The sequence below is a fragment of the Echiichthys vipera genome, assembly GCF_963691815.1.
Source record: "Echiichthys vipera genome assembly, chromosome: 5".
Lineage (NCBI taxonomy): Eukaryota > Metazoa > Chordata > Actinopteri > Perciformes > Trachinidae > Echiichthys > Echiichthys vipera.
The window spans coordinates 7081782-7153870 of record NC_139830.1 but is presented as its reverse complement, the minus strand read 5'-3'; the positions used below and the strand labels follow the sequence as shown (position 1 = coordinate 7153870).

The following is a 72089-nucleotide window of genomic DNA, read 5'->3' as shown; positions in this document are numbered from 1 at the left end:
TTATCTAAAGTTACATTAACAAGTACTAGCCAATATGTTGCTTTGGTAGTAATAACTTGACGTGATAATTGCCCAGCTCAAAAACAAACAGAGAAAACAAAGACATTGCTTTCACAGACATTGATAAACAAGATTCATTAGTGCCAATAGTGTCAAAGTGCCAATAAAAAATTATCTAAACAAACAATTTTGCCTTCCTGGAAGTCTACTAGCTTGATGCTTTTACAATCCTATGGTGTTATCCTTGACAAATAGTCTAGGTAACTACCAGGAATGTATTGTTTGTTGAACAATCTGTTGAACAATTTAAATCTTGTGCAAAATATCACATGAGGACGCTTAGCCACTGACATTATGAATGGAAATAACCATATTTCATTCATTCATTTAAATATTGTGTTAATAGCATAAACACACACATACTCCATGTACTTGATTAAATTATGTCCATTACCCACACATTAGACTCTAACACCTTGTTCATCTCTGAGCTAAAGTCAGGGTAGCTGTCATAATGGACTGACAGCTCCAGCACACAGCCACATGTATGGGCCACAGGTCTTCTCTGAAAACCTTGAATCTGGGTAAAGTCAATAATGATGTCCTTGCCCAAGAATAGATCTGATCCTGTGGAAAACCTGAGGAATAAACACAGGTGATGCGTATCTGCATTCCTCAAGTATGTGGTTAGGTACTTCTGAATGTCTTTCTGGTGGACATTCATTGTCTCTGGGAAGGTAAGAGACTTCACAACTTTTCTCACAGTTGGTTGTAGGGTTTCATAGACTGCTGTGAGGTCCTGAAGGCTTTGCTCCGCTATGCTGAGTACTTTTGCCCATTGTTCGATTACATAGGCAGGCTCCTGGACAAGAATTTTGTGGGCAAGCTCTTGGATGATTTCACTGGCATTGCTGGCTGTTGGCATCCTTCTGCAGCTGTGGTTATCTAGGATCTCAATTAATTCTTCATGGTCGACGCTGTTAAAATCGGATCGCCATGATTCAAACACAGTACACTCAGATTCAGGCATGTATTTGAGGAAATTCTCCACCAGATTGCTCTTTACATATCCCAGGGCAGCTTGCTCTAATATGACAGGCGCAATTTTCACAGGCAGATATTTCTCCCTTGCCCATCCAAAAGCAATTATTCGGCCAATGCTTTCCCACTGCTGCTGTCCAAAATCATGCCTTAGAAAGGGCACTTTAAAAGCATTTCCTGTTGCGCATTGGTCGTAGAATTCATTCCAGAATTCGGAGAGACAGTCCCTCACAACCCCTCCATCATCATACCCCATCTCAGGTGTTCCATCTGGCAGAACAAGCTTGATTTTGATGTCAACTTCTTCAAGTCCATCATCACAGAAATGTGCTATGAGCTCTCGCAGTACCTGCCCTCTGTGAACAACCAATATTCTCTTCACTCTCTCACTGGACGGCATGGATGGTGGTGAAACAGGCAGTGTATCATCCAAATTATGTTGCTCATTCTCAGAAAATGGTCCTATAAAAACAATATCGCTGCTCTCATGAACATCCTCATTCACACTTTCTGCAGAAAATAGTGAGAAGACAAAATTGTCATCACTTGTGCTTATAAGAGACAACCCTTCAGTGTTGGTGGTTTCAAATGTAGCAGATGATGCTGTAGCAACACTGACAGAAGAAGTGGAAGACTGATTCTGAGATCTGTGTTGTCTCTCCAAAGTTGGAGCCAAACCTGCGCTGTGACTGTGTGGACTGCCAATTATTTTCTTCTTTGTGGTCAAATAAAACCTAAGAAGAGGGAGTTTTGTGTCAGTGTACAATTTTCCAACTGTGATTACATCATCAACGGTCACCTCTTCATAATTTCTGAGATCCAACTCAAAATCTGTTATGGGCCCAATACTATTTCTCCCATCTGGAAAGAAGAGACCAGCTGCTTCCTGTATCAAATCCGTTTTCTGAGCATCCTTTGAAATATTGACCCTTCTTGTTCCCCCTCCTCGTTTGGCTCTCACTTGCTTGAAAGCCCCTTTTTCATCATCATAATGCATCCATCCTATTTCTATTTTTCTCACTGACTTTAGAGCATTTTTTTTCTGAGTCGGTGGGGAATGCTCCCCTTGGTTTTTGCTGCTGCCTCCTCCATCACAAGGTTTTCTTTTGGACAGTTTTGTTTTAAGGCGCTCAAAAAGTTTTGATTTGCGAGTGTTGTGGCTGTTTTCCTTCCGCCTACAGAATCCTAACACTGCTAGGCGATCCCCATATGATGGCAAATAAGTCTTTAACTGTTCATCTGTCATCAGCTGTATGGTGCTGGCATCAATCTAGAAAGAAAAATAGACTTGTTTTAAAAAAAGCAATCCTGGTTTGATAAGTCTGTTGAAAAAACAATGCAAGAACGTTTATGTTTTGAAGAATAAATCAAAAAAAAGTGCAGTCCTTTGACTGAAATATTCTGCTTTTGCAGTTACGTACCTTCTCGCGCTCCAGAGTCTCTATCGTTTCCTCAGGAACATTTCTCTCCCTCAAGAAGCCACATAGGTCATCCATCCTGTGAGCATGCATTACAAGGGAAGTTACTGTGGGCTATCATCATACATACCAACATCACAGGCTACAGATGAGCTACAAGTTTTGCAAGAGAAGTAGCCATTATATTTTTGCATTTGTACTGTCTAACTAATACTCAGTCCTAATATGAAATGCTTTAGGTTTTCCAGTATGAACTACTGAAAAATATTGTACAATAAGTATAGTTTGGTCAGGATCACTATTAACTCTCAATTTAAAAAAAATAGTTAATATTAGTTGTGGTCACACTAATATTTGTATGTGTACTGAAGTAGGATATCACATTGTAAAGATACGTCAAAATTCATAATTTCGTAATTGAGGAAAGCTGTAATTTTTATCCAGATCTGTTGAGCAGTGGAGTAGGCTATAGCTTATGGATGTGCTAAACAGGACCTTTGCAAGCTTGAACGAGGCTCTCACAGAGGGGCTGGTGTAACTTTAGCTTATCAATGCACATTTTATTTACCTGCGTTTTGAGCTGTCATCCTTATTCCATGAATGTAACGCTAATGGGGGTTAGCTGTGCAGTTTGTTGTTGGCAGCTGTCCACAGTCTGACTCGTATAATAATGATAATGGACCTATGTAAACATATTATGCCGGAACACAGCCGTAAAAAGTTGTAAACAAACAGTAGTAAGTGAATGCAGCGTGTCGTTCGTTTCCAGCTAAATCTTTAAGAGTCAGGCGGGCACCCGTACTTTCAAATTGCGGTTGCGACTGGAGGAATCATGGTTAAATAAGAATAATAAATCAAAAGAGCAGCGCAAGAGTACAGTGCGTCGGCAGTATGGCTGTTCACTAAGTTTCTTTAATTTATTGCCGCAAGACGACACCAGGCAGACACATTGCTAAATGCTAAAATAGCATCGGCCCAATATAGATAAACGGCTTCAACAAATAAATTCCTTTATATATATTTATATGTTTATCATAATTTAAGTAGGTTATCTACCTGTTGAAAATTCAAATTAATAACACAATACCTTTAGCTTACATTTACGTTTGTCTTGGTGGTGGACCGCAATCTACATGTAGCTTGCTCTCCTGAAGTGCTTCTAAACTCCGACTGCTTCATTAGGTTAGCAATGACAGCTAGTACGTAGGACTTTGTGATGCTAGGCTTAAGTCATTATTATGAGATACTAAGTCATTATAATGAGATACTAAGTCATTATTATGAGATACTAAGTCATTATAATGAGATACTAAGTCATTATAATGAGATACTAAGTCATTATTATGAGATACTAAGTCATTATAATGAGATACTAAGTCATTATAATGAGATACTAAGTCATTATAATGAGATACTAAGTCATTATAATGAGATACTAAGTCATTATAATGAGATAGTATCTCATTATAATGAGATACTAAGTCATTATAATGAGATACTAAGTCATTATAATGAGATACTATCTCATTATAATGAGATACTAAGTCATTATTATGAGATACTAAGTCATTATTATGAGATAGTATCTCATTATAATGAGATACTAAGTCATTATTATGAGATACTAAGTCATTATTATGAGATAGTATCTCATTATAATGAGATACTAAGTCATTATTATGAGATACTAAGTCATTATAATGAGATACTAAGTCATTATTATGAGATAGTATCTCATTATAATGAGATACTATCTCATTATAATGAGATACTAAGTCATTATAATGAGATACTAAGTCATTATAATGAGATACTAACTCATTATTATGATATACTAAGTCATTATAATGAGATATTAAGTCATTATTATGAGATAGTATCTCATTATAATGACTTACAGGATCTTTTTTTTCCCATCAGACTGGCGGAAATGGTCTTCCATAAATACTATCAAAATACTACAACATTTAAAAAGAGAAGACAAACGTTTAAGATCTATGAAATATAAGTCAAAATAAGTTTAGCATTTCCTGTGATATTTTTGTTTCAATATCAGCCTGCTACCAAACCATGTTCATGAGTCACAAGCTAAACTGTGATGGCAAGTAGAGGTAAAATAATTGGCTTAAAAACACTGCAACCATGGCTCCAAATGGGAACTGTTAGGAAGAGAAGTGCGGATCAGGAGGAGAATATGAAGAGCAGTCCTTCTGAAACGGAAGTCATGACTAAAGACAGTCGACAACAAATGATCTTCCGATTAGGAATAAACCTGCCTGCCCGCAGCTGAATAGTGTCGGCCTACGCTGCTATATTTTAACATCAGTCTTAGTGGTGGTACTCAAGAGAGACTGATATTTTCTGAGGTGGTAGGTCATGTACAAAGTCTGAGAACCACAGATTTAGAATAAATCATTAAAAAAAAACAAAAAAAACCTGATGTATGTGACTCTGCCCGGTCTACATGGTTCAAGGTAGAGTTAAAATACGCAACTAAATTTCAAAACGAAAATTCACACTGATGGCAGTGGACATCTACATACCATCTAATCTAATCATTCACACACCCATGTGCAGCACAGGGAGCGATTCGGGGTTCAGTGTCTTGCCTAAGGACCCCCGGTCCACACACATGTGGACCAGGGGAGGTGGGAATCAAACTGCCAATCTCTCAAATGGAGGATGACCCACTGAGCCACAGTCGCCCCTATGTCAGTACATTTCAGATACCAAGTAACCAACCATGGCACAAATTTCCATGATGCTCAAATTCAAAGTATTAATCGCTTTGTTTTCCCATGTATATAATTATTTTAGTTGTACACTAGAACTCCTTCCTCTCAGCCCTCATTATGATCTGAGACCCAGAAAGAAATTACCCAGAGCAAAGAAATCAAAAAGTTTTCCCACCAGCTATAATGAAATTAAACTTGACCAGGTGTCCACTTCTGATCTTGGACGTGACCAACGCATCTGACACAGCTGCGCTCACACTGTCACACAGGTGTCACACATAAAGTATTTACTTACACAGGGAAAAGTATGACACACTAAGAAATTATATCTATATCTGGTTTTCAAACCCCAAATTTCTCTATATATTTTCTTACTGTGCCACATAATGCCATTAAGATGGGGATGTATTTTCACCAACATTTTGAGGTGGAAACTTGCAGTACAGTGCAGAAAGAAAGTGATTCTTCATCTTTTTGGTTTGAGGTGCCCCCGCAGCCCTGTCAATTACCACTGTATGCTTCAAACGTGTTCATTACTGAACAGTTTTCCATGTATTCGATACTTTTAACTACCTGTTTAAATGTCTGTGCTCACTTGCTTTCTAGTTCAGGTGTTACAATTGATATATTCTTTTAATCAAATCATTACTATTTTTTTAAATTAGTTTAGCTACTCCACAATCTTTCCAAGTAAACCCTTGGCAACAGCAGTACCCCCAGAGGTAAAAAAATAATAATCCCTGCAGTAAGCGATAAATCCAGAACTCCATTAACACAAGTTCATTGATAATTGCTAGTGCTTTTTTTTTTAGTTTGCATTCTCTTGCAAATCTTCTATTGCCTCCTTCTCTTTGTAGTGTTATTACTTGAACTATCTACAACTTTGGGCAGTTAAGGCAGTGGTGTGAAGCCTTCTTGGCTTGAGATCCCTTAAAATGAAGCAGGTCACAAGTGTGAAACTAAAATACCTTTTTTTAAGTAACTGATGGATGGATCCTGGGACCCATCATGGGTCATGATCCCCAGGTTGGGAACCACTGGGGTGTGTCAAGATGGTAACCCTAGATGTGCAAATACCTTCTCGAGACTCGCTGCCTGATGACCTATCCTTATGTTAACCAGATAATTAATGCCTAGCCTTAACCAGGTCACGGCCCAATAACCTACCTACCTTAACTGTTCTAAGTCAATGCCTAACCGCAAAAAGCTAGCAAGAGTTTTGCAAATCTAAGGTTACCATCTAGACACGATCAAACCACTGAGTTAACGAATACATTGGTCAAAATTAGCGACCACCCACTTGTTGCCTGAGGAAATACGTTTTAAATCTATCAAACTAAAGGACTGAACCCATGTATAAAACTTACGGTCATTCTGAATATGAGGCAACTTACCTAGGTATTATGCACACGTTGACATCACTAATCAGTACACTTCCTATGGCTGGGGTGGAGCTGGTTTGATGTTCAGCCATCATTGGTGGGTAAGATTTGCACCAACATTTCCTGTACGCCCCCAAGTAACAAAACCAGACAGCTGGAATACATTTAGATAAATAAGAGAAATGTAGAGTAATTCACCTCAGGAAGGACTGGGTTCTCCTTTCTGCTAAACCCAAAGAGAGAATCAAAGTTGATAAAACGTGCATTGCGAAAATTGTGGCTTAATAGAACGTTTAGAAAAATAAATGCAAAGTAGATCTACAGTGGAAAAGTAAATCTGTAAATGTGACTGATGCTATATCCCTTCAGTCTGGGGACTAGCAAACCTGAATGACCACCCCCCCAACATTTGTCCAGAAAACGAGTTCAGGCAGTGGGCTGCATATTTTCTTTTTTTCAATCAATCTTTAAAACCTTTTTTCCCCCTGCTTGACACGAGTAAGCTGTTGCCATGGTAGTTCAGATGAAGCAGGAATGATAATTGTTTCACCATAGCAGTGTGTGAATTATTAAAACATAGAGGGCACAAATGAGCTGAATGGGAAATAGAAAAGAAGAGAGACAGAATGAGGACTTATCGTTTCCTGTGTGTTTCATTTGTGGGTTTTTATTAGGTCTTCCTGTGACTCTCGAGTCCCACGACTGTAGCGTAGATGAAACTGATGCTGCCGCAATTTGTGAGCGACCCTCTGAGACTGCAGCCTTTCCTTGGTGTTTTTAAAGGAATATTCAAGAACATTCATGAATAGGGCAAAAGAGCAAAGAGAGAGCAGAGGAGATTGTGGTAGTGGCCATATGGTATCAGCGATACCAACAAATTGTCTGCTTGCTAATAGAGATGAATCATCTTAATAAACAAATCATGCTAATTAACTCACTGGGAGCATCTTTTTTTTTAAAAGAAAAATCATGTTCATCCCCTCACAAAGTCAAACGAATCCGCTCTTAAACTATTTATTTAGGCAAATATGTTGCTACAAAATTAATTAACAAAGCAAAGCTGTGCATCCAAAACACTCAGCCTCATTATATCACATGAAATAACCACAGCCATGAAAGACCACATCCATACTCAGATGTCTGACAAAATGTAGTAGTAGTAGTAGTAAGGTGACAGTCACACATTTACCGCTGAAATAGTCACATGGTACAGTAATGTACAGACACTGAAAACAGTAAATACACTGTATATACACAATACACTGCTTAAATAGTACTTGGTGTTCACAGATTACATTCAAAATCAAACCTTTTTTTCTCTGTCAAAATATTAAGAATATAACAGAAATGTTCCACTACAGCTCAATAAAGACATCAACATAATTCATACAGCCGCTCTGACACAGGCAATAAATTAGGGAAAACATCCATGCCTTCACAATAATAAAGTGACTCATATTAATCAGCAAGATATAAATATACACATAGTGCTCGTCTGTGATTGCTGGGTCAGTTGGTACCCGACTGACAGAACGGCACTCGCTGCTCACCTCTACAGACAGAATAAACAAATAATATTTGCACAAGACTACGAGCTCAAACATTAAGGAACCAAGACATCTGGCTTGGCCTTGAACATTTCGGAGCTTGTAAGAGCAACAGGTAAATCACATCATTGACATAATTTAAAGTGTAAATATAATGCTGTAAATTGAGATTGAAGTATTATTCCAGAGGGGTCACCACAAAAAGTAAACATCACCAAAGTGAGTGGGTAAGTGGCTGACTGTGGCAAAGTAGACGATTCAGTACCTCCCTCGGGTAAGGCACCACTTCCAGACATCTGGCTTCAAATGTTGCAGTTACATCTCCCAACCAGTAGGGTTCTCTAGCACTGGGACTCAGCATAGCCTTCATCCATAGGAGGCTTTGTTTTTACATCATAATAGCCTTCTTCATCCTCCGAGTCCTGGACAGACCAGAAAACCAGACAGTCAGAAGAGGCTACATGCAGACAGACACAGACACATATACAGACCCAGACACAAAACGATTTCATTGAAAAGAAAAAAAATCAATATTTTATAAACCCTCAAGTCCTGTTGTCAGACATAGTGGGCATGTAAAATTAAACATGCAATGGATCCTGCAGATATTCTTATTAAGTTATTTATGGGTCTGAAGACTGACGTATAATGAAATGTTCTCTACTGTACCATCAGATATAGGTCACAGCACGAGGCCTTCTTTTCTTTGGGCCAGGGCGGTTGGATGCCATACTCCTCTCTGATGAATGGACAGCAAAGATAATCACACTCAAAATTGGCACAAAAAAGCCTGCATGTAACATTTTAACACTGTACTATACAGTATATGTATGCTCTAAACACAGGCTCCTCAGGCTACGACTCATCATTTTTACTGTGAGCATGAGCTGAAGTTGTCACTTGCTTCGAGGCTAACCTTCTTTTTTACAAATTTCCTGCAGCCAGTTAGCTCAGTTTAGCTTAGCACAAAGAATGTAAACAGCTAGCCTGGCTCTGTACGAGGGCAACAAACGCCACCTTCCAGTCACGCTAAAGCTCACTAATAAATAAGGGTGTAAAAAGACAATTTTTGGATTTACAGGTTGATATGTGCTGGACTATTTTTTGACTTGTCTTTATGCTAAGCTATGCTAACCAGCTGCTGGCTCCAGCTTCATATTTACTGTATACATACCTATGCAACGTGAGTTAGGGCTGTGCAACAATTAAAAAATGATAATTTCTTATCTTTCAATGGAATCTTATGATGAGAACGTATTTTGGGATATACAATCATGACGTCTTGCACATACTAAATCAAATTTCTTTTGACTTTAAGGGAATGGCATCTGAAATTTATGGTTTTAAAATGATCAAGATATGAAATTACCTATATTGTTAATTTTGGCCATATGGCTCAGCCCTACCGGGAGTGGTAACTACCTTCTCTAACCCTGTGAATATTCTCATTGGTCCAGGTCATCGTTATCCTCAAAGCAATCTTCTCCTATCTACTGTAACTATCAGGAAGAAAGCAAATAAGCATGTTTCCCAAAATGCAATACTATTCTTTCCAAAATGTGTTATGTTTGATGCTGTAAGAACATACTTGAGTGCAGTCTACAGTAAACAAGGTCATCTCATTTTGGTTTTGAAACTCCAAGTAAGGAGGGCAATGAAAAGTAAATTTAAAATAGATTCTGGCAGTGCTGCAGATGAGACAGAGTGCCTATATAAATAACAATATCACATAAATAAAAAAAAAAGAGAAGTTGAGTTCCTGCTCATGGTTTACATTATCCTGTCCGTGATATTTATGCAATCTGTCACACATGTAATACAGAGTATCACTAGCTTGTTTAACGTTTATAGTGCTGTATTACATCAATCAAAAGAGAAAACACAAACTCCAGTCCTTTAACTCAAACTTAAATTCTTGTTTAACCTTCATCAAATTAGCAATCTCAAAGTACATTTATAATCACATTCAATCCTCATTACCCCCAGGAGACCCACAGCTGTGATAAATATACTCACCCCTCTGTGACCTCTATGGGCGATCTGTAGGCCTTGGATTGGTCACGCTGTTTCTTGGGACAGAGCATCCATCCAATCAGAACGAGGGTGATGATAGCGGAAGGGAGAAGGATGAAAGCGAGGAGGACCGCCACATCAGAGAAGCGAATGGAGGGCGCTGGAGAGGAGATGGTGAGGTCATTAGAAACACATTAACAAGCTGTTAATGACCACACGCATGACGTCATGCCATACTCACTTACAGAAGCATCAATTAAGCAGACATATACTGTGCATGCACCATATCCGGCTGTTAAGTCTGACGTGACACCCTTTCAAAAAAAGATTTCCGGGATCCAAACGCTCCGTTGAAACAACGGGCGAACGTGAAAAATTACGATCACCTCTTTTGTCAGTTAGACACCTTTTTCATCGATAACAGAGAGTGTTCAAACAACAGGAACACGGCACTGCAGTGTTGTAGAAATACGAGGCTTGGACCAGCTTGGACCCGTAAATCATATTTTGAAAATGTGTCACTCTCTCAGTAAATAATTATGCCTTACAAATTTAGTAATGAAAATATAATAACTACTAAAACAAGACAACAAAATTTTGTTTTTTTTATTTCTGGTCGAGAGTTAGATGTGAAGATTGATCCTATTCTTGTGTCTGTATGGTTAATATGAAGCTAGAGCCAGCAGCCGGTTAGCTTAGCTTAGCATAAACACTGAAACCAGAGGGAAACATCTATCTTGCCCCTGTGGAAATGTGCCTAACAGCAACTTAAATCTCATTAATTAACACACATACATTTTGTAAATTAATCTGGACAAAACAAACAATTGTTGCTAATTGTCTCAGAATAATTGAATAATTCTTAGGATAACTACAGCTATGAATTAAGAACAAAACATTTAGATCAGTCTAAGACTGTAAAAGTAAGGAACTTAGATCTGAAGAGTTACCCTCCACTACATCCCTGCTGGCTAACATTGGGACAGGCTTACATAAACATTAAAAAGATGTTTGGATTAGGCTGGCAGTGGAATTTTAAACTTCCTCTTCTCAACCACGTCTCTGCATGTGCACAGTATACAATTTATTGTGAGAGGAGCCAAGTCCAGACACCTGAGGTAAAATAAGGACAAGCAGGGATAGGGATATAAAATCACACATGCCTGAGAGGATAAATATGATTATGCATCAAGATGGGGTCATACTGGAAGAGTCCAGATTGCACTACTGTTAAGTTACATGCAGTAAAGTGTGCACAAAACTGGAGGAAGACCACAAGTAACAGGCTAGATACACAGGATTCTGACATTGGGTGAAGAAGTGGGCCCTGTTTGGTTATTTTTGCACAGGTGTATGTGCACCATTTTACCTTTTGGCGTGACAGTGAGTACAGTGTGCGAAGTCGGAGACCCGTGGACATCAGGGGGGTTTCTGACGGAGCATGTGTAGGTCCCATTATCATTCAACGTGGCGTTGATGAGAGAGATGGAGGCTTCCCCACGGGCCGGGATTCCTTGCCATCGGATACGACCAATAAACTGACCCTCAAGCGGAGGGAACGCCCGTGAAGAGAAGTGGAAAAACTAGAGAAGGTAAAAAAATATGTTTTAATTGTATGAAATATACAGAATGGATCTGCTGTATGTAAGGGGTGTAAAAAGTTAGTTATGTATCGTGTATTTCCTATCCACTGTCTCCTCTCAGACATGAATAGCAGTCTCGCATAAATAAACTGTAAGTCAATGATTGGTTATTTTCTTTAGAGAGCATATAACAGGAATCCTCACTCCGAAATCTATCTTAATTTTTTGCCTAAGTGAAAGTGTTTGGAGCCACAGGTGGCGAGACAGATGGTGGTAGGATATTTCTTCTGGCAATATCGTTCATAGAGTGAAGAGGGCTGCCTGTTCAGTCTAAGAAATATGAGTAAAAATCTGATCAAGCACTAGGCCAAGAAAACTGTGTGTGTGTGTGTGTGTGTGTGTGTGTGTGTGTGTGTGTGTGTGTGTGTGTGTGTGTGTGTGTGTGTGTGTGTGTGTGTGTGTGTGTGTGTGTGTGTGTGTGTGTGTGTGTGTGTGTGTGTGTGTGTGTGTGTGTGTTCGCTGAAAAAGAAAATCAGAACTACAGGTGTCTCCAAAACTGCATGTTTTACATTCATCACGAGTCTGTTTTCAACAGCAAACTCCATCGCGCCGTTTCTCCCACACATTAAGTTGACCCAGACCTCTCCACAACACGACATCTGGAGTATGAGTTTTTTCTGCGTGTGGGTGTAGAAAGGGGAATGAAAATGTGAACATACTACAGAGTTTTCCGTGCGTCAACTAAGAGTGTAGAGTTTGTGTTTGAATACGTTTTATGACGCCGTGGTTAGCCACAGGTAATCAGACACTTGGACAGTATGAAGGTAAAAATGTATAAACACAAACAGGACATTGACAAGTGATTTGGTGGAGGTGAACGGAGAGAGAGAGGGCTTGATTCTGGATACATTTCCTTTCATCTCCTCTATTAATCTTTTTTACTGTTTGCACAGTGCAATATGTCTTATGTTGTATTTTTACCCTTTGTTCATTCTCTATACATCATATTCTAATGAATGCTGGAAGAAAACCATGAAACAAAGTAAGAGAAAGGTGTGAAAAAAGAATTAAAAGAGGATCTGACCTAGGGTTCAGGTACAGCTGAACAACTAACTAAACTATATTCAATCCATTTATATACTGGTATGAATAAATGCAAAATCAGGACAGCAGAACTTGAACTTTGCCCAGCACCAAGTGAGAATAAAAACATTCAATCCCAGCTGAAGTAGAAGTAAGAGTTGGTTAAAAAGGACAAAACTTGTTACAGGACCAGAAAAAAAACATCTTACGTTAAGATAAAGAATATTAATGTAATAAGAGTGACCGGTCATTACTCTTATGTCAGATAAGTAACATTAATACATCAAGAGGTTTTCAGATTAGAAGATAAGATCAGAGCTGTGATAACTTCATATGTGCTCTCAAAACACAACAGAAGGGAGTTATCGATCCCCTCTCAAAACACTATGGATGTTGCTGCGTCCAGCCAATTCATGGATCTACTTTCATATTAGACGTAATAGGGTCCTATTATTATCGCACAACAACAAACACAAGGTGCTACAACTTGGCCGCATAGACTGTGTGGGTGTCACCAAGCACAAGTGCTATTTTTGTTTATGTAGGTGCAGCAGCACAAAGTGCCAAAGGGCTGGGTGAAGTGGAAATCGGAGGGTGTGGTTATTAATAAATACAGTCAGCCAGTCACATCACTGGTCTCTGCACAGCTGTGCCACACAGTGCCGCATGACGACAACAGTCCAACAACAAAAATCTGCTTATTCTGGAAATCCTGTTCTTATCTGGATGGTACAGAGAAGCCAGAGGCAGATGATGTAGGTTTATTAGCAGTTAATTAATGCAATGATGATAGTGTGTTGTTAAGTCATATCTTAAAATGTGAAACAGCCGCATTTGCTTTATAATGCATTTGAGAAAAAACCCTGAACAGCTGATTATTCAAAAAGGACACAATTAATGAGCCGAGTAATCTAACGACTTGCATAAATCAGTAGAATATGGAGTTAGAATGCACTAGTCTCGCTGTAGAGGAGTGTGTGGTTATTCTGAAGCAGCCTGGCCATTTGCCCAGTGGACCCAGTACATAATGGCACCCTGGCGCGGCACTCCTGAAATCAGATGCTGCAGATTTATCCACATACGTGTCCTGCTGTCTTCAGATTGCTGCAAGGATTCGATGAACTGATGGAGAAGCATTTCATACTCAGCTGTGAACAACAGATTGACTCATATTATCTTATACATAAATGCAGACTGATTTACAGTCATTGGTTGGAGGGTGTTTAATTATTATTGTTTATCTACATATTTAACATTATCGCCTGATTTAAGTGCATTGAAAGTGGCAGCTGAGTGACATAATGCCTTTGTCACTCTATCACCTTCATATCAATAAGTGGAAGGTCCTGGGTGTTTACAACCATGGAGAGTACAGGGAAAGCTAATGCCATTCAGGATGCCCATATCCTGTCCTTTCCTATCTTTTCATTTTGCAGTCAGTCTCAACAGGATTTGTAGGTGCCATGTTTCAGAAATCCAGGACGAACTATTTCAGATAATACACATCAAATCAACACAATAGACACAGAGGATGTGTCACATCTGGAACACAATAAAAGCTGACCCTCAGAGATATTATCCAAATTTAAAGTGTTATTGTGGTGGCACTTTGCACAGCTTCAAAATACATTTCCCTGAAATGTTTCTTTTTTCAGTATTTTCTCTTCAAAAATCAAAAGAGTGAATACTTCTGTTAATGCCATTCCCAGTGTTTTAAACCACTGCCAAGTAAATAAATGGTTCTTTGCCCTATATCAAAGCTTTCCAAGTATCATGCAATTAAATACAGTTCAATCTTGGAGAGTATTTATGAAAATCCAAAATTAAACGGTCTAAGCTTCACGCGTTTCAATGAATTTCTCAAATTTACCAGGTAGAAGTTGGTGGAAAACTGTATCAGTTTACTATGGCATACAATACTTGATTAAATTAACAACTGAAAGTATCAAAAATATCAATAATTAAAGCTATACATGATGTACAAACTCAGCAACAGAACATACTGTGACAAGGAAACTATGTGTATGTATGTATGTATGTAATATACTGTGTATAAAAAATATCTGTATATGAAAATAACCAATCTCCCAACTTAATTGAATGTGTAAAATACTGTGTGTGTTTTCATAATCTCCACATAGCAAAACAGTTTGTGGAGGACAAAGGTTTAAAAATGTTTTAGAGCAGCTTATCACATAACGGCGCAGCCACAATCAAAATGCAAAACTGGATGCCTGGTGTGAAGAGAGTATGTAAACGGCCTGAAGGTTTACACACGAGGGTAATGTCAACATGGATAACCGTGTATGGCCTTTCAATAAACGGAGGTGAAACCAAACAAAAGCAAACATACAATCCCCTGACACTGATATGGTTTTATGGTTTTACGACCTTGAGTCTATCAGGTGTATTTTTCTGAGAGACTGATTGTAGGCCTGGTTTATCGTTTGAGGACTTGGCATAGCTCAGCCTACTTGAGAGCAGCTTGACCTCAATGACTGCACAAGAGTCTGCTCAGTCTGGAAATAAACATTAGACATAGATCACCAAAGAACCATTTAAACTCATGAGAAACACCGCTAAGGATCTTGGATTGTTTTCAACTATCAGACAGACCTATATGATGATTTATAGAGAAGCTTTCCCTGACTTGACACATTTAAAACCAGTGTCCAAGTTTTAGATCATCTTAATAGATTTATTTTTAGCATTGTTCAGCAGAATTCAATTGCCAACTCCTCCAATTACCATCAGCTCTCACTGCTATCTGACTGAACATTCGGCCTCTCGTATCCAATCTACAAAATGAATTCTCATCAGGACTGAGGTAATTATGCAAGTCACTGAAGCACTGCAGCAATTCAGATTGACACTAAAGCTTTGGCTGCAAAATTGTATTTTCAGAGGTAGCTTTTCACATGCTTATTCATGGTCTTTCCCAGTGTGATATACAACTGGGGACACACGGGCCAATAAAACAGCCAAAACTGCTAATGAAATTGGATGGAAAATAAATGAAGGCTTAGAAATAGAAATTAAAAATTTCCAGAGTTGGTTCCATCTATTGGTTGTATCAGGAAACTGCCACGCATTATTTATCTGTGACAAGAGAACACCAGTTGGGGTGGGTCGAAGTAAATACCACTACTGGTGTGACATCTCCTTAGGAAGCAGTCGCCACACCTATTTATTACTAATACCTGTGTGGTTTTGTGATGCAATAACACGTTATCTGCCGACTGACACACACGTGCATACACACTGTAACAACCTCTCAGTATGTAGCAAGTCCTTCTTCTCCTCTACCCCACTACACACTTTTAGACCAGACTACTGCATCTTAATGACTAAACCAACAGCACTCCATATCAGCGGAGCCACAAAACATTAGTCTCCACTCAACTCTGAGTGCTCCTATAGGAAATGATGGCATATAGGGTTGCAGCTACCACACTATGGATTCCCATGGTCCAAATGCAATTACATAGAACCACACTTGATGATTATCTTCAAGTACAAATGGAACTGCTTAAATTATGTGGTGGATTTTTAGTGGATCGGTCACTGAAACTAAACCCGGAGTGTGCAGGGTTAGAGGACTGAGTGCAGTTATGGGTTGAGATGGATACATCTGAATGCATTTCGAACAAGACCACGAGACCATCGCATAGGAAGCATATTATGGTAGCTGACCAAACAGGTTTTCCTGGAGAGGCACGTGGGAGACACAAAGGCTGGGCTGAAATGTAAATGGGTAAAACCTGGACATTACAGCACCTCACCAGTGATAGTGGTGAATCAAACTTATTGGTACATACAGTTTCTACAATGAAACTGAGACTGACCTGAGTTTGTGTCAGAGTATACAGGGAATACAAGAGAAGTCACGCTGGTCAAGAATGCAAATAAAGCAGCCAGATATTCAAACAAGTCATGGTTGAACAGAGTGAAAATGGAAGTCACATACCTATACAATCAACATGGTCTGTGTGACATCTTAAAAGGTCAATTAAAATAGATGCCATATTATACATTCTAAAACTGATATATAAACAGCCTACCCAACATCTAATGCTTATTCTCAATCAAAACAGTCACAGATACTCTTAAAGGATTTATTTTTCACAACCACAACTTCAAAACATTGTTTCCTAACAAAAATATAATTAAATATGCGTTCGCATTCTGTTAATGATCAGTCCCGTTGTGGAGAACAGGCGCTCCGCTGGAACAGAGCTGGCAGGTGGCAGCCATTCACCGTTCCAGTGGGTTTTTTTGAGGATGAATGCATAGCTCACTGAAATAAACCTCTAGCTAGTTGACGCCTTTTTTTAACTAAGCCTCTAGCTCGTGGGTGTCAAACTGATCCAGCAAAGGGCCGTGTGGCTGCAGGTTTTCATTCCAACCAATCAAAAACACACCTGGTCCAACAAATCAACTGTGTGAGGACAGTTCAGGTGATTGAGTAAGTCGAGTTCTTGCTTGGTTGGAATGAAAACCTGCAGCCACACGGCCCTTTACTGGATCAGTTTGACACCCCTGCTCTAGCTTGTCGACACCTATATATTTTTTAACTAGTCCTCCTCAAAGAGGTTGTCCAGTGCCCCTGTGCTTGAGACGTTGAGCCCCGAACGTCACTGCTTTCCCCCTCCATATCGTCTGGGCCTCGCACAGTAACCCCTTCATGTAGACCATGCAACTTCTCTCTGATGGTGAGGTGGTGGTGCGCTGGTTCCAAAAGTCGAAGGGGTTTGTGTCTCGTGTCAAGCGCAGAACCAAGCAGTGCCGCACACAGACACGTATGCACACACAAAAAAAATTGTTTACCAATCAATTTGATTTGAAACGAGGACTACTCAAGGAATGGATCACTCATGCCCATCCCCAACTTATTTATTTATAAAAACAAATAACTCACATTTTAGTATCGTAGCTGGAAGATTTTTTTGTCATCTTTGCTTTAATCATCATCATCATTCTCAATCAACTAATAAATGAATAGACTAATCGTTTCAGCTCTTTTGGATACAGTAGTGAGGTTTAGTGCAGCCACAGGAAAAAAAAATCAAAGTCATTGTATACTCACTGTCAGTGGCGGCCCTCCACTCTGGGGCCTATAAGACCAGTCAACAGTCATCTTACTGGTCGGACTACTGGTGGAAGTGAAAGTGCAGGACAATGTGACGGTATCCCCTTTAGATGCATGGAGCTCTGCTGGCGTATTCACTGTGATTGAGGAGACTAGGGAAGGGGCTGGAGGTAAAATAGGGACAAGGATGGAAAAAGGTTAAAACATGAAATGAGCAGATTTACATGTTTAGGTGTTAAAAAAAATAGAAAAGGGAGTGGAGGGGGGAATAGACAAAGAGAAAGATGGAAACGCTGAGTGACATTTTACACACTTACTGTAAGCACAATAGTGAATAAACAGCCTGATAACATCGGCAAATATGCCCACATAGTGCTGGCATGAAAGTGTAAACACAGCAAATTCCTTCAGATACACTGAACTAAGACACATTCTTATACAAGTTTCTCACCGGCCTCTTGTTGTTTCTGACAGATTTGCTACAAATCTGTCGGTCAGGGGCCTTCAACGTGCAGATAAGGCTTCGTCCCTGTGTCTCTATATTCATTGTTATTACTTCATTCAGAATGTCAAGGGAGGCCAGGCCAGTCAGAGCAATTGAATTTTAGGAGCTTGCTAAACTGTATCCATAAACAAGAGCTGAATGCTGACAGCTTAAGAGAGAACCTTAAAGTGCTAGTCAATTATGTGCTGTTTTAAATGATAAATGTTGGGTTAAGTTGATTCCCATACCAGCTCTAGGGAGGTGTAGAAGCCAAACGTGCCAGGATGGCTGGTCTAGGACAATGTCCACAACCAACAAACTGACAATGAAATTAATCCCCCCCCTCACAATCCATTTTTACCCACAATCAGGAGCATGGGCCACCCCAGTAAGAGACCCAAAGGAGCATCTTTAAGAGGCTGAAGTAGGCTATATTTTAAGCTAGTAAAGATATTGGCATCATAAGAAACTTGTAAGAAATCCATGGGCATCCACCATGTCATGCTAGCTTGTCAGGAAGGGGGCTTAATAATGCTCCAAATTTAGCCTTAAGTTTGGTGAGGGGAAAACTGACATGGCCATTTTCAAAGGGGTCCCTTGACCTCTAACCTCAAGATATCTGGATGGAAATGGGTTACCGGATATTTTTGCATACTGGGGTCCTTAAACAGTCCTGAAATTGCATAAATTGGGTATGACTAGAAATGTGGGGGTCTTGTGGATTCAGTGAGCCCAATTGTATTCATGTATGATTATGTTAGTCCCCATAGAAGCAATTTCATTGTAGTGAGAGCCTTTGTGGAAACTTGAGCTCACTGTATAAAATGAGCTGTTGTGACCTCTAGGATAATCACAGCCTGATGAAACTTAACAACCACAAAATAGAGACCCGAGGCATTAAACAGACTTCTTTCTTAACTCTAGTTTTACAACTGAGCCCACTACATACTCTGAAAGACAAATAGTTGGCAAGCCCTGCAGCCCGTCAGAATGTTAAAATGTTAAATCTTATTTTGATGTGTATGCATGCACAGGCAATTCAAAGTGAAAAAAGTCTGGATACGACACAGGATTAATGTAAACCAAAGTGCAAATACTGGATACATATAATTTATTTAGGCCATAATCGTTCGGTTGAACATATGGAAACATTGCACAGTGCACAGTCCTGCCAGCTGATCTGTTCAAAAGGCACAGCTACGCTTTGAGGTAAATGCTAACATCAGCATGTTGACATACTCACAGTGGATGTTAGCACATGTGGATGTTCGGCAGATAATGTTTGCCAGGTTCACCATCTTAGTTCAGTGTGTTAGCATGTTAGCATTAAGCACCAGAGACAAAGGAATGATGACTGATGGTAATCTCAAAGTGATGCAAGTACCAAAGTTTTTGACCGATGCTAGCACTAGATAAATAGTCAGGGAATCACCAAAGTCAGGGCAATTTCAATACCTGTATTAAATGTCACTGCAATCCATCCAATAGTTGTCAAGCTATTTCACTCAAAACTAAATATGTCAAGCTCATGATGACATTAGAGGACACTCCAGGGGGTCAACTCCACCATATTTCAGATTTATCTTCTGGGAACAATGAATATCTGTAGAAAATATTGTGACAATCCACCTAGCAGAATCAAGCTATTTCACTGAATCAGTGAGAGCTGACACTGACAGCACCTGCCATTGGAGCTGGGGGAGGAAGAGTTTAAGGATCACCAAAGTCATTAGAAATAATCCTCACAGGACATTTAAGATCTGTAGGACATTTGACAGCAACCCATCCAATATTTGTTGAGATATTCAGTCTGGACCAAAAGTGGACTGACTGGCATTGCTATCCCAAATGCTACACCGCATGTGGTCCCTAAAACCAAAAAAAGTTTCATGATAATGCACCACTGTCCCCATTGCCTTTAAAGTGAACCTATGACACTGGATTTGCATGTCAACACCCCATTAGTGACATTAATACACAGCTGGTTTGTGGGTGTAAATGAAACAGCCCTCCATTTCAAAGCAAATACAGGCCTCAGCCTTTTCTCTGAGGACGAACAGACTATCAGCTGATATACCCGATCTTGGACTGACACCACTGTTTCCATCCGAAGCCACAAAAGCCTTGATATGGACAAAGTTTATCTTACACTAAAGAGTGTACACGATATCATGCGATCACCGCGATTCATCTACAAAGACCCGCTGGTGAGCGACACGACAACATGAACAAAGCTATCTTTTCATAAAAGTGGAAATCGAGCAGAGGAGCCTTGAAAGCTGAACCCCTCTCAAACTTCAAGACATAATAGTGCAAGTCCAGTAAGTAATTAGTGGCTGGACAGGAAAGTTGGCAGCCCATCAGTGGTCATGTTGACACCTAGTTTCTACAAGACGCCTGGATATTTAATAGAGAAAAAAAAGCAAGAAGTCAGAAGGAAGACGGTGTGATACTAGCTGTCTTGATGTGACCCTGGCAGGAAGAACTGGCTCCATGTGTGTATCCTGGTTGACTCTGTGCTCTGGGCATGCATGCATGTAGCGGAAAAAAAAAAATCTAATATCAAGTAATTAGATAAAGACGAACCAGAATGATACCAATCTGCTGCGACATGTAATAGTTTCCTGCACTCTAACTAAGCTACACAGTTGCTGTTTATTGATTCAAAAACAAGTCAGATGATTTCAGAGTGAAATGCAAACAACTACCCACATTTCAGAGCCATGTTTGTGATGTAAGTAGCAAAAGGACAGTGCTCTGAACTCACTGCATACCTGATGGAAGAACCCCTCTGAGCATAGTGGGGTTTTTTTTTTCACACTGGCCTGTTGCTGTACCCCCAGGGGAAGCTACCTTAGAATTTAAGGTTAATATGTAGGCCTAAGTGGGCTATTTTGACTTATCCCTACAAAATTGAATAATACTTTTTTACAAACACATGGGCCTTTAAATGCATCTGAGAAAGATTACAAGATTACAACTTCATGAGAATGTTTACTGTCTTCTAATGGGAAGTCTATGTGTCCATAAAAAATGTACAATACTTGAGCACTAGGCTGCAGTGCGTGAACCACCTGGATTTAAACATAGGCAGTCGTATAATGGCGTTTATAGTGTTTACAAAACTTGTTTGCACGTAGGCCTGACCATGAAACGTGGACTGTTTAAAGTGACTTCATGTTACAGGAAATTCAAAGTGTCCTTGTAAGATTTCGACATTTCTACTGCCACCGTTTGCACTAAAGGAACATGGAGCTAAACGTCTCTCTCTCTCTGTTGTAACTTGTGTTGAAACACGGCGACACGAAAGCGGAGCTGCGTCCTGTTTACTCACCGAGAGAGCCGAGCAAATACAGCAGCAAAACGACGTTCAGAGCGGCGGTCCCTTCGCGCTGCCGACGCATTTTCGGTTGCGGACACGGGTTCACTCCCATGAGGAGTGAAAAAGAAATTCCAAGTTGCGTCAAAGTTTCGGAAAATGTCCGTCCATTATCTATTTAGCCGTGACTCAGTGTCTCCGTTGCGCCTGCACACTGCGGGCTGACTGTCCTACCTGACAAACAGGTGTATCAGGAAGTGGCTGTCCGATCATTCGGGAGTAAAACAACATCTGAAGTTTTTAAATACAGGGAGGGTTAAAGTTATGATGCTATCTAGGTATCTATCAATGCAGCAGAGGTAGAAGGCATTTAAGGTTGTTAGGTTCCCGACTTACCACTTGTATCTTGACTGTTTTTTTATTTTTATGTTAGTATTTATTTTTTATTTATTTATTATTTAGCTTTGTCTCGTAATTTATCTTTTATTTATCTATTATTGGTCACTCGCTTGGTTGTTTGTATTGTATGTAACTTGTCTTATCTTGAATACAATGTATGCCCTTTTTGATTGCGCATTAAAAATGTTTTAAAAAGGATGTTAGATTATTGTTTTGGGATTTTCAGGAGCTTTATATCTGATGATAATAAATTAAAAATAATAATAATAATAATAACAATAATAATAATAAGAAGAAGAAGAATAAGAAGAAGAAAAGTTATTTTCAGAATAACTAGACAAAGATGTTTCATATTGAGGAATTAAATTATTGCTGAAGAGGATGTCGATCTCTACTCGTACTTTACGGGGGAATAGTTGGGTCTATGTAAATCTTAAATAAGTCATAGAGTGTGGTCCATACCTACTCTGTAAAGTGTCCTGAGATAACTTTTGTTATGATTTGGCACTATAAATAAAATTGAATTGAAGTGATCATGAGCATTGGCTGTGGTGGAGGCAAAATAAAAACCTATTCAAATATACCTCATTCTCTCCGGGGCAGATGTGGCTCAGAGGTAGAGTGGGTCCTCCTTCAACCATAAGACGTGTGGTTCCTCCTGTCCACATGTGGAAGTGTCACTGAACCCCAAATTACTTCTGCTGCCAGTGTGTGTGTGTGTGCGTGCGTGCGTGCGTGCGTGCGTGCATGTGTGAATGAGAGGCTAAAATTGTAAAGTGCTTTGGATAAAAGCGCCTAATCACTCCATTTCCCATTTCTCTGCACATCTCCATCCCCTCATATGACCTCTGTGTGTGGAGGCCCGAGGCCCAGTTCTTCACTTATCTCCCCAGCCAGCTTCTGTTTAAAACCATGGATGCTCTTGTGGGACTCCCTTGCTATTTCTAGGCATATTACTCCACTATCCCTGTCCCCAATCTCCTGTCTCTACTGTTGTAATTATCTCTAATGGGAGAAGGTATTTGTTTTTCTAGCATTTGCTGGTTCAGTTTCACTCCAGTGTAAGGCTTTATCTCACCACTACATGGGTACACAGAAGCCTTTTGAAGTTTATTTATGTCTTTATTTGGTCTGGATTGTCTGTTACATCTTTACATCCATCTGGTCTGCCAGGAGCGTTTCGTCCATCCTCACAACAGAGATGCAGTAGTCATGTTGCATAACCCTATTTCATTTCATGACACATCAGAGGATATCGAATGAGAGCAGCATGCTCGGTTAGTCTAGGTTTTGCTCCCTGAGATACACTGTGTACGCGTGCCTTAATCTGATTCAGTGTTTGACAGAATTAATACTTGTATAGCTGGATGTTCGGAGTTTACACATAACAGCATGGCATCATAACATATAAGTCATATTCACATTACTATAGATATTCTTATAGTTACTGTTACTTTTGTGGTTGCTTGCAGCTCTGGAAGTGTGTCTCTGTCTTTGTGTCTGTCTTTGTCTCTCTCTCTCTGTCCATCTGTCCGTCTTTTCTCTCTTTCTCTCTCCTTTTCTTCCTCCCCAACCGGTGAAGACGGATGTCCGTCCTCCACAGAGCTGGGTCTGTCTGACGTTCCTGCCTGTTATAGGGAAGGTTTTCGTTGCCACCGTACTCTACGGGGGAATTGTTGGGTCTATGTTTATTATAAATAAGTCATAGAGTCTGGTCTTTAACTAGTTTGTAAAGTGTCCTGAGATAAGTTTTGTTATGATTTGGCACTATAAATAAAATTGAATTTAATTTAATTGAATAACAAAACAGTTCTTAAACAAATAATCCTGTGTATTCTGGAGAAATAAAACCTCTTTTTTATTGAGTTTTAGGAAAACGATTGTCCCTCATATTCCTAACATTACACCCTAATTGATTAAAATTAAAAAAAACAGTCATACCTAGAGGCTGTCTAATAAGGTAGGGTTGCCATTCAATAAATCACCCTATTTGTGTCATTAAATTCTGCATACCAAACTTCTAATTTACTGCAGACCATGTGAAAATAAACTGTGACAAAGGGCCAGTAACATGATATTCAGGCACAATAAAGATGAAATGTGTGTAAGTTTGTGTCCCTGAAATCAAGGTTTTATCACTGTTCATCTTTTTGACAGACATCTAGTGATTTTTTTATTGACAGGCGTGGAAATGTACGCAGCATTTAGGCTCCATGCTCCTCACAGGCTGGGCTTTGTGTTGATGTTAGGTTCCTTGGGAAAACTAAATGCATTGCAAATATTTGAATGTAGAGAGTTAGGCACAGGCCTGCTCCTCTTTGCATCCATTCACAGGTACAGCGTTTGTATTGCATCGCTTAACAATATTATGTAACAGTTCCCACACTGACTTTTTGAATAGATGTTGAGTTAAAGGACATAATCTGCCTGAGTTCGATAGAGGCTCCCCATCCTCTATTGGAAGATAAAGTCAGATGTCTCCTACCTGGGTACTTTCACACACACCATCACCATTGTGTTACGCATTATGTGTGTGAATACAGAGTCTCTCTGTCTGGTTACAGTAGAGGAGTCTCAGTTTCAGCTGAAATCTTCTCAGTCACAATGAAGCCTCTCCCCGCTCACTGGCTTTCTGGCGACTCTGGTCAACAAGAGACCTGTTCTTCTGTTGTCAACACTGCAAGGGACTAATAAAGGTGATTTGAATTGTTGGGGCCAGATGGTGTATGTAACCATTATCCTTCAGTCAAAAACGTGAGCTTCCTTCTGTGTTTTCAGTTTATATGCACTCTTTTGTGCTGAAGAGGTAGGGGAAGGTTGTAACTTCTACACTCCAATACACTCCAGTGTGTTTTAAAAAATTTCACATACAGAGACGATTTTCTCAGAGCTTTCACAGGAGGCCCTAACACACTAAGGCAAAGAAAGTTGTCCCTCCACCTTTAGAGTGAATGGATTAATAACTGTAGTGTATGAACGCATATATCCACTCGTGTTAGAGTGGAGAACTACAGCGGTCAATGTAATTCACAGTGAGTCATTCAGTCGTTTGTTACATACCAGTGAAGCGATTTGTTTTCCCTTTTAGCAACCTGCCGTGCCAAGCCTGTGTGTTTGTGTGTGAGCGCAAAAGTGAGTGTCTGTAAGTATGTATGAAGGAATGCAGTGCCTCTCCATATTACTGTGCCAGGTACAATCCATCCTAAGGTGTGGAATGCTGACTGAAAACAGAGAGAGATGAAGCAAGATAGAAACCAAGTGCTAGTGAGAAGGACAGACCAGTAAAGGCTGCATACAATGTGTCCCTCCCTTCCTTTGTCAAACAAACCCCACATTAGTCTTTTTTTTTTTACAGAAGTGATTCACGTGTGTTGTAGTAATGAGCTTACTGTCGTAGAGAGAATAGCTTATTAAATGAGTCATGAACAGGGAATGGTTAAGAGTACCTCACCCAGGAGTTTGTTCACATCTTCGGCTGCATAAAATGCAACAGACAGACGGAGGCTGATGCACACAAAAAATCAGTCTGAACTTGTACAGAATATCTGTCAGTTACCAAAGCCATAAGCAGCTTGAGGTGGAGGTGTCAGCCAATATCTGCGTGATATTCCAGCTGATTGCTCAAGTGCATCTAATGTTTAATTTATTTTATTTCCTGTTCCCACCTTAATATGTTTGCCTTTTGGCAACCACCAGAGAATGGGCATGAACTTGTAGCACGCAGATGTGGTTCTCTGTGTCTGGGCAGAGAGCAGTGATGGTGAACATAACACTCAATTGAAAACAGTCACATGCTTCACTCACATTGTAAAATGCTCTGTATGTTGCATTGCCTTCTGGTCTATTGACCATGATGTTACTGAAGAACAAGGGTGCAAATTTCCTTTCAAAATCGGGGGGATGCATATTAAGCATTTTGAATATTAGTAATTCTCTGCATTCGGGTGGATTTTTATGGTGGAAATGTTCTTATTTATATAAAGGAAAATTCAGGCGACAATTTAAAATATACAAAAATCTAATAATATGACTCGAAGCAGCCTATCCTATTATGATTATCTTCAAAATCGAATATTATTATATACATTTCTAACATTACAGTGACCCTAATACCAGATTGTAGAAGTCGGCCGGTGAGTCATTGTTCTCGCTCTAGTTTGAGGCTGTATTTGTCGCTTTTGTTGTGGTTTTTGAGCATGCAAAAATCTGATGATTAGATGTTTGGAATAGAAAATAGCTTGGTAATATTTAAGAATAAGTCTACAAAATGTTAATTCACCATATTTGACTGCCACATTGTTTCTGAGCATATCAACTCTAACAGTCACTCATAAAATAGGCCCTGAACATGTTTTTTCACATTCACAGTTGATTAGTGAAGAGAAACATTTGAAAGGCCAATGTCTAAGCTCTGCAAGAGTAATGAACAGACGCTTTGATGATACAAACAAGATTAGCTAGAGACCCCACTGTTGTTTTATCAGTTCAACACTATAGCGGCTTTTCTTTACAACTAAATTTCATTATTTAGCTTGGATAAACACACTCTGTATGCCGCCCACCCTGTCCCTCTTTTTAGTTCTAGATGACCATGCTCAACTACACACAAACACACACACACACACACACACACACACACACACGCATAGGTCTGTCAGTCAGTAATTAACTGCACCCACAGGAATAGACTGTTAGACTTTGATCAGTGGACACAACCAACCCCCCCTCCCCCCTCCAGCCACACACACACACACACACACACACACACACACACACACACACACACACACACACACACAGATATCAAGTAACATATTCATAGTCATGAACAATCGCATCCAACAAACAAGCAATCCCAGACTGCAGTCACATATTGAACCTGCAACAAATTAAACAATGATTCACTGCAGTAATGCTTACAGGTAAACAAGTGAAGAGCCCTGCAGACAAACAGACACATCATAAGCACTGGACATAACTGAAGGTAGTGCATTAAAGATAATGATGCATAATGAATAAATGATGGATAACAAGATTTCTCTGTTACATAATAGATGAGTTCTTTCAAATCTTTCCAGGTTATGTGTGATTATTTGTCTCACTGGGTCAACCCGCATCACCTTTGTGTGGTGAAATGTGACGTGACACAATGTGGTAAACATTTAAAGGCATTTTTTATTAGAAAATCTTTTTTTATAAAAGCTCTATAACAAACTCATACAGTGACATTTTAAACAATGTGATAAAAATACTTCTGGTGTTATCTAATAGAAAAAAATAATCTATATAAACATATTGTTCAGTATTGCATCAGTAAGAACAAAATTCTGTCATAAAAAAGTTAAAAAGACAGGTGTTACAATCATTTGTTAGTAGACGTGATGCATTCACAGACACACACACACAGAAAATAGGCTCTCAAGGACATTTTGCAATCAAAGGGTTTTCAGATCTGACTGTGCGCTCCCACACAACGCTCAGGACAGGTGCATGCTGTGTATACGGTTGCTTGCTCACTGATATTATAAATATATAAAATATAAATATTTGGCCGTCAGTCTTCGCAACCTCCTGGGCTAAAAAATGAAGCACACACGGAAATGCCAGAAACAAATCTTTGAATGGTCACTTGAGGCTGGCTTAATGGCAAAATGATTTTGGTCTCTATAGATAATTTCACCGTGCATGACATTGGATTAGCTGTGTGCGGTTTCAGGCACTACCACGATGGCGAGGGCCAGAGCCACCCACATTGAGCTTTATTTTGGCCCTTCGTAAACCTATGGGTGACATCACAGAGAACACGTCCATGTTTTATGCAGTATATATCTTTTATCCAAGTAACCTGACGTGACAAGTCTACAATTGGAAGATAAACCTGCTTTTAACAAATGCTCTGGGACTGGCGGGTGTTATGATGGTTGTGCATAACTGACTGAAATGCAAGACCTACATTATCCCCAATGACTTAATGTTAAATGATCCTACAGACTCTAGATGACGTTGTCTATTAAGTCGCTCGGAGAACGGTTTGCAAAACGTAGCATCCTCAACAAAGTAAAGGTCTTTATATGGTTCATCATGGCAGGAAACAACTTCCTCATTCTGACTGCTTTCAGTCGCATGTTGCAGCTTACTTTGCAAATGACTTCTAAGACTTAACAAGATCCGTGTCTACAACAACAGTTATTGATCACAAATTGGCCCTTTTCCCCTTCAGGACAGTAGCCAAGCCAGCTTTAGGATTACTCTCGCTTCTGAAGCTCTGCATGTGCAATCCAGCATTTTTCCCTCATATTTCTGGACTCTCTCAAAAGTATATTTACTCTACTTTTGATCCTGGTTCAAAGCCTTGATATCCATGGATCTAATCTCTTTGTTCTTACTCTGAAACTTTCAAACGCAACTTTCTTTCCGTTTTCCTCCCATTCTTGAACCAAATGCTGGTTTCCAACACAGCGGCAGTGCTCTCTTCATTTAGTCTTCATTCGATAGAGCCATGGAACGTAATCCATGAGTGCCATCTTGGCATGCCTTCAGCGAGCTGCCTAGGTGGCTTCTGTGTTTCTGTCTCCCTGTCTGTTCCCTCATCGCCCTCAGTCGGAGTCGTCATCATCATCGTCGTCATCGTCGGAGCTTGGGCCCTCGTCCTCTGAGGAGCTTGGGTCTCCGGTGCTGGGATCTGAGATCATTCCATCTGAACTGTCAATCTCTATGGACGTCTCTGATAGGTAGAGGTGGAAGGACCTCGATGGGTGGCTGGGACAAACACGCACATAGGGGAGAGGGAGACATGCACCAAGGGGGAACAGCATAGCAGGATATGAATTCATGCATGACACATTCATTAATTATTGATATGCATGCATGCATGTGCATAAGTCACACACAATGCGGACAGGACAAAGACGAGCAGAGCACAAACACAGAAGCAGGGACAAAGGGTTAGTGTCACACAGGGTAAGGTCGTCCCAGGATGAGAGCGAAGGTTGGATCAAAATCTTTGTTTACCCATCTGCATCTGATTGGGGTTTAAATATTTCCTTCCTTTGCCAAGTTTTTCAATGACAGATTCAGTTTGAAGTCTGAATAAATCTGATGTTGTTTGTCAACTGTGCCTTCAGGGGCTTGGCATTGTAAAAACAAAAAAAAAGTAAGTTACAGCATTTCAACACAGTAACCAGATAGTTTTGATAGTAACCAGTTATGGTGCTTATTACAGAGAGATCTGAAAACCCAAGACAGACACAAAGAAGTCCCACATGCCCAGAAAAAAAAGATGTTTTAGACACAACAGCTCATTGTTGAAAACAGACATCAGCTTCTGCTTAGTAAAAATATTTGCCCCTTAGTCAATATTGCATTTAACTATATCCTTTTGAGGTTTTTTTTACATAAGTACTGTATGAAATGTCTGCTTCCAACAAGTGCTCTCCATCAGGTTTCGATTATTTGATAGCACCTTCATTATTTTTTTGTTTCATCATCAGACTAATAACACCACAAAATCTCAGAAAAGTACAGCAATATAATTTCAGTAGTGAAACAAAACAGAAATGTACACCGGCATCCTCCTGTGGGTTCAGAAGAACTACAGTAAAGTGGATCAGATAGCTGATATATACTGTAGACTGTTATGATGAGGGTTGATATAAACAGATCGCAGGGGTTTCATAATGTGTCCCATCATCTGGTAAAAAAAAAAACTAAAGTTCAATAGAGGCTAGAAAGCTGCTTGTTCATTGTTCCACAGTTTCTATTGTTTGTTGAAACAATATATCAAACATGTGGCTTGTACGTCAGTGTAATGTTGGGGTTTGAAATGTATTACTATGGAAGTAAACAGTAAGAATACACCATTGTTCGACCTCTTCATCATCAAACTTTAACTCTAAACAGGAAATGTGTTTGGAAGCCCATTTAGCTGAACAGGAAAAGACTGATAAAACAGTTGTTTCTCTCCAGAAATTAAAGGCACATGGTGATATCATAAAAGTTACACAGAAGTCTGGCTATAGTTCTACAGCTTTCTATACAAAGGCACATTCACAATGTATCTCTGGTTAATGACAGCTGCCCATCAACTAGTCCAGGATTGGGATCCAAAGACTGTGGTTGGAGAGGAAGGAGGAAGTGAAACGTCCAGTAGGAAAAGAGCCCCAGGCCCCAAGAAGGAGCGCCACATGCCCTGATTCCCAGAGTCAGATGGAGAGCGAGAGAGGAAGTGTGTGATTCTTCTGTTCCTCTCTCTATCCCCCTCTTCCTCTCACTCTGTCTTTCTCTCGGTCTTACCACGCAGTGGGGTCTTTTCTCTCTTTGCGGGGAGCCTCCTCATTCCCTTCCTGATGTCTCTGTCTCCTCTTCTTGCACCGTCTGCAGGACAAAATGATGATGAGGAGGATGACCAAAGCCGCGATACCGCCCCCGATGGCCAACGCCAGAAGGAGAAGTTCAGAGAAAGAGGCTGTGGGTGAGAAGGAAACAGATTAACGCAGACTGAGTGTGCTTGTATGATAAAGTGAAAATTCCAGCACTGCTCAGAGACATTGTGTATTTGTAACCGTATGTCTGCTGTAAGTTGCAAAAGCATAATTTTAATAAATGTAATGGTGCTGCAGGTTGACAATTTTGTCTTGCAGTGCAATCGACAGCTATACCTGATGGATTGCCATGATATTTGAAACAGATATTCTTGGTGCACAGATGATGAATCTTTATAACTGTGTCAGTTCTGGTCCTGTTGGATCTCAGTGCTGCATTTGACACTGTAGATCACAGTTTACTGCTGAACAGGTAGGAAACCTGGGCAGGACTCAGCGGGACAGTCCTAAAATGGTTCAGGTCCTACTTGGAGGTTATTTTGTGAACATTAGTAGTTATCAATCCAATCGAGTGGATATAACATGTGGAGTTTCTCAGGGGTCAGCCCTTGGACCCCTTCTGTTCAACTTATATATCCTGCCTTTGAGTCAAAGTCTGCAGAATTCTAATGTCAGCTACTAAAGTTATGCAGATGACACACAGATATATCTTGCACTATCTCCAGATGACTGCAGTCCAATAGAGTCATTATGTGACTGTTTAGAGCAAGTCAGAAATTGGATGAACCAAAATGTCCTTCAGTTAAATCAAGAAAAAACTGACATCATTGTTTTTGGCAGTAAAGAGAAGAGGGTTGCTGCCAGTAAACACCTTGAGTCACTGTCTTTAGAAACTAAAGCCCCAACTGTGAGCAATTTTAAATCCAGGTTAAAAACATTTCTCTTTTCATGTGCTTATGGCTGAGCTCTTTTTAAAAACTTTTTCTTTTCTTTTTCTCTTCTTCTTTTTTTTCTTTTCTTTTACTTTTTTATTCTTCTTTGCTCTGGCTTTTAACTGTGTTTTTTGTTTGTTTTGTTTTTATACTGTTTTTAAAAAAAAATGTCTTGTCTTTATATAAGCATATTGAGTTGCCTTGGTATGAAATGCGCTCTATAAATAACGATGCCTTGCCTTGCCTAACTCTGGTGATCTACTGACTTTTCCTCTAGTTACATTAAGTGATGTGAATTGTTGTTTTCAGTGAAACACTGGTGGATTGAATTGCCATGAGATTTTGTAGAAACATTCAGGATCCTCGGAAAATGGTGTGTTGATCTGCTAAGTTTTCCTTTATTGCCAGTAGTGGGTGTAAGTCTCCACTTATCCTGTGAAATATCTCAATATCTGCTAGATGTATTGGTTCTAAATACCCATGTTTCCATAGGATATATCCTAACGATTGATGACTGTGGTTGAAAAAAGGAACTCAATGAATAACTCTCCTGACTCTACCTTTAGCGCTGTCATCAGGTACAATTTTCAGTCCAATTCTTCAGTTTATGACAACATTTTTGCAGAACTAATGATATCCCCATTAGCCTTTTTATATGTCTGGAAAAATTGCAGTCTTTTTAATTAACATATCCCAATGCTATAATATACCTGTAAAAATCATGCCAAACAACATCCATTATAGGAATAATGTGATTCATTTAAATCCAATCAAGTTTTAAACTATTTTTCTTTGCTTCATTTAATTGGCTGTCCTCTCTTATGTGGCTTTTCAGAAAGAGTTGAAATGATGTGGATGCAGACAAAGCACTAACATATTCATGAAATGTATGTATGAAGAAATATTTTGTCTGAAAATCAAAGTGCTGACCTGTGGTGACGACACGGAGTCGAATCTCTCCAACCGCGCCGTGGACATCTGGCGGATTCTTGACCTGGCAGATATAAGTGCCGTTGTAGGTGAACTTGACCTGTTGAATGATGATGGAGGCGTCGCGGCCCATGATGTCACCTGCCCATTGAACGCGCTTCCTGAAAATGCCCTCTAAAGGAGGGTATGGTTTCTGCTGGTAGTGGAACACCTAAAAGTGGAAATTAATTGGCACATTATTTTGTTTGACTGGTTGGATTGTCACAGAAAGAAAGTCATACCAAGCTGGAGAAGGGTGGTATTTTATTATTGCAGAGAAAGAAAGACAAGACATAAACCCAGACATGCTGTATCTTTTTCTCTCTATTCTCAATATGCACACACACATAGACACACACAGGCTGACTTGGACGCTCTGTAGGGAGCCGGATGACTCATCGACTCCTCTCTCAGTTGACTGAGGGGGTGGATGCTCCCTGACACAGTGAGGGAGGTTTGAGGTCTCATCTCACTTTTTTGCAAACACGCAAACACATAGACACGCGCATGCATGCACACACACACACACACACACACACACACACACACACACACACACACACACACACACACACACACACACACACACACACACACACACACACACACACACACACACACACACACACATATACACATACACTCACCGACTCTTCTCGTCCTGGTTTGAGGGGTCTGAAACTCCAGGAGATGACAATGGAGTTGGGGTTGATGGCAGAGGAACTGTGGAATGTGCACTTCAGGCGAACATCCGTCCCGTTGACTGCCTCCACTTCCCCAGATGTGTATATACGCATCCCGCTGACCTGCAGCACAACTGCAACATACAAATATATGCACAGGATATTTCAGAGTGCAGGGCATACAGAGCAAAATCAATACACAGATAAATAGCTTGTGAAAGAAACATAAATGCATACAGTGCAACAGATGCGTAAATTTATGCCTAGGGGGTACAAACAATGTACCCAGTGACCCTACCGCTGCCCACGCAATGCTGCTGCAAGAAAACTCACTAACTCTGAGTTGTCACTATAGCTGAATTAGATGCAGTTTATGCTGAAAGATTGGTCAAAATGCTGAAAATATGAGATTAGATCGGCGGGTGAGTCGGTAAGTGAACTCCTTTCAAACATTTGCTGTATTACCTCCAAACTGATTTTAGATCAGTAGACCAAATCTGTGACATTTCATGAATAATAGCCACTTTACACTACACTACTGCAGCTGAGACAGGGCTGAAATTGAGAGTCTGCTGTATATTATATGGGTATGGACTATATCAATCTTTACAGTATGTGGTAGACCTATTAGATGGAAAATGAATGGACTGGAAGAGCAGAGAGGGATATTGGCTCTTCCACATAATGATGGATGGAGCTCCACAGAATGGAGTTAGCGCTGACATACACATACTGTACATTGCACCGGCACACACATACACCAGACAGAGACAGAGACAGAGATATGCTTGATGCTGAGTTCCTGTCTCGCATCCGATCAACATCACGTTAAGAACCAGCAGATCATTTCTTCATCTCCCCAAGACTGCAGAGTCCTTTATCCATATAGAGCCATCCTCCAACCTTATTCTTAAATAACCTGGCGAGTATGCATGTATGAGACCAAGTCTCTGCAAAAGTTTATGTGCAGGCTGTATAGTCCAAAATAACCTGGTCTATTTATAGAGTTAGCTCCATATATAATATCAGCAGCCATGTCTAGCCATTAAATTCAATGTCCATGCAAACAGCAGCACACCATCCGTCTGCAGCCACAGTGAGCTCAGGGTAGACTTCTCCTAACGTCATTAGCACACTCCATATGAGAATCAACATGCAGAACAAGCCAAACACTTGATGAGCGCTGTGACCATCAGAGACACTTTAATCTGACAGAGGAGCTGCCAATAGATCACCTGAGTGCATGTGTCATCTCAGGCCTCAGTTTTATATATGAGATCATTTGTTTTTGTTGATGCAATCAGCAAGCATCAGGGTCATTTTGTAGTCTACTCAATACTTGCAGCCATTTTACAGCACTTACTATGACTGATGATTTATGATTTAAATTTTTTTTAATGAATTAAGCTTTATTGTATTTAAAATATGGGTTAAGTGACTCGAGGCAGGGTTGCCCTATATTGAATGGCAATATCAGGCTCCAGGCATAGAAATATGAAAAGTCCAAAGCAGGCAAACTTAACTATCATTACCCCTGCACTATAATCACAGGGAGCATGATGGCAGGAGCTATAGCTCGGAAAATGTCAGAAGGGGCTTGGCTCCTTGGGCAGCGTTTTCTGTTCCTTATCAGGCTGGAGAGGGTTTCCTGTGGGCTGGGATGAGAGAGTGCGGCGTCCAGACGGCCCCCGCACAGCATTAAAAACATACAGGCTTCTCTCTCATCATTGGGCCTGCCAGCGCTCTAACAGCCTAATGTGTTTTAAATGAGCCTGATGAAACCTGGGAGGAGTGAGCAATACAGGCAGAAAACACACTTCAGACGTAAAACTACATTTGTATAGAATGAAAACAAACGTCATTGGAATGGGATTGCAGTATAGGCTTGTTTTGCTTTTTTTCTGCATCAATATCTTAAAAAATAAGGCAGGTGCATCAACTAGCATCAATAAAGAACACTTTTTATATAACAAATATATATTGATGGATGGACTTCATAGCGAACAAGCCCCCTCTGCGACATTTCTCTTGCTTCCTCATCTACCTGGCGGAGTGTATGGAAACTGTTATATATTCATTAGGCAGATAACATCAGCGCCTGCTGTATCAGTGCAGCCAGTAATAACTCCTTCCCCAGTTGGACTGCAAGTGTGTGTGTGTGTGTGCGTGCGTTTGTGTGTGTGTGTGTGTGTGCGTGTGTGTCCGTGTGTCTGTGTCAAGACAAAGCAGGTGAGTCCAAGCCACCAGGTTAAGGTCTCATATTACATATTCCATGTGAAGGCTCCCAAAGAGAAAAAGGGTGAATGGAGAAGAGGAGGAGGAGTGGGCGCAGAGAGCGAGAGAGAGAGAGAGAGAGAGAGTTGTATATTCAATTTCATATCTCCTAAAAATGAAAAAAAAAGTGCTTCATTTGAAACAAGGAATGCATGGTTTTATGTTTTGCTTATGCTATGTCAGTAGGTCATTCACTGGCCGCCTTCACAGGAGGCTAGCATTAGCTGGTAGCTGTCTTAATGGTACGTCTGCACCGCTCCCATAACAAAAACCTCAGCTCTTGGCCATGTTTGTAATGTGGTACGTTGATACTTAATATACCTCAGATACCTCATTTTGGTTCTTGAGAAACCCATGTTTTATACCAGGGGTGTCAAACTGATCCAGTAAAGGGCCGCTGTGGCTGCCGGTTTTCATTCCAACCAAGCAAAAACACACGCGGTTCAACAATTTAAATGTGTGAAGGCAGTTCAGGTGATTGAATAAGTCGAGTCAGGTGTGTTCTTACTTGGTTGGAATGAAAACCTGCAGCCACTGAGGCCCTTTACTCGATCAGTTTGACACATTTGGTATACAGTCTATGGTCCACACTTAAATATCTCAACCACTGTTGGGTGTATTCCCATGACATTTTGTAGGAGACGATCAATCAATTTAGTGAGCCCTTAACTTATTACATAGCACCATCTTCAGGTCTGTTGCCAAATACCTGCATAACTAATAACAGTCACATCGGCCTCAACTGCACTTGTGGGCCTACTTATATATTTGTATGCTAACATGCTAAGTTAAAACAGGGAAGATGGCAAAAATACAATGCAAAATGTCAACATGTTAACATTGTCATCGTGAGCATGTTAGAATGGTGACATTAGACTAAGCCCAAAGCGTGGCTGTATAACGGCCTCATAAAACCGCTAGCTGTAGACTCTCAGTCTGGCTTTTACATAGAGAAGGGGTACATAGATCAGAATTGTCTTTATTGTCGTTGTACCAGTACAACGAAATTTACAGTACAATCCCTTAAAAGTGCAGAAATAATTTAACATTAAAAGCATCAAATAGAATAGACTCTCTGTAATAACATTCATTAGTCATCAAATCAGTATACACAGCCAAACCCCTCTATTTTTTTAAATATAGTGCATGTGGATGATTAGCTGTGCAATATAGTGCACAGGCTTAATGCCTGTTAAAAAGCTGATGCTGAAATGATTAGGCTTCATACGTACATCAGGAGAGGAAGCAGGTTCTCCAGGGCATAACACCTCATTTCCAGATTTCCTCCCTTATCCAACCTATTTACAGTACATGAATTTAAATAAGCGTTGCTAATCTCCTTCCAACAGCAAAAAAGTTAAACGCTTTCAACTAGGAAACCAGAATTAAGTTTAATCAGGCCTTTTTGAAGGCAACATGGATATTAGCAGAATCACAGTTGAGACCATGCACAGTGTCTCAGTTCCAGTACTAATTTGTCCCTGTGGCTAAAAGTACGTGATCACTATTTAATCTGTCATTAGCAGGCACTAATTGATCAGGAGAATACATGCCATTACATGAATGAAGTGTAGAATTATTCCCATTTAGAGAAGAGACAAGAGATAAATAGGCAGAAATGAGAGAGTGAGCTTAAGTGATGAAAGCAGGATGATTGAGTAGATGGAGTGATTGCTGTGGGGATGAAGCAAGTGGATAACAAAATGATGGAGAATGTATTTTTCTACATAATTGCAGCCTGTAAGGAGGAGATAAGATACTAGTGTTTGTTTGCTTGTTAGTCTGTCCATTCTTCTACTCGGGCATGTCTGTCCAGTAAAAGTCGCTTAGTTGTTTATATCTGAACATCCTGCCCTGCTAGTGCTGGACCACACCCAGCATCCAGAGACAGAGAGAGAGAGCGTCCACGGCTTATTAAGATGGAGCTATGTACCCTAAAGAGGAGGGAAGGGCCAGAGTGCACACAAGTATATGAATTTATCCTAATTATGTTTCAAATATTGCAGACATTGTCTGGCCATGTTGTAGTTTTCTTGCAGAATACTTGCGGAGCAGTGTAAGACCGCCATAGGAGGTTTGATTCCATAACTACGCATTTTATCAAAAACAGTTAGAATTTTGGTGTGTGTACAGTATATCTCATATTAATTGAAATGGTTCAGAGGACTTTTAATACTGCTGAGGTCTATCAAGTTGGCACACAGGTGCTGCTGAGTCAGAACAAGAAGATCATATAAAGCATTGAAAAAAAAACTCAGTTTTCATTCAGACTTTGTCTATACTCCATATTTCCCTCATTAAAGTTATTAAATGCTGTGAAACATGTGAAAGAGATCAATTACTCTCTTGCTTGTAATTAAAAGACAATTAGAATCTTTGTGTGAATTTGCTGACACTTAGCAGCATGAATACTTCAACTACGACTAGCAACAATTAAAGACTTTCACACATGGGATTTCACCTCAGGTCGGCCTCTTATCTAACACAAACTTATGGGGAAAGTGTGTGCGTAGGTGTGTGTATTTTTGTCAATGTAAACTCCAGATGTTTCTATTTATGAACAGATTTAGCATCAAGAATAACTGGAATAGGTTGTAAAATATTACCTTCCATTGTTATGCGTGTGTGTATAGTGCGTATGCATGCATATGTTGGGTTTGGCATCTCTCAGGGGGCTCACTGCTGGCAGTCCACACACATATTCTCCATTATATGTAGGATACCGGTGTTGGCATTAGTCCATAATATCTGTAAATATGTCCAATTCATCACATGACGTGAACTTGCTGAACATTTAATGCACTTAATTCTACCTGTCATCACTACTGGGTACAATCTGCCCTGGTCCACTGGCCCGTCTGAGGGCAAATACTTTCATCTACTCTGTAAAATAATCAAACCAAGTCCACTCAAGTGTGATTAGGTTTGCTTGGCTTGGCAGTCATCCAAAGGCCGTATTAAAGCCTTCCAAAGAGGCACAAAAAACATCAAGTAGTGTTTGACCTGCCCATATAATATTTCACCAAAGTCAAAGAGTGTAGGCCGGTTTAAATCTGTTTAAATCAAAAGCTCTACTATGCTTTATATGATATGGTAAAAATGTCAAGCTGATATGTTTCTTGGAGAAGCAAGACAGAGGTTGGATTTATGTTTTATCATGGTTGTAGTACTTGAGTCAGGTCTCTGTATCAAGTTCGGTCTCAAGTCCACTTTTTTTGCATTGGACACAGTCTTGACTTGGTCCGGGCATCCTTTGAACTTGGTTTTGATTTGGACTCGACTGGACCTGGTCTTGGACTTGATTAAGTTGGTCTTGAGTACAACTCTGTGTTTTATTGTTCGTATATTAGAAACAGTATGTTTTTGCTTTTCACATTACACGAGAAAAGACCTAACCCATGTGTTTGGCGAACATATGGCTATCTCAGGTAATAAGTTTGGCTGGGGTCGTTGGTGTATAAACTTCCCCGTACCCAAAAGAGAGCAGGATAGAGCTGTTAACTATAATAACCTCTAGGACCAGCTTCCACTCAGTGGGGGAATACCAATCTTGGAACCCATCCGCTATTGGTATGTTGACGATTTAGCCTCAGGGAGCAACAGCTAATGTTTCTGTTCTGTTTTAGGTCCAGAAGACCTTTCAGCTCATCTCTATAAGCAGATACCTTTATAGCCTCTTTTTCTTTCCACACAGACTATTTGCCCAATCAATTAAAAAAAAAAAGGTCAATACTACTCAGACTAGAACGTAAACCAGAACGCTTCCAATACCAAAATCTCGTCCTGTTGGCGATATTTTCTTTCCTAGGATGGCGAAGACATGACCAGTCCTACTCTGAACAATCTTACTGCCTAGACCTAAGTAACGCAACCAACAAAGACAACGAGTACTAGATAATCAGAGGCAGAGTAGGGCATAATGTTGTCTTCCTTTGTTGGCTTTAGAATTGACGGTTAGTTTCGTCTCAATGCACATGGGAGAAATTGGCTTTCAGAGTTGGGGAAACAAAACTACTTGGACAAGTTTAGCAAAAAAGATAGTGGTAAAGCCCTGAAGGCTAAATTCTCCATGCCATCTTAATGTAGCACGAGCAGATGAACACACTGTTTAATGCATTCCTTAAGCTTTCACTTGTGTTTTTGGTTTTGGAAAGGTTAAAAAAAGGCACCACCCTTAAGCACAATCCAATCCTTGGATATGTTCAGTGTGAGAAAATAGTCCCTCTTTCTTGGATCACAACCTTTAAATCACACTTCACTCTCAACCTTTTTAGGTATACTACTAACTAACAGTCAAATAGATGTGTGTGTGATCAGATTCAAGTTTATTACTTAGCTACCATTGCCGAGGATATTTTTTCAAAACCTTTGCATTTTCAGGCCAGTCTGGGTGTTTCACACTGTAGAGAGGCATGCTTGGTATACTGAACTCTTGTCATAACTGCTCAGTAAACAACCTCTGGTATTCTACATATTTTCTTTAAATGTCTTAAAAACAATTTACTGGATGAACAAACCATGCTTGTCTTATTGCACAGTCCAAATCTTTGTCAATGTTTTCGTGTCGTCTTATAGCTTGAGGTCTTCTTGATGCAGTTGCTCATGAATATATGAACAGTAAAGGGAAAACAGGGGGGAACTGGGCTGTTTTTAGTCTAAGTATATTAATATCCATGACCGAAGAATAGATGATATTCCAACACCATGGGGATACCACACAGTTACCAATAACTGGGAACATATCTATGTTCCCGAGCTCAATATCCTCTTAATAGGACTTATTAAGGAACCACTTCAAAGGGTTTTAATGTTCTTAGCAGTGTTTTATTCCCCCAGGTCAAATGTTCAATGTATGTGTCCCTTTCTCTACCTTGTGTTCTTGACTTTAGACATTGATATCTCTGTAGTGGCTGACTGGATTTTTTTCATTCAAACTGCATTTGAAACATCCATCTCCCTTTGTTCTTTTACAATTTGAACTGTAGGCCGTGTCAGTTTCTTACAATGAAGATAATGGGAACATATAGAGAGGACCTAAAATCACTGTTTAAGAGGTGTTTCCTTTACGGTGTCAGTGTAGACACGGTCTTTCCATTGAACAAGAGGATGTTGAATCGTCTTGGACTTTAAGAGAGGAGAGGAAACACTGCAGGGAAAATCAAGCCGTTGGCAAGACTCTCTGAATCAGGAAATTGGTTTCATTACATTATTTCCTAGACGGTGTGTGTTTGTGCCTTTCCTCTCTTCATTATGGCTCAGAAACAAAGGGACCACCGGAGGAAACTTGATTCTCTGTTGCACCGGTTTTGGAGGAAACACTTAGGACAGAGCGAAACACACAGGGAGCTCAGTGGGTTACAAAGAGCCTCTTCTCTCCTTTGTGAGAGGTTTCACAAGCCCTGGTTAGTTTTCTTTTTTATTAACAAGGCCTGTCTTTCATGCAGGGCTGGACTGAGGGCTGGGAATAGCAGGTTCAGATAACAGTGTATTCGCGGATGAGGAAGACACGGGGTTGAGGAAAAGTGTAAGTGTTGAGTGGTGTAATGGGAGGGAACCCCTGAGATGGACACAACATAACATGCTGTACATTTTCTCTATGCACGTTTTCCTTTCATTCCACTCAGTCATGAACATGTAGTTGTGCCAAGACAAGCAAATACAATATACGTATGGCCAAAGGTATGTTATCACATACTTTTTTTATGCTTTTGCTCTGGGGTTGTTGTTTGGGCTGCTTAGTCCCAGTTAAAGGAAATATTTATGCTACAGCATAACATTTAATTTGTACAATACTGTGCTTATAATAACAGTTTGGGGTTGGTCTTTTCCTGTTTCACTGTGACGATGCATTAGTGCACAGAGCCAGGCTCATAAAGACACGGTTTACCTAAAAAGAACTGGATTGGAATGAACAAACCTCAACCATCCAACACCTTTGGGATGAACTTGAACGCCGACTGCATCCACAACATTAGTGACTGTTAAAGCAGTGGATTTATGCACACATTTTTTGGATTGACACGTGCAACTATCACACATAGGTGTAATATACAGGCATCCACATACTTGTACTAGCTCTCTTTCTCTTCTCTCAACACTATATTCAGTTCTTCTTCTCTGTAAATGATGTGCTTTTTTTTCTACTTTATGATTTTGAGCTCTCATATTCTGCACTTACACGCCCACAGATCACTTATCAGACTTTCCTTAGATGTTCTGTTGAGCCGGACTTTCTGCAGATGGCGCTGTTTTCTTTCATCCATGGTGACTATCCTTGCTCATGCCTATTATACTGCAAATGAAGCTGAAATATGAAATATATCAGCAGCAGAGAGATGTACCAAACACCGGTACAGGAAATCTGAAAGCTTTCATTAACTTGATTTTTGGGGAGTGCTCTTTGTTCACAAAGACACGAAAAATAACAGACATTTCTTCGTGTACTTTTAAACCTAGATGTATGAACTACACCAAACTTTAGCAAAATACAAAGGTGTGTGTTGAATACACTCTAAAGGTCAGTCCAAACACAGACCAAGCATCAATCTCTTTTTCTTTCTCCCCTCATCCTGCTTCCTCGAGGCAAATTGTAATTCATCAGGCGGTAGCGTCCAGAGGAAACACGGAGTGGGTGAGTGAGGATAAGGGTTTAATCCATCAAACCTTTTCCACTCCCACCTCACAGCTGACTCAACAACTTCTCGCTGGGATTACAAACTCCTGAGGGGGGGTACAATGCAATACAAGCATGTTGCTTTTCAACACAACCACAGGCTTCTCATGGAGGGATGGTCCAACCCTCAAAAGACAACCACATATTTACTACAAAGCTAGTCTAGCCATATGTTTAGTGTCCTGCAGTGATATGATTCAGACTGAATCCAGTCCCACTGTGACTTCCACCTCTACTTCTGAGCGGATAAAAAACGAAGCAAATGAAAATATACAAAGAGAGCTGTGCCTCAGGACTTTGCTTTCCACCTTAAAGGGTTACGACAAACCAGTTTACTTGTCACAAAGAAATACCTCCAAAGTAATTGTATAATAGCGTGTGTGGCTCTAAAGGAAGCTATTCAAAGCAAGACTATACAACTTTTGAAAGAAGGAACACATTTTTCCTCATACAAATTAAAAGTTTAATTAAAAACCAATTAAACAAACCCCTTTTTCAGTTCTATACACTAACTGCATGTCACATTTCTCAGTCATATATCACACGTGGGTCTATGTTAATCAATCCAGCTGTCATGGGCACTTAATTGCTTGCATTGCAATTGTTCTATACGCATGTAAATGTCAAAGCATATCCATGTGTAACTAGCCCACAGTGATCGGCAAAAAAAATGTGGTTGACCCTTACTCAATACTGCGCCTAAAAACGTCATGTGTAGCATTTTAGCCTCATCCCATGATAGTCATTCGTGGCAGCGCTTTAACAAAAGTTAATTTAAAGTTAAGCTAGACTACAGAATAAAAATCAAGATACCTTTACTTCTGCTGCATTCATTTGGACATGAATTCAATGAATATGTTTCTTGTGAGTGACAGTGCATTGCTAAAGGCCAAAATTTGAATAGGGCTAAAATAATGCTGAAAGTTAGCCTCCCAGTAACTTACACGTTTGTATGACTTCCCATGTAGCTACATTGAGCACTAAGCTAGCTAGAATGCACACCAAAACTGGAAAGGTGCTCTCATTTGAAATTAATTAGAGGTTTGGCGATTTACATTCAAGTGTGAGTGAACAGTGTGTCCTTCACATGCCCCACCCACAAACCCCACCCTCCTTTATCCTCCACTTGCATTGTCATTCATTTAAATTTCTGAGTACATTGTCAGATAATCAGTGAGCTAAACCGGATAAGTAGCTGCCTGTGCTACTCTTTCAATATAAAAAATGTACTAGTCAGAGTTTTACATAACAAGGGTTGGACATACCGGAATGCATACGCATATCAGATACGAAAGAAGGAAAAGGAAATTAAGGCCGAGTAACTTCCCATTCGAGGAAATTCTATCATCATGACTGCTCTGCATTTAATCACAAAGTATTTCATTATTAGGAAATTCCACTTGCTGATATTCCGTGGAAACTTTTCTACCGTAAACCTAGTGGAGGTGTTGCTTTAGCGGGAAGATCTACTTGTTTACCAAAACTCCAAACATTCTTAAGAATAAGTGACTAGCCAACAGAGTGTGTAAGAATGTGACTGCACAAACACACACCCCTGCTCACAAATATGCAGTATTTGCATTTGCACAGATTCAGATGAACATTGTATGTTTTCACACATACACTCAGACCTCAGATGAACGTGCAAACACTTTCCATTCAGTGAGAAATCTATTTCAAATCCCTGTTTACACTTGGAGCCGAGCACAGTCAGGGAGAGCCTTGCCTTCTCATTCGAAACACTTCACAGATGCACCCTAAGCCCGCTGTGTCAGGGATTGGTGTGTTTTTGCATACAAACGTGTCATTGTCAACGCTACACACCCCAAGGCAAACCCATCAAACCAACACAAAGGCCAGGCGTCCTTCTAGGTGTGTCAACACTGTACAGTACGTCAATAACCACAGCTGAGCTTTGTTATATTAACCTATTATTGTGGCGAGATTAGAGGCGCTGTGGCAGAGAGATAACTGTTATATCTCAGTAAACGAAAACAAGAGGCTGCTCCTCTAGTGCAATCCCGTCAGAAGCCTAAACAACCAGTGTAAGCGCCCAGTGTGTGTGTGTGTGTGTGTGTGTGTGTGTGTGTGTGTGTGTGTGTGTGTGTGTGTGTGTGTGTGTGTGTGTGTGTGTGTGTGTGTGTGTGTGTGTGTGTGTGTGTGTGTGTGTGTGTGTGTGTGTGTGTGTGTGTGTCCTAAACCTGTAAGTCAGGACAGGCTGGCACATGTCAGCGTGTGAGCATTTCAGACATCTGGTTGAAAAAGAAAATGTTAGAGGAAGTCAAAAGAAAAAGACGGTCTGTGTTTGGTGGAGAAATGAGAGCCTGGTACAAGTTGTTAAGACTAATCTAGTGTTTATTTCAGTGTGTTTCCTTTTCTAATTAGGAAGTCAAAGTGTGTAGCTCAGTTGTTATTTTGCATCAAAGTATTTTGAATCTAAGTGGTCGGACACAGGAAACAATGTTTAAATGTGAGCTGCCACAAAATGACGGTATCATTCACATCAAATGGATAAAAAATACCATCACAGAACAACAAAGCACGTGTGTTTTGAATGTGTCCTTTCCTTTGACTTCAAAATGAAGACTTTGACTGGAAGGTCTAGTTTATTGAAGGCTTCTGCTTAGAGTTCAAACATCCCTTTATTCCTTTTAAATATTTAAACAGCTCAAACCAAGAGTGAGTCAGTCGACACCAGCAACATTTGATTTTTAAAAGGAATCAATTGATTTACTTTTTTTGAAAAGTCAATGTGGAATGTAGCCCTCAGACAACCAGGAGCGCCAAATATCTCAGGTTAAGGAAATATAACAGTATATAACCATTTTACCTTAAATTAACAGCATTGGTGCAACATTGACTTGTAGTCGGAAGAATGGTGCCAGTGTTGTGCAAGAACTAGGGCCGGGGCGAGTGGGCAAGAGAACCGGTTCCTCTACGGACATCATGTCAGAGATAAAGAGACCAAAGAGGTCGTCGACTCGATTCAGACTGGATTTCAGTCAATAAATCAAAATAAAAGGCTGCAAGACAGACGCAGAACTGGCCGTCTAGCTGTTGGACCAGTCAGTAATATAAGCTGGCTTGCTAAGTCTTGTGTTGTTGCGCTTGCTTGATGTTTTCTATGTTAGCAGAGCTGTCGTTTTAGTAGTAGGTCCAGTTGTACATGTACAGCTCTCCATGTTTACAACAGCAGTGTACAAATGAACTACACTCTGAAACTCGCAAAAAAAGAATTCTTACTTATTGTTGCTTCAAGTGCATGTCCACTGTATTTCGATTAAAAGTACAATATCATTCTATCTTTTGGCCTTGTCTTACAAAGGGGGGACTAAAATCTAGTTTCTCTGTAACTTGGAGGTGAAATGATACACAAAGCATAAATCAATGTTTATCATGGGGCCCCTTTATCATGGGGCCCCACAACAGTTCAATCATTTTAAAAAGCATATAAACATTTTAAGGGGACATACAACACTTTAGCGACCAGCTGTTATGCTTTTATTCTGAACATTGTGGTGGTTGACTGTGCTGGGCCTTCATCTCCATGGGACTCGTAAGACACAAGAGCTTTTCACTGATCCTGCTTAGACATTGCATCTCGCACACCTCACAGATATAAGAAGAACAAATCTGGTAATGATCACATCTGTTCTAGAAAGATATTCAATCCCTGTGTTGGTGAAAAGCAAAAAAAAAAACATTGCTCCCAAAAGTATCTTGACATTAATGATGATTTATAGTATTTTCTTTTAAAAGCTCCTGCCCAACACACTTCAATGAATACACGGAGGAGTACGGTTTTTATCTATGAGCGTGATGAAGGATTTAAACCTCTGCGACATTCGCCGCGATTATATTTGAAGCTGCAGAAGGAGACAGAGATTATTCTGTTTGGCCTGTATCATATCTCCTTAAAAAAAGCAAGTCTGGAGCACTAACTGTCTTTGATCAGTGTAATGCACGTCAGAGCATCGGTAGGCTGATGGGTAAATATGTTGTTTAAATGTCATACCTGAAGGGAGAAGGAATTGGAAACAGCGAGAAATGAATCTGAGTTATTTTCCACATAATTGCAATTTTACACCATGCATATCCCATTATAATGAGATGCTGGCTTGTTTCATCACGTCACCGTTTTGCCAACACATTGAAGCCGAAGGCAATTGAAGTGACTGCAGCATAAACACATTTGAGAACTGAGCTGTAATCAGTTCCAACATGTTTTCCCCACATGCTGTTATTTGATTATCTATCCTTCTATATCCACACACAGTATATTCACCCTCCTGCTCTGCCTTTGTCAGCCTGTGACTGTTATGACTGATCAGTGGGCACATGCTCCTTGTAAACATAAGCAGCTTGCTACTATGGTGAATCCCCTACATGGTGCTTTGGCAGTGGATGGACATGTTCAATCAATATAATCCACTTAACTGGGATGGACACAGATTACTTCAAGGTTAAACAACCTGGCGTCTGCTGAATGAATTGCCACTGATATGTTCCATTAGCAGTGCCGTTACAGCATTTAGATGTGAGCAGCTATAACAACCGGATATCTATTAGTGTTTTATTTCTATAGCTGTATCTGACAAGTTGTTATGATTCCACTGACATATCCTGGGCTCCCCTTGTACGGGAAGTAGGTGGACTTATCTGCGTCCAGCGGGCCACTTAACAGTCTATGTGAACGTAAGCACGGATGCACATTAATAGGCAGGAAAGGAGACACAACACAATGCGGCCAGGATTGGATGCCGGTAAATACTGTGAAGTCGTTATGTCCCGTGCAGAAGTCGTCCCCTGGCCGCCTTTCCTCTCAGTTTTACAGCTTTTACGAGGATTCTTCAGTGACCCACACGGTGCCAAATGTGCCAAGTTATCCACTTCCAGTGACGCACGGCGGGCGCACAGAGATGTGGGTTAAGGCTCCCTGCGGAGCTTTCACTAATGGACAGACAATCAAGGTTGTCTCTTTTTATTTTTAAAGTCGATTGTTTTGAGCGTCTCTGAACGACCATCCTGTTACGTCTTAAGACCACTCTTGGGATGTGAGAAAACACTGGCATTGGAAACTTTTGGAAAAACCCAGATGGTAAAATACACGCCAAGAACATCAAGGGCCGTTTAATGTTATAACTACAGAGATAGTTTCATTGTTTTTAAGAATGTATTTATGTGTCCGCTTCTGTGTCTGAGCTGGAACAACCGAAACAATCTGTTATGACTTTAAAACACATAAAAACATCACAACATACATTTGGATACATCACACTGGACTGTAAAAACCCACATTAACTATTTCCTCGTCTTATCCACTCACCCTAAACCGGGGTCTCACCTGAAGCTGCGAGTCCAGACAGGATGGTAAAGAAATAGAGCCCTTTTACGCACATTGGATGGACGGCAGGCTGTCCGATGATCGAGAGACCAGGAGTCAGCTAACCCACTGAGACTCCGCTGACTCACAGAGACGGGAAACCCTTCCGAAAGTCTATGGATCCCCCTTTGGAGAGAGATAAAACATGAAGTTACGCAGAGCCCTGTCCTCCACCTTGTGTTTCCAAAGACGCGTCCTAACTCGCCGCTGCCCTCTTACATTTCATTTCAGCACCCTCCCACCACATTTTCGGGCGGAGTAACAAAGTCTTCTACTCTCCTCCTCGTTGCCTTTTTTATCTCTCTCTCTTTCTCACACACGTTAAACCCCAGGCCGGCAGATTCTTGATGCTCATCCAACCTGTTCTGCTGCTGCGTAAAACACATCGTGGTTTCATGCCAAAGCTGTTGCGCAAACACATCCGTATTTCATAGACGATGCATAATCTAATTATGATCTAATGTTTATGATCTGGTGTATCATGATACATTTTAACACAATTCAATATAAAGCCACGCTGTGTGATATAACACGGTAAGTGAGACATCTGAGGCACATAATGGCTCTTTATGATGTGACATATGACCTCATATTGTAGGATAAGGCCTGGTTTTGACATGTTTAATATGTTATCACCTGGATCATATTTTATCCATTGAAATGTTTTGACTTTTACCACCAAATTGAATTTAAAAAGTCAGATAATACAATCAGTTCATCAGAGAGACAGATTGGTTAAAGAGAATTTCCATTTTACCGTTTTAAAATTGTTTAATAATAAGCCAGCGGACTGGTTGTTACCGGTTTGAACCACTTGAGGGCAGAGCTGCACTCTAATGTACACCAGAAGATCACAGTGGATGCTGTGATCTCAACCTTTTGTGGTCGACATGTCAACATGTTGTATTTCATTTGGGAGTTGGGTTAACTTCACAAAGCGTATACATCTATATGGAATCCAAATAGCCCCTTTTTAAAGCCCTAATTGTGGCCAATACAGATGGTTGGCATTTTCACATAATATGAACAAATAGGCCTACATTTGCAAACACAAGTTCATGAGCTGTGTCATAAAATGATAAACTGGAAAATCAATCAATAATCAGCACAATAAGGCAGCCTTTAAAGTCATCATAAATATATTAATCATGCAAGAGGAAGAATCTTCAAAATGTTTTGGGTTTTTTTTCTTATGTGTTTCACTGTTTAATGTTAAGGCTCTATAATATCAGAGTGATTTGTATATTATTTAACACTCAGTTATTAAGTTGTTATTGATACTTTAAACGACTGTGCAGAGATATTAATATCAATCTCAGAAAAAGTGCGGTTTTACTCTACCACTACAAAATGGAGCCATAAGAAAGGTTACCAAATCAGATCATAAGGTCTTTGAGTTCTGCTTGATAACACAGATATAAAGCACGTTTATAATATTCATAATATGTTTTCAAAGAGGGAGAGAGTAACTAGTATGTTTATTTATATGGTGGTGAGCCCTTCAATATAATAAAGCATCGTGAGCATTTATATTTATTACTGTAATATGATGCACCCCAGGATTAGCACATGATTTAAACTCTGTTGTTGTAGTTTTTAACCTTTATTACAAGATACAGACAACAGTAATATACATTTTAATTTAAAAACATGATACACAAAATACATCAGCTGCAAAAAATCATGAATAAATGATTAAAAAAAGAGACGCCACTCAGATATGAGCACTTTACGGCACCTAACTCATTCAGTTTGCCTTCATTTTGAGGTTTAACTGCGAACCTATTTTGAAAAAAACACTTCCTACGTGTGTGTGTGTGTGTGTGTGTGTGTGTGTGTGTGTGTGTGTGTGTGTGTGTGTGTGTGTGTGTGTGTGTGTGTGTGTGTGTGTGTGTGTGTGTGTGTGTGTGTGTGTGTTAAGGAGAGAGAGAGAGAGACAGAGGGAGAAGCAGCAGGTTTACTACTTTACTCTTTGTCTCATTGAACAGACATCTTGATATTTTTTCATATCGTACAGTAAATATTTATTCACACGAGCTTAAGAGGGAATCGTTCTAGAAACACAGAGTTCATCTTAACAAAATGAACAGCATGGGTGTTCAGGCCACGCTCGCCGTCCTCCTCCTGTTCATAGCTACGGTGAAGGCTGGTAAAGGTAAATTGTTAATTTTATTGCATTTTATTGTGCTTTTTATGTTTAAAAATCATAAAGTCTTAATATATTGGTCTGGATTTAGAACAACATTCTGACAAAAGGTATTGCATTCATGAGCCACTTCTCCCATTTCCTGTTTCGTGTCTGCGCCTTAACTGCTATAACTGTTGTCCTGAAATGACAAACTAAAGCATGCACACTAAAGTTAACTTAATATTTGTCAATGTGTTTCAAGGAGGAGTAACATTCTCTGGAGAAGAATTCACAATGACCTGTCCGGAAAGCGGGGCTTGGTTCAAGAAGCAAAGAGAACTAAACCCCAATGAATATGAATATAAACTCAAATATGATGGCAAAAGCAAGGGCTTATACCACTGTGAATATCCGATTGGAGAGGAAACAAAAAAACAAAAGTATTATTTTTACGTGAAAGGAAAGGGTGAGTAAAAAAACATACTTTCTCATGACGTGCCGTCTGTGTAAGTCGTCCTTGTCTCTGCTTTCATTCATTTAACTGGTGTTTTTTGTCCTTTAGTGTGTGTAGACTGTTTTGAGCTGGACCCAGTTATATTTGGGGTGGTCATAGCTGTGGATGTGTTGGGGACAGCTTTTTTGATGATGATCATCTACAGGTGCACCAAGAAGAAAACCTCAGCTGGAGGTACTCACACTCCCAAAGGTAAAAATGCATTTATCTATTTATTTCTATTTATTGAAAGTGTTTTTAAACCTATTTATTCTTCCTTTTATCATCACTTTTTCTTCTCTTATTTGCTTTTAATCCTGCTCAGTGAACATTGGAAGCACCCATGTCTGTTTCGTGCTGTGTGTTTTCGTGCTGTGTGTCTTCTGTATGTCCTGTCATTAATGTTTGTGTGACACCCTCTCCTGCTACTGCGCATAAATTCTACCTTCAGATACTAATAAAGTAAACTGAACTGAAATGAACTGAAGATCAAAAAGAACATGCGGTGTCACTACCTTACCTATGTCCCCAGTACCAAAGCACTTGTGGTGTCTTGCATGTTTTAGTGTTGATGCATGCAGATCTGTTTCTCTGAGACCTGTCTACAAATTAGAAATAGTATTGTACATCTAATCGTGCAGTTGATGCAGCTCTTGCAAATGCTATTTCAGTTACAGTGCCTATAGAAAGTCAGTGTACCCTTTTGAGATAATGCCGCCACCACCATGCTTCACTGTAGGGATGGTCTGGTTTGGGTGGCGTTCTGTGTTTGGTTTCCACCAAACATAGCGCTAAGAGTTTAGCCCAAAAAGTTCAATTTTGGTCTCATCTGACCATATAACCTTTTGCCACGTGGCATCAGAATCTTCAATATGTTTTTTTTATGAGACTCAGTGTGACCTTCTTTCAGAAGAGGCTTCTTTCCTGCCACCCTGCCATACACGTAAAACTTGTGAAATTGTTGTCACATGACCAGATCAACCAACCTCTGCTATTAAGAATTATAACTCCTTCAAGGTCACTATCGGCCTTCCCTGATCAATCTTTTCCTGGCTCGGTCATCCAGTGTGGAGGGGCGGCTCGATCTAGCCAAGGTCTAGGTGGAGCCATATGCCTTCCACTTCTGGCAATACTCTAAACGGTCCTCAGAGGGATAGTTAAAGCCTTTGAAATCTTTTTATATCCTTTTCTAACTTGTGCCTATCCACAACTTTATCTCAGAGCTCTTTTGAAAGCATTTTTCCAACCATGGTGAATTATTTGTGTTCCCATGCACTACTAGTGGATTCCTCAAGGAACAGCTGATTTTATTCTGAAGTAATCAAAGTCACCACAGTTGATGTAAGGTGGAGGCTAATTAACTAGGCCAATTGTGCAATTTGGAAGGTGATTGTTTATACCTGAGAATGTTTATAATTGTTTTTCTAAAGAGACTCATTCACTATTCTAGGTGTATTTATTTATTTATTAATTTTTAGAAATAAAAAAAAAGATTTCACTTGAATGTTGTAAGGCAAAATGTGTAAATCAAGCGGGAAAATATATATTTTTTTACGTATTACCATTTCAGGCTGTAGAACATGACTTTCTATAGGCACTAAATGTGTGTGTGTTAAAACTGCCTGGCTGAAGTAACACATCATAACTGTATGTCTGTATATGCACGCACAATCAACCACAAAGCATTCTTTTATAGTGAGTCTCATACCACAACTGACAGGAAATATCATGAGTATTTCTGTCCTTCTAGCACCTGCTCGTTCAGGAGGCCGGGCTCCACCTGTCCCATCGCCTGACTATGAGGTAGGTACAGCATAAAAAAAAGCATATTTTCAGATGAATTCAACAGATTGTCTTTTCCAGGGTGACTTCAAATGAGTGAAACCATCATAATCAGTCATGTTTCAACCAAAGATTGGAAATAGCCAAACATATTCTCCAGTGTCCAGCTACAATTAGAGAGTGTCATTTTTTTAAAACATGAAGGTCCAGGAGGATCTTTTGGCAGAAATAGAATATAATTTTGATAGATTTCTTTAGTGTATAATCACCTGGGAATCACAGTCGGACATGTTTCTACAGTAGCCCAGAATGGACAAACACTGGCTCTAGAGAGGGCCATTCACGTTTTCACGTCGGCCACCTTAGTTCTCCGTACTTCTACATCCACTGAAGAACTTTCAATTGGTTGCAATTTGCAAACTGGGTGCCAGATGCATCTAAATCTGAATCTTTAAAGGGATAGTTAGACATTTGGAGAAATACATTGAAATACATTTTTTAAAAAGTATAAGATCAAAACAAAGTGCTTTTTAAGATTCCAGGAAGTCACTGTGCCTGGCCAAGAAACAGTCAGCACGTAACTAAATCTAAAATCTAAAATCGTCTCATCGAACTCTCAGCAAAAGAAGCAGATTTCCCAAAATGTCAAACTGTCTCTTTAAATAAAACTATTTATTTTTCTAAGTGAATATACTGAAAACAACTAAAAATATCCTTCCACCCTTTTTTGATTACTGATGATCCTGCAAGCATGACTGTGATTTGACCGAACCGTATTAAAAAGAAAACATTTTGCACATTTTTAGGAATAAGATGACTATAATCATCCTAATGCTGTTTATGTTTTGACAGCCACTGAGTCATCACACTCGCGCCAATGATCCTTACTCTGTCGTGAACAGGACGGGATAGAGACGAGTCACCCGAGTGCAGCTGCCAGGTCACTGGTTTAAAGGCTGCACAGACGAAGGCAGACATTACCAAAAGACATACATGAACATCAGTCATGCTCCCAGTAGCATGCAAACACTGGGTTTGCTCTCTTGGATTAAATGGGTCGCTTGATCCAATTGTATGAAGAAAACACTTACGTTTCTCACTTCCCCTACTATTTCATGCACAAGCAGTGTAATTTATGATTAATTTGTCCACATAGCTGCCACCACTGCAGTCCATTCAAGCTAAATGGCATTGAAAAATGAGTTGGGAACTACTTTCTTCTGAAGAAATAGTCTCCATGAAAACTGTTGACAGTGTGTTTAGTGGATTAGTCCAAGTAACACAGACATTATTTGCGTGTGTGGCTATACATCAGTGATTCCCAACTTGAAAGTTGTGCGGTTACCAGTGGGCTCATGGAAAGATTGTGTAGCTCAGTTTAATGTTATATATATTAGCATGTGTGGTTTTTGAGGAAAATAAAAAACATACAAAAGGGATTACAAATCAGTGTTATGAAAATCTTCAATTTATTTATTGTCACAATTATCTATCAAGTTTACTAAGTATCGTAGTCTGAGAGCTTTCTACTGACCCGAGTCAGCTTTAATACATTAACATCGAGTGTTGTAATAAAGAGTGCATGAGTATTAGTTAAAAAAGAAAAAGTTAAAAGATATACGTAACATAAATTACTCAAATATCCAGTTTCTTTTAGAAGTATGAATGGAAACTTGACTGACTACTGATCAAAAGCAAAATCAGGCCCAGCATGAACCTGAATAGTTTCTGTCCTAGCCCGACCCAAGCCTGAATCATGGCAGCCATTTTGGGCCCAAGCCCGTCTAAGAACTTGTATGTCCACTACTGTTTTATTAAGTGAATTTTGAGACCCAAACTCGTCGGGTAGAGCATCAAAACTTTAATCTCTGTTAAAGCAGTACAGTTAAGGGCTACGTGAGCCCATCTGATCTGGCACTTTTGTTTGGGAATTACTGCTTTATAGTATTTTAAAACTACTTTCCATACTGTGAGCGCCACAGAAAAATGTCCATTCATGTGTATTGTACTGGTGTGGAGATGTTTTTCTTAAATATACATAATGTACATATAATGTTCAGTTGTTTTTAAACTGTTATGTTAGTGCTAATTCAATTATTGGAACTGTTGGGCCTATGTAAATCATAAATAAGTCATAGAGTGTGGTCTTTACCTACTCTGTAAAGTGTCCTGAGATAACTTTTGTTATGATTTGGCACTATAAATAACATTGATTTGAATTGAATTGTATGTAAATGGACATGTGCATAATTGAAAAGTATGAATACACTCCTTGATGTGTAGTGTGAGTATGTGAGTACAACAATACAACAATAACACCGTTAACTATGATCTTGCTAATAATATAATATAATCATTTGAATTATACACTTTCAAAAATGTCAAAGGAAGAATTTATGTCAGAGTTGCTGTATTAGAGGTGTACCTAATAAAGAGGCCATTGAGTGTGTACATGTTTGTTTTTTTATTTAAGGGTACTGACTCTTGAATTCAAATGGTTTGCAGAGTCTAATTTACAATAGTGTCATCATATAAAAATCATAATGTAATTTCAAATAGGCAGATACATATTTTTCATGTACATACACAGTTTGTTTATGTCAAAAGTTCTGACTTTGTAAAAAGCTCATGTTTGCCAGACAATGTTCCTGCACAAACGTATTTTGCTCATCACATCAGCTCGCTTCATTCTGCTGTAATCTCTAATTAATCTCCTTGTGACTGTAACGGACACATGTCACTAATAAATAAACCACAGTCAAAAAAGTTCTCATTTTCTTCTCTGCTCATGGTTGGAAACTTCTACAGATATAACTGTATGCGACCGACTCACGAAGCAGCCTCAAAGCCGCAGCTCATATCCGTATCACACCCACAAGCACATAGTCACTCATATCTATATCTTCTTCGCTCTCATGTCCGAGTGAGTGACATGGCGTGCTGTCTTTGGAAACATCTGCTATGTCTCTGAAACATGTCTATATGCGTAAACATATATTTCATACCCATAGTGCACAATGGAAATGTTTTGTCATGTTTTGGCCAACTGTGTTTTTTCCAGCAGTGACTGATCACAGCTGCACTGATGAAATGAAGAAGGGGAAACGTGATGTAATACTGTATTTCTCCTTTTATGCAGACTACCAATAATTAAGAAGTCTATATTCGTCATGCAGCTCCAGGGAGTAGGGTTTAGTGGAAACACTCCCACACTTGCTGCTCAGTTATCTTCATCTCACATCAGCTTTATGTTTGTGTGAGAGAGAAACAAAAAGGTAGAGGGGAGGTTGGGGGTGGGGTAGACAATGTGCTCCACTCTGGCTGTCTTTAGTCAAATCGTTTACACGCGCAGACCTACATCTGTTTGTCGAGTGTCTGTTTTAGCGAACACACACAAATGTATGAGCGTACGTGTGTGTCTGGTGCACAGGTGTTACAAACATACATAGTGCACAGAAATGGCAGAGAGAGAAAGAAAGACGAGAACAAAGCTGTGAAGCTGTGTGTGTGTGTGTGTGTGTGTGTGTGTGGTTGTGTGTGGTCTGTGTGTGTGTGTGTCTGTGTGTGTGTGTGTGTGTGTGTGTGTGTGTGTGTGTGTGTGTGTGTGTGTGTGTGTGTGTGTGTGTGTGTGTGTGCGTGTGTGCGTGTGTGTGTGTGCGTGTGTGCGTGTGTGCGTGTGTGCGTGTGCATGTGCGTGTGCGTGCATGTACTTGCACTGAGTCAGAAGGTGGTTGTGTGTGGGTCGATCAGGGCTGTGTTTCTGAGACGAGCTGTCTAAGCTTCGTTGTTTGATCTCTCGTCTCTTGCTCAGGTAGAGAAATGCAGTTTGTAACTTCGCCACAGCAGCGTCAAGAAAGTGAAAGACTTTGAGCAGTGATCAAAGAATTTAAGCTATAAGATTATCTGACATTGGTACTGGCGGGGGGGCTCATCTTTGTTACTATTTTAACCTTTCTGTCTCTTCTACCTTGCTCTTCTCTCTCCCCTTTACCCTTGTTGTGTAATAATTTTTATCTTTTCGATGTCTCTCTTTATTTTCATAATTTCGTAATCTCTGGTGCAATAGACTGAAATAGACCTCTGAAACACTCTCACCCTATAATACCCTAATACAGCAACAATAGCAAGTGGTGGGGGAAGAATTCAGATTTTAATGTAAAAGAACCAAATCAACAATGGAAAAATGCTCCATTATAAGTAAATAATAAGTATTTAGAAGTATTAAAAGCTATATATATTTTTTTTATAAAATAATACACCCATGGGGCATTTTGAGGCATACAGAATGAACGAACTGCTTTTCCATAAAAAAATATATTATGATATATATCTGAATTGTTATTTTCCTTTTTTTTTTTGACGGGTTTGACAAGGACTTTCTGTCCCGTTCTGTTTACATTGTAACAGCCAATAGGCATGGCGGGTTGCCAGGGTTGTCTGTTGTTGGGTGCAGGTACTGTAGGCTGGCACCGGGTGAAATGGAGTTTGCCAATCCTGCAGCTGCTTTGTTATTTGCCCCAGCAGCTGAGTGACCGGAGACGGGCAAACACGTGAGTCAATATAGGCCAAGCATTCACTCTACGGACTGAGATAAAGGAGTTCAACGGCATTAAAACACAAGCCCAAATGGCTACATTTCTCCTTGATCTGTAAGCTAACTTTCATGTTGACTTAGCTGTAACGGTAACTGTCAGACAAACTCCTCTGCAATACTTTTTTTTATGGTGCGAGGGGATGGGTTCAAACAGGCTCAAACAGACTCCGGTCTCCTGGGCTACTGGGCCGGGTCTATCTCCAGGTTTTACACAGCACTCAAAGAAAGACGTTAAAAACCGTTGTAAAATTAACTGATTAGTCGAAATTAGTCGTTACCCTGTATGATTCATCACTTGACATGGCAACCCGACTGCTGGAATTATTTTTTGTCGTTGTGACTACGATCTTGAGAGACCAGATGGCAGTTTCTGCTCGTTCTCCATATTCAACCTTTAAATAAAGTACAGCTTTATCATCAAAATTAACTTTTCGAATTGGTGAAACCTGTGGTTACTGGTGGTATATGTGAAGTTTGAGTGAGAAGTGCAACAGCCACAACTGTTTCATGGGACGTCACAACACTATGGCCTGTCTGCAAAAGGTAATAACACAGCAAACAAATTTAATTCATGTTTCAAAACATAGCTGTTGTGTCAGTGTAGAGGCCAATACCAGTGGTTTTTGTGTACCTCACTGGAACCAGTGACATATTATTATTATTATAAGCCCCAAAATGTAATTTATTTGCACACACAAAGCACATAACGATCCAGATAATGACAAAATAATAAATATAACCACCACCACCACCCTCACCATCAAGCACAAAACAAAACTTGCACGCATAGTTTATCAGGCCGGCAAAATAATCGGCTCTTCCCGAACCCCCCCCCCCCCCCCCCCCCCCCTTCCACAACTGTACACCCGGTCAGTACTCAGGAAAGCCAATACAATCACACAGGACCCCACCCACCAATCCTTTGACTTACTGCCATCAGGTCGACACTACAAGGTCCTGTTGGCACGATAAAACATCTATAAAATATCTTTTGTCCCCACTGCCACTGCCCACAAGCAACATATCCCTCCCACTCAGTCACCCCCTTTGCACTGCTTGCATCTTTTGGCATTAATGTATTGACATTGTTTGGGACTGTCTGTTTTGTATGTATTTATTTATTTTGTGTAAATTGAACCTGCCCTGTCAAAGATGAATTTCTGTCACTTGACAGACAATAAAAGTTTTTTTATCTTATGTTGAGAAATGTGTCAGGAGAGGTCACAAGCTTATAAAATGTACAAACCCCTCAACTTAAGGAGAAAAAATGAACTATAACAAAAATAAAAAAAGATGAAAAAAGCACAATTACAACAACATAATTTAGAAAAATATAAAAAGAAATAAATGGGCAGAAAAACGGAGCAGAATCAGTCCAATGAAAACAAAGAAACGCATGAAAAACAATAAAGGTCTAACGCATGTACGTAGTTACTTTCCAACACTGGCTATAGCTGCCAACATGACAAGACACCATTTTCATTCCAAAATAATTTAATTTTTCATCATGATAACATCAGTTTTGTTGTAATAAGCACACCTTTGAGTCATGGCGAGGTGGTTGTGGCCCTACTTACAGTATAGGAAGAGGAAAAACATAGATTATGAATGAAAATGACACATCAATCGATTAAAATGCTACAAAAAGCAGAAGAACAACTGATGAACACTGAACTATGACACACAGCCACGAGTTAACAGGTGACTGATGTGAAGGGTCTTTTAAGAGCAATATCTTACAGGCGTGGTGTTAAAGAAATCCTAGCTAAAACAGAATGGAGAACACATGGAGAGTGTCTGTTTTTCAGCTGGTGGGTCTACTTCTGGCGTTCAGCACATCGTACGTTTGTTTCTGACGAGGTTTCAGAGGCTTGAGGGAGGAATGGTGGTGGAAAGAGAAAAGGCGTCATTTAACTTGTCATTTTTAAACGTGATAATCACATGTGCCAGTTGAAATGCCTTTGCATTTACCTGGTAATCATCATCGGGGGTTCTGCCGCCTGTGCCGTTTGGAACTAAAAGCTGTCTATCAGAGCCTGGGGGACAGATTTATTCATTCATTCATTCATTTTATTAATATAACAATATCAACAAATAGAGTTACAGTAAGTGACAAACAGCTAGATAGATAGATGATGGATTTACTTTTCTTTTGATAGATAGACGGATAGATAGATAGATAGATAGATAGATGGATAGAGGGATAGACGGATAGACAGATAGACAGATAGACGGATAGATGGATAGTTGGATAGACAGATAGACAGATAGACAGATAGACAGATAGACAGATCGATAGATAGATAGATAGATAGATGGATAGACAGATAGACAGATAGACAGATAGACAGATAGACAGATAGATAGATAGATAGATAGATAGATAGATAGATAGATAGATAGATAGATAGATAGATAGATAGATAGATAGATAGATAGATAGATAGATAGATAGATAGATAGATAGATAGATAGATAGATAGATAGATAGATAGATAGATAGATAGATAGATGGATGGATGGATGGATGGATGGATGGATGGATGGATGGATGGATGGATGGATGGATGGATGGATGGATGGATGGATGGATAGATGGATAGATGGATAGATGGATAGATGGATAGATAGATAGATAGATAGATAGATAGATAGATAGATAGATAGATATTGATTTTACTTTTCTTATGAGGGGTGATTGGACCTTTCCCATGCTGAGATGCAATGAGATAGACAGCCACTCCAATCACAATCGTACCCACGAGGTCTCCTACAACTATTCCTGTTAATGCAACACTGTTGAGCTCAATGCAGTTGTTGCAGGCTGGACACACACACACACACACACACACACACACACACACACACACACACACACACACACACACACACACACACACACACACACACACACACACACACACACACACACACACACACACACACACACACACACACACAGCACAATTACTGTTATGGTAATACTGCCCTTAATACAGTGTAAATGCAACTAAGTACTGTATAAAAGTACACATTAAACCCACAAAAACACGAGGTCCTGTTGAAGAACTTACTTCGAAATTTCACATAGATTTTTGGTCCTTCAGTAGAATCACCATCACTGGATGTCACACACGCATACTCTCCTGTGTTCTCATCTTTGTAGGACAATGTCAAATTGCTTTGAGGGTGACCATTAGGTGCTTTAATTTGATGAGCATCACCACAAGACAGCTTGATCCCATCAGGGAGATCGCTAACTTTCAACTCAGCATCTGTGCAGGGAAAAGACAGATTCGGACATAATTTCATGCATGTTGTTACAATTAAGCATCTCAATTTATTAACTAATAAAGCAGTCCTCTTACCTTGACAACTGACAGATGCTGTGAAAAGAAAGATTCAACCATTTACTTTATTGAAACGGCCAAACAGTAATGTACTATCAAAACAATAAAAGGGTAGGTTTCCCCTGTTTTGATTCAAGTCATATAAAACAAATATCAGGGCAGGTATGCCTACCAGTCAGTGTCCAAAGCAGCAACCGACAGGCAGGCAAGACGAACTGACGTTTCATCGTGGGTTTATTCTTCTGAGTTCTGCTGATAACAGATAATGTTTCAGATCGCTGTAACAAAGAGCAAGCATGCAACAGAAAACAGGAAGAACGCCATTTTCTGCTCCCTGTCAACCATTTTGATCAACCCTCGGTACCAGATAGCTGATGATGAAAGACAACATGTTGTCTTTTTACCTTATCATCTAATTTCATTTTATTTCTTTTTTCATTCATTTGTCATTTCTACTGTTTGTTAAAAGCGTTTTTTTTGTTCATCTTGCTTTGTTGATGCGTATATATAATGCGTATTGTTGTAAGTGCCTGTGCTTTGTCCGTCAAAGCAATTTGTATACCTTTGTTTTTAAAGGTGCTATATAGATAAAGTTAACAGCAACAAAATATTTGGGGTGTTATTTCAAGACAATCATTTAATAAAAAGTCTGACTTTGGTTTTAGTTGGTTCTACCAAACAAAATATTATTTGGAATCCATCAAAACATACACTTTTGCACAACACAGTTCATCTGCGATTCATTTAAATTACAATATGACATGCACAGGAAATTTGAAATAAAATTACTGACCTTGAAATGAAGCGCTGCCGTGCTCCTCTGCCAAAGCGTCACTGCCTGTTGAAGTTTAACAGTCTCTCTCTCTGTCTGTGCGTGTGTGTGTGTGTGTGTGTGTGTGTGTGTGTGTGTGTGTGTGTGTGTGTGTGTGTGTGTGTGTGTGTGTGTGTGTGTGAAGGAAGTAAAGTGTGATTGGTTTATTCTCCATCATCTGGAGGGTTCTGTGTCTGTGTGTCTTAGAGTAAATGACACTGGTAGAAAGTACATTTACTCAAGTACTTAATAATATTTTCATTTCATGCTGCGTTATTATTCTATCCACCAAAATTTATAGGGAATTTCGTATTTTTACTAATAGTTACTTTAATGAATCTTTAATTCAAATTGTACATATACAGAAAATATGATATGATGCATTGTTATAGAACAAACTAGTTAAACACTATATTACATAGTTAAAAAATAGCTCCAAATTGACTAACTGAAACCGTGAAGTGCTACCTATACATTATTGTACCAGCGTCAATGCTCTAATAATAGCTTCTGTGCTAATAATGCTCACTCATACTGAAGTAGTGCAGGACTTTCACTTGTAATGGAGTTTTGTTTGTTTGTTTTTTTACAGTAAAGGATCTGAATACTTCCTCCACAGTTGATGCCAGGATATACTGTCAGTGGATTTACCCTAATGCCATACTTCATTTTGTCAAAACAGCTTCTAGACTTTCTAAAGGGCATGCACAGCAATCTGTGATGGAACATCTTCACATTAACTATGGAAATGAAGTTACTAGCAGCCTTATATGAACTGAAATGACTGATCAGTGTGTTTACTCTGTCTGCTTGTCGTTGCTTCTGGAGATGTGTGGAGCAGCTCCGTCTGGTAAAACAAAGACATGAACACAACCAGATTAATATTTGAATCCCCCCGCGTGATGTGAATGTTTGTGCTGCTGTGTGTGACAGATTACATTCCCTGTTCAGCACAGAAGGAGCCGCAGAGAGAGAACAAAGAGATGCTCTCACAACACAACTCTGTTTCCTGTCTGAAGAGAAGCCACAACAACCTGTGACCTAGAGCAAACACCTGGCACAATCAGGCGCGCGCACGCACGCACGCACGCACGCACGCACGCACGCACAAACACACACACACACACACACACACACACACACACGCACACACACACACACACACACACACACACACACACACACACACACACATGCTTATTTGTCTTGGGCACCTGCTGTTATAAAAAAAAAAGAAAAAGAAAGTGTCAAATTTCAAATTTCTTCTTCACCAAAAGCAACAGTGTTTTCACACACACACACACACACACACACACACACACACACACACACACACACTCATCACTTGTAGCCTGTCAAAAACACACCTCACCCTCATAACTAATCTCCATGTTTTCCATCTTATAAAGCACCTCAGAGCGCCCCCTGGTGATCACCAGTAAAACCACAGCATGCCCAGCATTTACTTCATACAATTTCAATATTATCTTTATTAGACGTTCTCTTTTATACACATATACATATGCATACAAATATACAGTACATGACATGTTACATGTCCATATACAAATACATACTGCATAAATACGTACCATCTTATTTGGATATTATTGGTCAAAATGTAAAATTCCCACATACAGTACGTTATCATTGGACATTCTGGCGTTAGCATCGAACAATTAATGCATTCTGATAATGCAAACAGGGAGAGGGGACATCATGAGCATGTGGTTACAGGAGGAAATCATGTCGACACATACAGAATGTAGGGTAGGGAATGAGTCCTTACCCCCAAGTGAAGGAGTTCAAGTACCTCGGGATCATGTTCACGAGTGAGGGGACGATGGAGCGTGAGTTTGGCCGGAGAATCGGAGCAGCGGGGGCGGTGTTGCAGTCGCTCTACCGCACCGTTGTGACGAAAAGAGAGCTGAGCCGGAAGGCAAAGCTCTCGATCTACCGGTCAATCTTCGTTCCTACCCTCACCTATGGTCATGAAAGTTGGGTCATGACCGAAAGAACGAGGTCGCGAGTACAAGCGGCCGAAATGGGTTTTCTCAGGAGGGTGGCTGGAGTCTCCCTTAGAGATAGGGTGAGAAGTTCAGCCATCCGTGAGGAACTCGGAGTAGAGCCGCTGCTCCTTAGCGTTGAAAGGAGCCAGTTGAGGTGGTTCGGGCATCTAGTAAGGATGCCCCCTGGGCGCCTCCCTAGGGAGGTGTTCCAGGCACGTCCAGCTGGGAGGAGGCCTCGGGGAAGACCCAGGACTAGGTGGAGAGATTATATCTCCACACTGGCCTGGGAACGCCTCGGGATCCCCCAGTTAGAGCTGGTTAATGTGGCCCGGGAAAGGGAAGTTTGGGGTCCCCTGCTAAAGCTGCTGCCCCCGCGACCCGAACCCGGATAAGCGGATGAAGATGAGATGAGATGAGAGACATACAGAATGGGAGCATTTGTATGTGTAACAGTCCAGAGCACTAGATTCAGAGAGACAAAAACACTGACAGCTTTGTTTTGTGAACAAGAAATTCAAGTCCATGGGTGAACTTGAGAAACAGTGAGAACAGAGTGTGTCGATCCTGCATGTGGCCCATTAACAGGTGAGATCTTCTGGGTCTTCGTCACCGTGGTCGAGCTTGAAGGTGACGGTTGAAGGTTGAATGGCTGACTGGCAGTTGCTCTGGGTTTCCTGTTGGAAAGCTGCACCAATTGAAGATGTAGTTATACATGCATGTACTCCGTGTGTGTGTGAGTGTGTGTGTGTGTGTGTGTGTGTGTGTGTGTGTGTGTGTGTGTGTGTGTGTGTGTGTGTGTGTGTGTGTGTGTGTGTGTGTGTGTGTGTGTGTGTGTTTGTGTGTAACTTTGAGGTCAGTCAGAGCCAGATCTCCTCACTGCTTGTGCTGTTAACCTTATAGATGTAGCCCACCATTGGATATCTGGCAAAACCTAGGAAATCAAAATTCAGAGGAAACACAAACCAAAATAAAACACTCACCGCGTTTCCTCCACACTGAATCTAAAATATAAATAATGAAAAATGCAACAGCGTCGGAGCATATTATTCCTGACCTCTGGCGGCGTAGGCTAAAGACAGATCTTCCTCCTCCTCTTCATCTTTCTTCTGCTCTCCCACACTGTTCTGCTGGGCAGCCTCTCGGGCTATGGGGAGTGATGCAAGAAGGGTGGAGGTGAAGAGATACATGGATGAGTTTGCAGGGGTAGCTTTTGGAATTACACTTAATTTTATTTGCCACAAGATAGATGAGAAGATTGATCATCTGAGAGGGGTATCTTCTCATCTAACTCTGGGCAAGAATGCCAATTAATGTCCTTTCCAAAATCATATATCTGAAATATCACTCTCCATACATGTTGAATTGCATTCTTGCATTCTTTACATTCTTGCATATTAAGCTGACTTGATAAACCTAAAAGACTCTATATCTATAGAGCAATTTCACAGTTCTTTCCAATGGCTGTTTTTTTAGTGTAGTTTTGAAATTCTGATACTTTGCTGAATATTGTTGTTGGGCACCTGTGTGTGTGTAACATGAATAATAATAGAGTGAAATAATCGAATTTCCCGTTGCGTGATTAATAAAGTAATTCTCCTTCTTCTTCTTCTTCTAACTGTACAACAGCAGCAGCTATGTTTAGCCTAACTACAACATCAATATGCTTCACAATCGTACTTTTTTATGGTGTATTTTGGTCTGAATACATTTGTAGTTACTTAATATTCTCAATGCTGGATTTCAAGTAACCCTCAATTGCTTAATATGTGTTTATCAATCTTTCTTCTCTGATAAATGTTGTACATGACTTCAGACATAAGTCATTACGGGCGGGGGGGCTTTTATCCGTAACTTCACGTTACACCAACGGCAAATGTCCTTTACCGACACATTGTCCACTTTCTGAGCTTTGCCTTGACTCCCCTACTGTATCATACCTAGAGACCTAGCCTGTATTTTGGTGATAGACAGATGGTTTATCCAATCAGCAACCAGTATTTTCGCCCCTTCCCAAAAGATCTCCAAACGAGAGTTCCCAGATGGATATGCTGAGCAAATGAGAATCATGCGAATCAATACATCTGGCGGAGTCAGGTTAGGGGACATTACCACAAACTACTGAAGCACAATGAATTGAGGCCTCTGAAACCAATCTGAACTGGACCTTTGAGTCTGGGACCCACAGGCAGTCCCTGTAGGAATATCCAGGTTGAATAATTTGCTTGTTCGTAACAAGAGCTTTGCATGATATTGTTGAGTGTAGTTATGGCTTAAAAGATTATAGTATTTTCAAATGTCAGTGTTGTCAATGTTATACAGGTCAGTGTCTGTGTATACTGTATGATTAGAAGGTGTTTTTTCTTCATAAACGTCATAAGTTCATACCTTTCCTCAAAGTGTTGAGGTCGTTGAGCTGCATGTTGGAAGGCAGAGACATGTTCTCTCTGGGGATGTAGGTCTTATCAGCTTTTTCTGTCTTCAGATTGGCTGAGTCACTGTGCAGGGAATATTGAAGAAAACACATCCAAATGGGGTTAGATGTGTAATTGGTCTGCAGGATGGACATCAAATATTCATAAGAGAACAAATATGCTTTCATCACTGTTTTCCATCACACCTGCTAATGATGCTGAGATGTAAATTATTAGATGAGTGATACAGTGTGAAGGTGGTTGGAGGAATTATAAAAGGAGATCGGGGATGTCCACTTACCTGACATAAAAGCCTTATCCCTCAAAGCAGTTTCTATTTTCCACAAGTGGCAGGTGGATGTGGTTATGTGTAATGCAGTGTTTCAATGCTAAACCCTTAGCATAAAAGCATTAACCGTTTAGTATGCAGAACACTTTCTGCCTGTGTCAAGTGTGTGTGGAGTGCTGACTCACCATGACTGAATATTTGAGCATTTAAAGAAATAGTACAACAATTCGGATAAACTTGCTTTCTTGCTAAACATCAATATAAAACTACAGCCAGTAGCTGGTTAGCTTAACTTAGCACAAAGACTAGAAACAGGAGGAAACAGCTGGCCTGGCTCTGTCCACCAACGGTACGAAACTGTAAAAAAATCCACCCACAGTACCGGCACCTATAAAGCTTAGTAGGTTACTCTGTATGACATTCAAAGTGTTTAAACAGCATCTTGTGGTTTGCAGGGTTAATTTCATGGATGTATTTAGATAACTGGATACATGGTTTGAGGCTGAACCATATTCATTCCTATAAAAGCTGCTCAGTGGCGCATGAAGCCAGAAAATTCAACTTCCATCGCTAAAAATACCTGGATGATCGGCATTGCATCTGCACAGACGGGCCCATAGAGCAGGCGCAATAGAGACTTTTCCCAGCTGAGACGGCTAGTTCTAGTTTAGCACTCCGACTAACTTGAATGGGGATAAAATGATTAATCATGAGGTTCTTTTGAACTTTCGAAATGTTATTGGACCAAAAAATATCCACAGATTTAAGACATCTCTTTCGCAATGTATGTCAATTTGGGCCCCATGGCATCACGTGACTGACACAGAACTTGTGCCACTTAATGTGCCAGATGATATCATGGCCTGATATCACTTCCTGTAGTATCCGGTGGTTGGCAACTTCACCATGACGACATAGCTCCACAAGGGGGCCGATTGGTGGATTTTGTTACCTGTGGACAGAGCCAGGCTACCTGGTTCCCCATGTTTAAATGTAAGTTAATTCCATTAAATGAACCTTCACGGACAGTTAATATTGTGACGGCCTAAGGCTGTCTGTGCTTTGTCAGTGCTCTATGCTGTCTGTCTGTGTGCGTTTCTTTTTCCCTGGGAGTGGCCGTAGTTGTGGGGCGGAGCCTGCAAATCGTAAAAACCTGCGGCTGTGGTTTCTGGTGTCGATATTAGATGGCTATCCAGTCTGTTCGCGCTCTCTGTTGTTTTTCTTTTGTTTTGTGTCATAGTGATGTTTCTGTTCACACTTATTTCTTATGTTGTATATTGACATTTTTGATAAATATGTTGAAGTGACATTTTATTAATTAAATTAATGCATTTCTGCCATGAGTCTGCCACCCAAAATGGTCACACCTCCACTTATTTGACCTTTTTCCGCCTCAGGGGACCACTTAGTGGTCAAAAAAGAGACACTGTCTATCATAACATATGGTTCTATTGGATATCCATCTATCTTGTTGGTCTTCTTCATTTGCTTTTTAGTCTGTAAAGGTGATTCACATAAACATCCACTGACTGAAGTCTAATTACTTTATTTACCTTTTCTTGGTCATCAGAATCTCCACTGGCTCATCTGTAACATAACAGAAGGAGATGTATTATCCTGCAGAGTAACAATGCTACAGTCACACATTTTCTAAACACACTTTAGTCTCACCAAAGGATTTGGTTTTGTTTTTTTGCATGAGGCAGAGAACAATCAGACTGAGGATGAGGAGGGCCATGAAGGCCATGGCTCCCCCAGTCACTATTCCCAGCATGGGCACCTCCACACGAGACTGCAGGAACTCTGGAGAGAGAGAGAGAGTTAAAGGAATGTTTGAATTTTTTGAGAACTCAACTCATGTGCTTTCTTAAAGAGAGTTAAATGAGAAGATTTACACCACTTTTATATCTGTAATGCTACATATAAGGCTATCTAGGACACAGGACAGTTAGCTTAAGATCAGAGCGTACTTCTCGGTTTCTCCTTTACCTTTTATGAACACTGACCTGCCAGTGTGAGGTTGCTCTGCACCGTCCCCACACTGTTGCTCACGTTCAGTGAGATATTCCCTGATAGGCTACCGAGTGTGACCTTCAGTGAGTGATTGGTCAGCCAGGGGTAGCTTCGCGAGTCCAGGATGAGGAAGTCGGAGGTGTTGGCCACCAGCTGGCCAGACTGGTCCACGAAGGTGATGGTGGCAGGCGGGTTAGAGCGTACCAAGGCGAAGAGGACCAGGGAGAGGCCTGGGTCTGAGGTTTCACTGTAGTGGGCGTTCAGCCCGAGGATCTCTGGCTGAACTGGGAGACGGAAGAGAGGAAGGACTTTATTCACTGTATCAATACAAACTAGCTTACAATCCTGGAATATTTCACACAGACTCACACTGGACATCGAGTGTGACCGTGGCATTGTAACTCTCTCCTGTCCTGGGGTTTGTTGCGACACACACCAGCTCCCTGTCCCACTTCCTGGCCCGCAGAGAGAAGGTGCTGTTGTGATTGGTCCCCGGTCTCATGACCTTAGAATCTTCCTGCGACCGCATCACCAGGCGCCCACGGTTGGGCAGTGGAGTTCTCTGCCTCTCCCCGTTCAGGTACCACGTTAGCAAGGGAGGTGCACGGGGATCCCAGCCGTCTGATTGGCAGTTGAACCAGTGCGTTACGTTCTCCTGCATTGTCACAGCCGCCCGGTGCCATCCATCAATTTTGGGGGTGGGCTCAATGGCACCTGCGAGTACAGGATTAGTGTTAATGTGGATTAAGAACGGTTGAGGGCAAAACATGGCAAATAAAAACATTTAAACTTGTATCTACCCTATCTACCCTTGCCTGCATTGGCAACAACTGACACTGCTAAGTAACAAAAGAAAGAAAGGAAGACAGAATTATCACAAGAGATTCAAAAACAGAGATGGGCAGAAAATGTTGCTTTTTCTAACCGTATATTCAAAGGCTCAAGGCTTCGGGTAATTCAAGTTAATGTTTATGTAGCTAGCTAGACCCTTGAATCACAGAATATCCTCTCAAGGCTTTACAGGCCCACAAGGGATGACTGAAATATATGACTAGTAAGCTACTCGTTCGCATCACTGTATACACCTTGTATATATTCTTGCACTTATCTGGTGGGAGGGGCTTAGGACAGAGAGGAAAGAGCTGCAGGAGGAGGGCTGTATTTTGAGAAAACTGCCTACCCTAGCTTTAAAGGGATAAAATGCTTTTCTTGAGGAGAGTAACATAAAGAAAGCTCTTAAGTTTGTTCAATATAAAGCTTAGTTAACTTAGCTTAGCCCCGAGACTGTGATTAGGGGAAGAGCAGCGAGCATATCTAAATTAAATTAACTCAATCCTCATACCAGCACCTCTAAAGCTCACTAATTAACACCTTATACCTCGTTTATTTAATCCATACAAAAGCCAGGTTAAAAAAAATGTTAGGCCTACGCCAGGAGAGGCTCCAGGAGAGGGACAAGCTAACTGTTTTTTTTATCTGTATGACCTATTATTAACACCACTGCTCTTAGTTAGATAAGCAAAAGGAACAGGTCATGCAGTTAACAGTTACTGTGTGCCTTTATTACCTGCCCAGGATAAGGCCAGTGTGTGAAGGAACACGACAGCAGAGCCTGATGCCCATCTTCTCAGACACACACACCACACCATACTGTTCCAACGGAGCACTGCACACGCGTACACATCTACCTGCTTGGAGGAGAAATTACATGTGGACTTTACATGGCCCAAGTCCACTGGGGGTATATGAGGACAAATGTTTTGCTTTCTGGTTAATTCAACCTTTAAAGACACCCGGATTCTTGTTGGGTGAGGTAGAGATGCAGACATACAGAAGCAGACGAAGCTACTGAAATTAAACTTTTAATACAATAAAGACAAAAAACACAGCACACACTGCTCCCTTCTCAATTATTCACTGGTTAGCTTTGATTTGCAGACTTCCGCCATCACTACAATACAAAGCATTGACAGGCCTGCTTGGATCGACGGTGACTGTGCACACACACATACTGTGAGTGCGGGGAATGAGTAATGCCTAGTGCTTGCTTGCAATCTGGGTCATGTGATGTGTGAGCACCTCGGACGAAAGCAGGAACTGAGCCATCAAGAAAACACTCATAATCCCACACATATGGAGACGACCAAGAACATTTTTTTTTAACACACATGATGTCACAGCTCTCTGCCCTCAGGTTGAGGGTGATGGCATTGCACTGACAATCAAAACAAAGGGGCTACACATTACACTGTAAGCGTCCACATACTGCACTTTGCACTCGGCATTTCAATGCAAATGTGTGCACTCAAAAACAGAAAGAAAGCCCTCTACAACACACACACACATGCATTATTACCTCAGTCCTTTCTGCAGACGCTGTTGTGATTCAGCCTGCTGGAGCTCCATGGTAGCGGAGGTGGAGAGGAGGGAGAGTGAAGGGTGGTGATAACAGCGGAAAGATGAGAGGCAGCCCTCCCTGACTCAGTTGCTTTCCCATCTGCGTACACTCATACACTTACACACACGCACACACACATGGCTCTCTGCAGGGTACAGCAGCTCCAGTAGCAGCATTCACTAGCTGGCAGGGGCTGGCTGACGCAGGCAGTTCGGAGGGGAGAGTGGGAAGGGAGGAGGGGATGAGAGAGGAGGAGGTGAGAGAAAGGAAGCGAGCAGCTAATGAGATGGAGAGAGAGAGAGAGAGAGAGAGAGAGAGAGAGAGAGAGAGAGAGAGAGAGAGAGAGAGAGAGAGAGAGAGAATGAAGGCAGGTAGAAAGGGAGCAGAGGAAGGAGAAGGGAGAGGAGAGTGGGCACAGAGTCGTGAGGGAAGAAAAAAAGAGCTGATGTGGGAGAGAGAGGAGAGAGGAGAGGAAACAAGGAGCTCTGTGCAAAATGTCAATCTTTAACAATCTATACATGAAAGTGTGTTGGCTAGAGGAGAGTAAACTGTCAGTTCAGAGGGATACACGGATCCCTTCCCGTAATCCACCATTCCTGTCCGTCATCAGGCATGTTAAAGTAACCCCTAATGTACAAATGCAGACGCTCTAAACGGCTCATAATGTCTGAGCTCCAATACCTCAGACTGAAAAGCCTCTGCAGTGCAGCTGTACAGACCTGAGCAGCAGCATGAAAAGCACTGCAGCCAGAAGGCAGACATAACAAACAAGCTCAGTGAATAGATTTGTCCTGTGCCAATATCAAAAGCTTAAATTACTCTTCAGGAGATACTGTCAAGGTTTTTAATTCCATTCATCTCGTAATAAAACAGCAAAGAAACTCTGTGCTTAAAGTAATAATCTCGATAAATGTCTGTTGAATGATCTATCGCAGAATGAGGTAACACAGTGATGATGGCTTACTGTTATAAGGCCTTTGTATATGCAGTATTATGAACTGGGCGTCTGTGGTGACGTTCCCAGGAAAGATGTCCAATTTTCCATCACCCAGCAGAGGTCAGTAACCCGTATGGATCGAAAGTCTTGCAAATGGTTAAGGTTAGGAATAGGCCCATACACTGTATAAAAAAAGCATTGAACTTGAATGGTGTAAGTTAGGAGCTTGGGAAGAGAGTTTTGCAAATTTATGTCATCTAGACATGACCCCCCCGACAGATTAATCTTCACCTCACCTGTGTATGAAGGGGCATATTGTTTTTTCCAGTCTACTGTATGCTGGTGTTGCGTGTAAACAGTTACCATGGCAGAGCAAACGAAAGGAAAAGAGCGATGACTACAGACAACGGAGCTTTAAAAACAAAAGTTAAAGTGAAATCAGAAACAACTGCCATAGGTGTCGCCTAAGAGAACGAAACAGAGATCTTCTAAATTTTAGTGCCTAGAAGACAGGTTTTGACGAGAAGGCCAAACAAACTATGCATGTAGCAAACAGCCTGCTGTACTGTGTATGCGTTTTCTGTAACTTTAAATCCTCTGTGGATCTAGGTCAACAGAAGGTTAGGCTCCATGACGGATGAAACAAGCTGCATTTATGATTTCCTTTAAACCCACTAAATGTAAACAGAAACAGATGACATGCTGCTGACTGGACTGGTTGGTGCCACAAACAGGTAACATTTAGCAACCGAACACATTGAGCTTCCAGTGACACAATGGATGGAGCTCCAAATAACAAAGGTTTGCTACAAAGAATGCAGTGCACACACATTATCATCACCCGTCTACAACATGTTTCAAGTGTAAAATGTCCCACTCAGTGTGTATCTTGGTCACAATTCTTTAAATAATCAAATATCAGAGAGAAATTATATATATCTCATATCAAGTTTATATTATTTTGTATTGTAAAAGTGCTAGCATTATAATATTTTATCTTTTTAGTATTTTACTGCTGCAGGTTTTTTATGCATCATCATAAGTAATGGAGTAATGTAAATTCATCTATTAGTCAAACAAAAGGAAATTAAACTGTTTTTTTTTCACTTTTTCCAAGCGAAAAGACAAACCGTCCAGTTCCAGCTTTTCAATTGTGAAGCTTTGCTGCATTTCTTTGTCTAATGCGATGGTAAACTTATCTCTGAGCACTCAACTGCTGGACAAAACAAGCTATTAGGAGAGGTCTCCTTGTGATGAACATTTGGTCCATTTTCTATGAATCAATAGATTAAAAAACAATAATCTGCAGATTAATCAACAATAATCAGCTGTAAAATGATCATTGGCTGCCTTGAAGGTGGGAAAAACCGAAGTAAATGTTAAAATTAGAAAGAAAAAAAACACGACTTGTCGGCGTTGTCCTTTATTTACATTTCTGTAATATTGTCTAAGTAACTTACGAAACTGCATTATAAGCACTTATGCTCTATCATGAGTCCAGGCAGGCCTACTGCAGGAAACACACACACACACACGTCATGACCTT

At 40.3% G+C, this 72089-nt stretch overlaps 5 protein-coding genes across 5 annotated transcripts; 1 reads left to right on the top strand and 4 right to left on the bottom strand.

Annotated features, from left to right (window-relative positions):
- Nucleotides 1–7576: 7576 nt before the first annotated feature.
- mpzl3 (myelin protein zero-like 3) lies at nt 7577–21915 on the bottom strand. Its single transcript, XM_083913768.1, has 6 exons — nt 21710–21915; nt 17889–18055; nt 11506–11719; nt 10140–10296; nt 8793–8862; nt 7577–8545 (listed from the first exon to the last, which is right to left on the bottom strand). Exons 1-6 carry the CDS (start codon nt 21807–21809, stop codon nt 8465–8467), a joined length of 789 nt encoding a protein of 262 aa, XP_083769894.1. The 5' UTR covers nt 21810–21915; the 3' UTR covers nt 7577–8464.
- A 5341-nt stretch (nt 21916–27256) lies between these two features.
- LOC310947736 (myelin protein zero-like protein 2) lies at nt 27257–47509 on the bottom strand. Its single transcript, XM_083914655.1, has 5 exons — nt 47290–47509; nt 32963–33132; nt 32277–32487; nt 30386–30557; nt 27257–28852 (listed from the first exon to the last, which is right to left on the bottom strand). Exons 1-5 carry the CDS (start codon nt 47342–47344, stop codon nt 28690–28692), a joined length of 771 nt encoding a protein of 256 aa, XP_083770781.1. The 5' UTR covers nt 47345–47509; the 3' UTR covers nt 27257–28689.
- A 1816-nt stretch (nt 47510–49325) lies between these two features.
- On the top strand, nt 49326–54201 carry LOC310947029 (T-cell surface glycoprotein CD3 epsilon chain-like). The gene is made up of 5 exons (XM_083913655.1): nt 49326–49483; nt 49719–49922; nt 50019–50162; nt 51700–51752; nt 52584–54201. The coding sequence occupies exons 1-5, from the start codon at nt 49411–49413 to the stop codon at nt 52641–52643; spliced, it is 534 nt and encodes a 177-aa protein (XP_083769781.1). The 5' UTR covers nt 49326–49410; the 3' UTR covers nt 52644–54201.
- Nucleotides 54202–57858: 3657 nt separating this feature from the next.
- On the bottom strand, nt 57859–60522 carry LOC310946970 (T-cell surface glycoprotein CD3 gamma chain). Its single transcript, XM_083913576.1, has 7 exons — nt 60469–60522; nt 59848–59924; nt 59694–59711; nt 59400–59600; nt 59006–59149; nt 58297–58361; nt 57859–58195 (listed from the first exon to the last, which is right to left on the bottom strand). Exons 2-7 carry the CDS (start codon nt 59900–59902, stop codon nt 58130–58132), a joined length of 549 nt encoding a protein of 182 aa, XP_083769702.1. The 5' UTR covers nt 59903–59924; nt 60469–60522; the 3' UTR covers nt 57859–58129.
- A 2830-nt stretch (nt 60523–63352) lies between these two features.
- Nucleotides 63353–68895, bottom strand: tmem25 (transmembrane protein 25; the record flags this gene model as incomplete). Its single annotated transcript, XM_083914058.1, has 8 exons — nt 68776–68895; nt 67578–67922; nt 67202–67492; nt 66867–66998; nt 66749–66782; nt 64881–64990; nt 63550–63639; nt 63353–63426 (listed from the first exon to the last, which is right to left on the bottom strand). The coding sequence occupies exons 1-8, from the start codon at nt 68855–68857 to the stop codon at nt 63353–63355; spliced, it is 1158 nt and encodes a 385-aa protein (XP_083770184.1). The 5' UTR covers nt 68858–68895.
- Nucleotides 68896–72089: the final 3194 nt, after the last annotated feature.

Bases quoted from the DNA above. Each gene is read 5' to 3' on its own strand.
- mpzl3 (XM_083913768.1), bottom strand. From the start codon at position 21,809: ATGGGAGTGAACCCGTGTCCGCAACCGAAAATGCGTCGGCAGCGCGAA. The intron at 10,297-11,505 runs GTAAAATGGTGC...TCTCCTCTCCAG, and splicing joins ACTCACTGTCACGCCAAAAG to CGCCCTCCATTCGCTTCTCT. The intron at 8,546-8,792 runs GTACAGTAGAGA...TGGTCTGTCCAG, and splicing joins GCTGTGACCTATATCTGATG to GACTCGGAGGATGAAGAAGG.
- LOC310947736 (XM_083914655.1), bottom strand. From the start codon at position 47,344: ATGTGCGTAAAAGGGCTCTATTTCTTTACCATCCTGTCTGGACTCGCA. The intron at 33,133-47,289 runs GTGAGACCCCGG...TGTATGTTGCAG, and splicing joins GTCTGGACTCGCAGCTTCAG to TTGTGCTGCAGGTCAGCGGG. The intron at 28,853-30,385 runs GTAAGACCGAGA...TGTTTGTCCCAG, and splicing joins AGAAAAGACCCCACTGCGTG to CCACCCATCGAGGTCCTTCC.
- LOC310947029 (XM_083913655.1), top strand. From the start codon at position 49,411: ATGAACAGCATGGGTGTTCAGGCCACGCTCGCCGTCCTCCTCCTGTTC. The intron at 49,923-50,018 runs GTGAGTAAAAAA...TTTGTCCTTTAG, and splicing joins TTTTTACGTGAAAGGAAAGG to TGTGTGTAGACTGTTTTGAG. The intron at 50,163-51,699 runs GTAAAAATGCAT...CTGTCCTTCTAG, and splicing joins AGGTACTCACACTCCCAAAG to CACCTGCTCGTTCAGGAGGC.
- LOC310946970 (XM_083913576.1), bottom strand. From the start codon at position 59,902: ATGAAACGTCAGTTCGTCTTGCCTGCCTGTCGGTTGCTGCTTTGGACA. The intron at 59,150-59,399 runs GTAAGTTCTTCA...GTGTGTGTCCAG, and splicing joins AATCTATGTGAAATTTCGAA to CCTGCAACAACTGCATTGAG. The intron at 58,362-59,005 runs GTAAAATCAATA...TCTGTCCCCCAG, and splicing joins AATCACCCCTCATAAGAAAA to GCTCTGATAGACAGCTTTTA.